At 50.8% G+C, this 70,413-nt stretch overlaps 1 protein-coding gene across 2 annotated transcripts; it reads left to right on the top strand.

Annotated features, from left to right (window-relative positions):
• The first annotated feature begins 55,865 nt into the window (after positions 1 to 55,865).
• Positions 55,866 to 64,992, top strand: TFAP2C (transcription factor AP-2 gamma). 2 transcript variants are annotated; one of them, XM_034641352.1, is made up of 7 exons: positions 55,866 to 56,157; positions 57,755 to 58,240; positions 58,356 to 58,407; positions 59,604 to 59,820; positions 60,376 to 60,494; positions 62,336 to 62,480; positions 63,490 to 64,992. In XM_034641352.1, the coding sequence occupies exons 1-7, from the start codon at positions 56,110 to 56,112 to the stop codon at positions 63,773 to 63,775; spliced, it is 1,353 nt and encodes a 450-aa protein (XP_034497243.1). In that variant the 5' UTR covers positions 55,866 to 56,109; the 3' UTR covers positions 63,776 to 64,992. The 2 variants fall into 2 exon arrangements, with proteins under 2 accessions (XP_034497243.1, XP_034497242.1); XM_034641351.1 differs by lacking the exon at positions 55,866 to 56,157 and adding an exon at positions 56,778 to 57,534.
• The last annotated feature ends 5,421 nt before the right edge of the window (positions 64,993 to 70,413 follow it).

The raw sequence follows: 70,413 nt of genomic DNA, 5'->3' as shown, positions 1-70,413 counted from the left end.
AAAAACTAGAAATCTTCCGCTGCCTGAACGCTTTGCACCATCACCTAACAGCCAATATGGGAGCCTCTGAGGTCGGTGTACCTGAAGTCCGGGCTGGTGGGGCACAGCATCGGAATTTGAACCCAGTTCCGTCTGACTCCAAAGCCCATGGCCACTGGTCTCTGTGGCAGAGCAGGAGGATACACGGACATACTGGGGTGTCGCTACACAAACACAGGGTTCTATAAATCAGGACATGGAGGGTTTTATGCAAACACCAGGATGGGGTAGCCAGGCAAGCTTGGGAGGGCGACCGGGGCTTCAGGAACGCTTCCTGGAGGAGGTGGGCGGTTCTGAGCTGAGCCATAGACAATCAGCAGGGGGAGGCCAGGAGGGCCCCACTGGGAAGGGCATCCCGGACAGGAAGAACTGCGGGAGATGTGCCGAGAACCAGAGGCAGAATGTACCAGTTCAGACTCTTAGATGCAACCCCAGATAGGGCCAAACCAGAATGAAAATGTAATTGGTTCGGAAGATGCGAAAGTGCCCATCAGGGGCAGACGTGGGGCTGAAACCTAGCTTTTACAGCGGCATCCTCAGGATCGCACCTGCTTGTGTCCTGCTGCCTTCATGTCTACCTTCTCAACTCCATTCTCAGACAGGCCTCCCCCCTGTGCTTGAAAGCCCGCTGCCCCAAGCCCCTGGGGCCATAGCCCCGGAGGCTCTCCTTTGGCTTCCTTGTCAGTTATCTCATGACCTCTCAGCGGCTCTTTCTAGATCATCTGCCCATCCCCTACCATCCCTGCAGCTGCGGGGCAGCAGAGTGCTGACACTGGCCAGGCCCCCTCCTTCGCCAACCTGGGGAGACGCCGGGCAGGGATGGGGCAGGAGGAGTGGAGGGGGCTGGGGCACTTGTTTTCAGAAGAAGAATGAATGGAAATTGGAGGAAGGAAACACGAAATGCTGTCTTTATGGGACTGTGAAGTGAAAGCCTAAGGCAGTGGGGTTCAGGATCAGGGAGGTGGGGCCGGATCCTGGAGGACCCAAAGGGAGACAGGCTTGCAACCTAGACGCAGCTGGGGGATGTGGGCCTGCATCCCAGAGGGAGTGGAGTCCCATCCAAGGTCTGTTGGCCCCAGCGCTAGGCCTTTTCCCCTGAAGGAGCTCCTGCCAGGGCTCTCTGGCTTGGGTGTTAGTGGCAGGGTGGCTGTGATGTCCCCCTCCGAGTCTATTCTCTTGCTCTGTTAATGATGAGCATAGGGACTCTTCAAGGAGTTCCTTCCCTCACCCAGCCCCTAATCCACCCAACAGATTCAGAGGTCCACACACTTTTTCTGTCATTGGCCAGAAATTGTAAATATTTGGGGCTCTGGGGGGCCATATGGTCTCTGTCACAACTACTCCAGGTGCTGTTGTAGGGACAGCAGGCGTACTATTTAAATACTCCCTGTGGCAGCTTCCGAGACCATATGGACCCAAAGCTGAAAATTTCTATCCAGCCCTTTGCAGAGTTTGCCAGCCCTGCCATTTACTCTGAATATGTTTCAAGTCAGTAAATATCTTTCCTTACTTTTTTTTTACTATTCTATTTTTTAGAGACTGGGCGGGGTGGGGAGAGAGGGAGAGAGAGAATCTTAAGCAGGTTCCACGCCCAGCACAGGGCCCGATGTGGGGCTCCTTCCCACGACACTGAGATCATAACCTGAGCCAAAACCAAGAGTCAGATGCTCAGCCGACTGAGTCACCCAGGTCCCCCCCCCCTTACTATCCTTTTTAATGACTGCATTTTGCTTCCCTTCCACTAGCGTTTCCAAAGCTACTCTACTGAGGGCATTCATTTCCCTGGAGAACATTCTGGAAACCTAGCTTGCCGTGGGAAGACACCCTCTGAGTTTGGGAAGCAGTGAGTGGTGTCCTCAAAGCCTCTCCCAGCCTAGCCCTTGTCTCTAAGCTTTGACAGGCTGAAAAAGGGGCATTTTCTGAGTCACTTCTCATGACCCATGGATCCCATCTTCTGGATCTTTTTGCAACTTTGCAAACCCATGATTGGGCCACCTGCCAAGGAAGCCCGATGACCCTGTCCTGATCATCCAGGACAGTCCCTCTGTTCCCTAACTGGGTCCCCTTCACATCAAGCTATTTTTCAGCAGTTTACAAGGAGCTCCTTGAAATCTTTCTCCCTCTCTTAATTACAGTTTAAACTTTGTCTTATTTGGAGCAAAGGATTCCTTGCTTGCTAGGGTCCACTGTATATTAAGCTGGGCTGGGGGTCTTCCTGCTGGATCAATGGAGAGGATTTAAGGCAGAGGCTTGAACCAGTTTTTCTAGTTCCAAAGCACTCTCCAGATTCTTCTGTGGGGTTACTTTTCTTAGGCAGAAACCCTACCTGGATTTGTGAATGACTTGGGGGTCTTTGTTGCCCTAGATCCCTCGGGAGCCCCTGGAGAAGGCCATCGTTTGGAAAGTGTTGCCTGTTATGTTCTTCCTTTTTTTTCTTTTTCTTTTTTTTCATTTAAGAGGAATTAGTCTTTGCGCCCTATAACATTGGACTTCTGCCAAGGTTCCTGAGTAGCATTTTCACTTGAAAAATATGAGCCTTTTCCTCCTGAGCCGGGAGGGTGTTTCTTGTACCAATAGTTGAGTTTGAAAAACCAAAACTCTCAAGCCTGGTTATACCCTGGGGTTATTGTGTCCAACACCTCAAATGGACATGTCACCTCCCAACCTGCTTGTAGAGAAAGTGGAAAAGCCAGAAAGAAATAAGAGGCAATCATTCAGTCTGCTCATTTTTCAAACTGATAGCATTGCTTTAAAAAAAAAAAAGTTGGATTTTGAAGTTCATTTGAAATTTATTTGAAATTCTATTTTTTGTTATTCCGAAATGATACATGGTTATTAGAGAACTGGGAAATCTTAGACTGGGCCGTCAAGCCAGCCTTCGCCACCAGCCCATGCCCAAGGAGGAGCACACAAACAGCACCGTAGGACAGTAACAGGCACTACGGGTTGTCTGTTCAACATCCGTTCTCTTCATTTTTCCTGAGAGACCCCTGATTTTGTGCTGCCATCCACTCTGGACTAGTGTTATGAGATTAATTTGTCTTGGTGGCCATTTCCCTCCTGGCAGGTGTCTTGGACCGGAGTCTGGGATGTAATTCTGGGCCATGGGGTAAGAAGGCAGATATCTGCAGCGGGGCTCCTGGGGAAGGTTTCCTTCCTCCTGCGTGAGACCCACAGAAGGAGATGCCCTTCTGCTACTCGTTCTTGTGACGGGACGGGACACCTGGAACCACGATGGGACAATGAAGCAGACGTGGGGAAGAGAATCGAGCCCGGAGAGTTGGAAATAGAGCCGACGCCCAGTGCCTCGTGCCTGCTCGGCTTCTGCTCTTCTTGCATGACCGAAGATTTTAAGCCAGTTTGAGTCGTGATTCTGTTTCCGTAGTGAAAAGCATCAGAACTGAGTAGCTAGTGTGTGCGTGAGTGTGCACACACGTGCGTCGTGTTGTAGAATCCCACCGGCCAGATCCTATTAGGAACATCCCTGAGCTCGAATGAAGATGGGCTGACTTAGCTGCTGCTGCCAGCACCCAGAGGACAGGAGCCAGAGGAGCCTTTGGGAGGTTCTTGGAAAGGGGAGGATGAAGGGAGTTGGAGCTTGTACTGGCTGATTCCTGGGAGGGATGCGAGAAACGGGCCAGTTCTGGATGTTGTTGAAAAGATGGGCCATTTGGCAACTATCTTAACACTGGAAGCAGGATGCATTGAGGTAAAGCAGGGTCAGAACAGACACTGACGAGCTGGCAGTCATTCATGTGAGAAGAGAGGGCTGTCATGTTATTTTTAAGGTCACCGTGTGGCCTCTTCGGCAACCTGCTCTGAGCACTGTTTATGTTCTGTTCGCTTTCTCTGGCTGTGAGAGAAATAGATATATAAAACCCGAATAAAAGAATGGGCCCTCCCATCATCCGTTCTCCATGCAATGTGACATTCAAAGACACAGTCTCCCAAGAGTAATTAAAAACTGCTGACATATTATTTTTGATCGATGCAAAGGGTACATGAGAAATATATACATAAATCAACCCACATGCAAACATTTTAGAATTATTGTTGAACAAAATGAGAACAAGGAGGAAATCCCGCCCATCTTGGAATATATGGATACTTAGTGCCTTAGAAGAAAAATTTCCTGGCAGCTGATGGAATTCTTCGCCTCCTAGCTAAGCTTCTTTGTATCATAAATCAGTGATTCCGAATTCTGAGGTCAACCCAGGCAGGCTACACAAAAATCACCCATGTTGCTGATGAAAACATCTGGATTCCCATCTCCTTCCTCACCTGACATTCTGATTCAGTTGTTCTCACCTAGGAAACTGTGTTTTTTAAACAAGCCTGTCAGGTGGTTATTTTTTTAAAGATTTATTTATTTATTTTAGAGGGAAGGAGGGGCAGAGGGAGAGAGAGAGTCTTAAGCAGACTCCACGGTAAGTGTGGAGCCAGACGGGGGCTCCATCCCATGATCCTGAGATCAGGACCCGGGCAGAAACTGAGAGTCAGACACTTAATCGACTACACCACCCAGGCAGCCCGAGGTGATTTTTATCTACAACCAGGACTGGGGACAATCAGTATGGAGCGTTAAGTTTCCATCTCTCATCCTTTCAGGGTCTCCGCCTCAAAGTCAAACCTCCTTTTCCTCCCATTTCAAGGAATCTGATTGGCTTGGCTTGTGGTCACATGGTCCACTCCTGGGCCATTCACCGTGGCTAGTGAAACGGGTCGCTATGATTGGCCAGATCTGGGGCTTGAGCTCCTCTACTCGAGGACCAGGAGATACAGAGCTGCGATGTTGTGATTGACAGCTATGCGGAATCGTAGGATGGTCCAGGCAGAAGTGTTTCCCCGCAGGCAGTGGTAGGGGCCCTCCTGGGCATGCCATTCCGGGAATGCCTGAATCTTATTTGAAGTCAAGGGGCAAAGGCAAATTAAAAGTCGGCTTCATTAGCATTAACTGGGCTTTTGGCAAAACTCGAAGGCAGGCTGTTAATAAATAGAGCTGTATCTCTTGGCTTAGCGGTGAAGATGGAGGGACAGACTCTTCCAGATACCTCCTTACTCATTTCCAGACGCTGTGACATAATAAATATATATTTGGTCTCTGCCCCTATTTCCAGGCACGGAGCTCCTGAAATCCTTGGCATCTCCAAAGTGATGTGTCCTTTTGTATNGGGGGGGGGGGGGGGGGGGGGGGGGGGGGGGGGGGGGGTGCTCCTGGGTAGCCTCAGACGGATGCTGGTTGCCAGGGTAACCATCCTTGCGCTTGGAGGGTCCGAGCTTTCAGCCCCACTCCTTGACCCCTAGGGAGCAGAGAGGGGCTGGAGGTTGCGCTACTCACACTAACGGCCAGTGATTTACTCAGTCCTGCCTAAGGAATGGCACTTCTATAAAAAGCCCTGAAGAACAGGCTTCGGAGAGTTTCCAAGTTGGTAAACCTGTGCAGGTGCTGGAAGTGTGGCAGGTGTGGCGAGGATGCGGCAGGTGTGGCAAGGACACGGCAGCTCTGCCCCTTCCCCCCATACTCCTCCCTAGACATCTTTGCTCTCTGGCTCCCCCAGAGTTGTATCGTAGTAACTACACTATTTCCCCGAGTTCTGTGAGCCTTTGGCAAATGCTTGAACCCCAAGGGCAGGTCACGGGAACCCTAATTCATAGCCAATGGGTCAGAGGTACTGGATGCCCAGCATCTGAAGTGGGAACAGACTTACAGGGTTGAGCCCTTAACGCATGGGGTCTGCTCTAACTCTGGGAGTTAGCGTCACAATAGAATTGAATTGTGGGCACCCAACTGATGTCCAGGGAGTTGGAGAATTGGCTGGTGTGGGAGCCCCCCCCAATATATCTGGTGTGAGTAGAGTGTAGTGGTAGGGAAAAAAAAACATATTTTTTTTTTCCTTTTGGATGCTCTTCATTTCTCCTCCTTTAAATGTATTAAAGCCTTTATTTTAATATAAGAAAAAAAAATCTTTCAAAGGGTCTTTCAATAAGGCCCGGAAGTAGGGACGAAAGGCCACAGAGCAAAGAGAATGAAATTATACTGATTGAGGCAAATTTCACTCATCTTTGGTTCTCATTTTATTCATGTGCAGCTAAAAAGACAGCTTTGGTGGTTCAGTGAAATTGCCAGAGCGGTGACCTAGAACTGTGGCTAATAGCTTCTATGGGTTGTTTTTTTTTTTTTTTTCCTTTTTGGGAAGTTAAGATTTGTTCAAAGAGTATCTTCAGATAGCTCTTGCTTTGATTCAAAATGATAATTAAAATAACCGTAACAGGGGCGCCTGGCTGGCCCCGTCCGTAGAGCAGGCAAGGCTTGATCTGAGGGTTGTGAGTTCAAGCCCCATGTTGGGTGTAAAGATCACTTAAAGTAAAATAAAAGAAACTAATCATGAGAGCGAAAAAGAAAAAAAAGGAAACCAACAGCTCCTGAAATTCTACAGGTGAGAGGAGGAAGGTTAGGAGGGGAACTACTTGAAATGCAGAAATTTGTCTTGAAGCAGAGCTTCAGAAGCTCACCCTTTTAATGTAGATGACATGCTTATTTGGACTGCCTTAATATTGGGGTGCTAACGGAGATGGGGAGGTGGGGAGATGGCCCCAAAGTGCAATGGCCACACACAATATAGCACTTACGTCTTCTGTGTACTTCGTAAATACGAACTCATTTAAAGCTTACAATCCCTCTGTAACGTAGGGCCTTGCAACCTCTCTCAGATCACACAGCCAACAGGATTCCTACCACCACGAGACCACGATGCCCTCCTGCCCCCTTGCCTTCGGAGAGGCTCAGATCTGGATCTGCCCCTCACTGGCTGGGCAAGCCCGGGTGCTTCCCTTCTTTGAGCCTGGGTTCCCCACCTGCAGAACAAGGGTACTTCCAGAGTTGTGGGGACGCCCACAGAGCACCTGACTTTGGTGCTGCCCGGAGGGGACTTGGGATAGCAGTTACTGACTTACAGCCTCGTGCCGAGATTCCCCTCCTGCTGCCTCTGCATGCGGAGCCCGGCCGGGGATGCGGTTCCGAGCCTTGGCGCAGACGCAGAGCTTGGCTCTGTGTGGCAGGATAGCCTAAGTCACTCCCGTAGCTTCTCCCCTTCAAGCTCCCTGACATTCAGGAACCTTCCTCTTTTGCTCCCCTTTCTTCCTTCTCACCTCCCTTCTGCCTTCGCTTTCTTTTTCTTTAAATACGCTAAGTCAGTGGATGCCTCTTCCCGAGTCCCTCACTAAGCAGGCCGGGCAGCGCGAGCCCCGTTGGCACTGCGCGGGATTAAGGGAGGATTAAGGCTCTTTGTCCATTACTCATCTCCTCTCTGCAGAGACAAGACCTGAAGGATTGCTAAAGAATTACCTTGGTAACAACTTTCTCCAGGCCTTGTTTGGATTCCCTCTGGCTGGGTGGAGCTCCCCCTGCATGCAGGCTTTGCGGGGAAGAGAGCCCAGGGCTGCCAGCGACGGGGTGGGTGAGCCAGGGCATTTGCATTGGGTTGGGTCTCCACTCGAGGGCCAAGTCGACTCACCTCTAGGGCCAGTTGCTTCAGACCCCAGAGACAAGCCACATCACGCCCGAGATCGGCTCCCCACTTCCAGTGCCCAAGGGTGCGGTCCTGTGGTCATCCCAGCCCGCTCCTCCCTTTGTGTTCCCTTCCCTCCTCTCTGCTGCTTTATGGAGGAAACGCACGAGCTGCTCTTACGTAAGGCCCTAAGGCCGGTCCGGTCCACCGTGCGCCAGCTCCCGCCCCTTGCACCTTCTCAAGGACTGCAAGTCTTTCATCTTCTCTCCGCCTCCTGACTCACTCCTCCCTCTCTCTCCCTTGCATCTCATCAGCTACAGAGCTGCTCCCATGTTACCAAGAGCAGAAACCCTCTGGGCTCCAGGGCCCCGCCAGCGTCCATCCTCCCTTCCCTGCCTTCCTTCAGAAACGAGCTTCTCTACGCCCACTGGCTGAGGTTCCTGGACTCCCACCCATTCTCCCGCCCACTTCGCCCCCTGAACTCGCTCCTGCGGGTGCCACCGGCCCCCAGGTTCCGCTACACAATGGACAAGGCCCTCTGTCATGAGGCTTCTTAGATGCACTTGACCCAGCTGACTGCTGTCTCCTTCCAGAAACTTTCTCCTTGCTTTCCTTCTGACATGTTCAAGGTTTTCCTGCCTCCTCCCCGGCCTCCTCCCCGGCCTCCTCCCAGGCCTCTTCCCCGGCCTCCTCCCCAGCCTGCACTCTCAATGTTGGGTTCTGCAGAGCTGGCCTCTCACGTGGCTTTCCCCATGATCTACGTGCTGGGGGCTCCCATGCAGATCCCTCCAGTCCTGCTGTCCCCTCACAGCTGACGGCCCACTGACACCCCCGTGAACGTCTCTTGGGCATTCCACACTTCACATGTCCAGAATGAAGCTCCTCCTGCCCAGAGCCCAGAGGCCGGAGCTGTCATCCCTGGTTCCTTCACTCCCTGCCCCGAGACCCTGCCCATCCACCAGCAGCTGTCGTTCTGCTCCACGGATGTCCCTCAGGTCCATGTTCTTCACCCCCACTTCGTGACCCTAGGTTAGGCCACCAGCAACTCCTACCTGTAGCCATCTCCTAAGTGATTGTCAGCCCTGGCTTCTCACCCTGCTGCCTCTGAGATCTTTCTAGAATGAAAATTGAGTCAGGTCAGTCCCTTGCTTAAAACCATTTCATGCTCCTTACTGTTCACGGCTGTTAAGGTGAAGTCTGACACAATCCTTCGGAGCCTGGCCCCTCTCTGCCTCTCTCCCCTTCCCCTGCCAGGGCGCCCCTCAGGTCCCAGATACAGGGACAGGTGTTCAGGTCCCAGAATGTCCCATCCCCTCCGGGCTTTTGTACTTGCTACTCCTTTTTTGGATACCCGTCCCTACCTTACCTAGTTCCCACTTCTGGTTAGCTCCTATTTATCCCTCTGTCCTTGGCTTGGCTTAGATGTCATTTCCTCCAGGAAGCCTTCCCTGACTCATCCTCCCAAAACAAAACAAAATCCAATCAGACCAAAAAACTGAGTGATAATCTCCTCTCTTCCCTGAGGAGAGATCAGGAAGGCTGTGTTTGCATAACAAGCACACGATTTTTACTGGACTTCTTTGTTCGGGCTTAGTGGAAATCTGGTAAGGATAGTATCTACATATGAAGTTACATAGCACTAGAGAAACACAAATTCTACCTGATATGTGACTCATGAGATCAACTGATGGGGACAGATCATCAGAAAATGAAATAATCAAGGCAGAGACTTGGTTAATGAAATTATTCTTTGCTCACATAAAAAGATACTTAACTGGCTTTCATAGAAACCAGGTTTTTCTTTCTTCCTGATGGGTGGTCCTTTTATTCCAATGACATGTTATAGAATTGGTTTCTGCCCTTCACATGTTAAATCACGACAACGCTGTCTTCTGGAATTTGAAACACATCTTGGCTAATTTCATTTCATTTATATTATTATTGCCATTATTGATATTTGGAATGGCTTGAGGGCTCTCACGACATAGGAGGCTGGCCATAGCCACCCTGTGGCATCACTGTTAGCTGTATTGCAAGTGTTTGGCACATAGAAGGGGCTGGATCAATACTAATGAATGAATGAATGAATGAATGAATGAGGAATGAAGGAAGTAACTCTCAAACTGGAGTTCCGGGTTTTATGTTCTCGGCCTCTAATGGTTAATTTCAGCAGCACACACAGACCAGGTGTAGCTTCCGCTCTCCGAATCACGGGGCATCCTATGACTAGAAGGCAGGGTTCCTGGAGAACCCAGGTCCCTTCTCCGTGTGTATCACATATCACGTGAGCCAGGGCGGCTTGCCTGTAGTTGTCAGAAAGCGTAGGAGGAGGCAGCAGGGCCCAGGTCTCACCTGACCTTAGGAATTTTCTTCCCAGTACGGTGAGAAGCCCTTTGGAAATGAAACATACCACTTGATCTGATTTCTTTTCCCTTTCTTTCTTCTTTCTTTCTTCTTTCTTTCTTTCTTTCTTTCTTTCTTTCTTTCTTTCTTTCTTTCCTTCTTTCTTTCTCTTTCTTTTCTTTTTTTCTCTTTCTTTCTTTTCTATCTTTTTCTTTCTTTCTTTACTTCTCTTTTCTTTCTTTCTTTTTTATATCATTGCAAATCTGGAAAACCAGATCCAGGACTGGAGAAAGAAAGTAAAGCATTAGCTGAGAGCCTCAACACACATTGGTGACACCAGGTGACACCCCTACCCTGACACACACACCCTGTGAATAGCAATGCCTTGAGTCAGCTTGCCATCTTGTGGTCAGACTTAGGGACCACACACTGCCTGTCCTCTACTCCAGGGCCCCTCCCGTGGTGGAGACAGGATTTAGACCCCAGTCTGCGGTCTGTGGTCCCACCAGAATCCGAGGTCGAAAGGTCTATCTTCAAGTCCACTCCCAGCCACGTGACTGAAGAGGAGTCAAGTTTCTATTCTGAATCGTGGGGACAACAACACTCTTATCTCCCGGGTAAAGACCCAATGAGAAGTACTATTCTCGATTCTCGTTATCTCAGGCTTTTGGAAATGCTCCTGGTTGGGGTTGACTGGTAGGGTTTTTCTGAGGGTGAACTCTTTCTTCAGTGTTACCCTAAAACAAGAAAACAAGATGCCTGGGTGGTTTGGATGTTTTGTCCTGTGAGGGACTTGGGGGTCATTAGGGTGACCTTATTTTAGAGAGGAAGAAACAGACGCAGGGAGAGAGGACAGCGGAAATCCAGACTCTTCCAGGCTGCCGCTGCAGAACAAGGGCTCTGCTCCCCCGGCTTCAGCGAGGATGCTGAAGGGCCCAGGTGGGCACCCGGAATGGGGTTCAGGAAGCAGGCCAGTGAGGACAGAGACCACGGAGATCATGGCCCTTTGGAAGTCAAGTCCTTCTTTGTGCTGACGCGGAGGCATCTGCCGAAGCTGTGAGTGGGACCGAGGAATCCAGGTGCGCAGGGGTTCCCCCTAGGTGCACACGGGTTCCGGCACCGAGGAAGGCTTCTGCCCCACGCCTGCCCTTTTATAGAAGCCCGGGACAGAGGGGCGGCGGGGAGGAGGGACTGCCCAGGGCGCCGGGCAGTGTTAGCAATCTGCGTGGCTGAGGTGGTGGCCCTTTGTCTAATTCTGACCAAATACCTTTTTCTTAGAGGGATTGTGCAACCACGCACTTTATAAACTTGTTACTCTGTTTAATCCTCCCATTTGACAGATAAGGAAGCTGAGGCTCAGGGAGCTGTCGGGATGTGCACAAGACTAGTGAGTGGTGGGTCCAGAAAGGAAAGGAACCGTCTCTGCTCAACTCTAGAGACTGGGCTCATGTTCACTGAAGTGTAAAGAGTCATGAGAAGCTTTGAGTTTTGGAGGGGGGCGGTTATAAAGAGGTGATGAAGAGGGACGTGTTGTATCAGAGTTTATGATCTTCTCTCTATGACCTGGACGGAATCGATTACCTTCACTCATTGCTTGTTTAAAAAAAGATTTTGTTTATTTATTTGAGAGAGAGAGCATGGGGCATGGGGAGCAGAGGGACAGGGAGGGGGACAAGCGGACTCCCCCCTGAGCAGGTGCTCCATCCCAGGACCCCGGGATCATGACCTGAGCGGAAGGCAGATGCTTCAATGACTGAGCCCCCCAGGCGCTCTGACCTTCACTCCTTACTTTTTGAAAAACGAAATAAAGAATACAAGACGGGGGGTGGGGGGCACCTGGGTGGCTCAGTCGTTAAGGCGTCTGCCTTCGGCTCAGGGCGTGGTCCTGGTGTTCTGGGATCGAGCCCCACATCAGGCTCCTCCACTGGGAGCCTGCTTCTTCCTCTCCCACTCCCCCTACCTGTGTTCCTTCTCTCGCTGGCTGTCTCTCTGTCAAATAAATAAATAAAATCTTTATAACAAAGAAAAAAGAATACAAAACGGTGGGCTTGATGCTCCTGCCGCAGGGCCTTGATGCAAACTCAGGGCCCAAAGATAGACAGTTCCTCCTCTCATCCCACCCAGCCCCCACCTGCTTGAGGAACCAGATGAATGAAGCTTCCAAAGTTAGGAAGGTACAAATATGAATGTCTCTGGGGATTTCTTCTTACCCCCTTAACAATATACCCCTGGGAAAAGGAGTAGGGGCATCCCTTGCTGGAAATACCCCAGTTCCCTGAGGGATGACGGCAACCCCATCATTTAAAGGAGAGCAAATTCTGCCCCCCACCCAAGTCCTGGGAGAGCCTGAGGAGTGGGTGGGGCCGGGGAGCTGGGAGGCTCCTTGCACCTGAACCCCCAACGGCAGCAGGTCCCAAACCACACATTGACCTTCTCCGAGCATTCGGCGGCTGGGCTACCCACTGTCCCAGCCTGTGCCTCATGTCATCCCTGCAGTGTCCTCAGCCCCGTGGGTGGGAAAGTCCCTGTTTGACTCTGCCGTTGATTGTGTGTTTCCCCAGAAGGACTTGTGACTAAGCCTGGGGATCAGGAGCCATAGCATTTTGCAGACAGCAGACTGGATGCGGGAGAACGGCGTTCAGTGGGTGAATGCATGATGGATGATGAATTCGGATGCTCTCTTTCCATGCCCCACTGTCTCCAGGTTCCTTGGAACCGGGTTGTGGGGGGAGGCATCTTTTCTCTGCCCCAGCGCCTCATGTCTGTCTCGGACCATGCCAATCTCTGCGGGCCAGTTCAAGGTCTTGGTGGGGCGCAGGCACTGACGCTTCAATCCGTGCCACCCCACAAACTCTAAGTCATATTGAAAGGCACACACAGCGTGCATTTAAAATATTGTCTTTGGTGTAAATGAGGGGAAAAAATTATACCTGAGTTTTACTAGGAAGAAATTGCTCACTTTGTCCTTGGGTTTCTAATTTTATTATGTTTATATGTAACACTGCAGAAAGAAAACCAAAAACATCCTATATGTTTGTGGAAGTTTGAAGACATTCATGAGTTACATTGGAAATCATAATGTCAATAAGATAATATTACAACAGCACAACAAGGAACACCCGACCTTGTTAGCCCTGTGGACTCAGCTGAAGTGATACATACAGGGAAGGAGATGGCACATAAAGGAGCTCAATGTCTAATTCAACAAATTAGAGGAAGAACATCGGGGTAAACCCAAAGAACATGGGAGGAAGAGAATAAAAAAATAAATAAGAAGAATTCATTAGAATCAATTCAGAGTACCAACAAACCAAAAATTGGCTTTTCAAAAATAAAAACAAATAGATAAAACCCTGTCGATAATACTTAATGGTTAAAAAGAAAATATGCATTTTAGGAATGAGAAGAGAAGCAGAACAGACACTGTACCGGTTAGAAAATCAGAGAACACTTTGAAGCAGACTTCTACCCACACGTTTGAAAATTTAGAGGAAACTGACAATTTTCTGGGTAACTAGAACCTCCCGACATCCCCTATGGGGACCTCAAGAGACCTGTATCCATCACATTACTACAGACACCTGTCCCAGCGGTCAAACACCCAGCTGGGGGACACTCCAGAGGACCCCCTTGATTTTGCACCAAAACCTAGATGATCCTTATATGGCTTCAGAGGATTAAAAAAAGAAAAGAAAAGAAAGAAAACTGCCCATCTCATTTTCTGAGGCTAGATTTACGTTGGTAGAATACCAGAGAAGACACTGTAAGAAATAAAAACCATGCCCGATATCGTTTGTGAATATAGATTCAAAAATCCTCTATAAATGTCAAGTCAAATGGAACTGAAGACGTAGGGCATACGTGGGGATGGAGCCCTCCTGTGGAGGCCCTTGAAACAGGGTTGGGTGACACCCTGCGGGGCTTGGTGTCCACCTAAGGGGGGTGTCTGAGAGCCAGAGCCCAGGGATTCAGGAGATGTGCTGCACGCAGGGGATTGGGAAAATAAGTAAATACACTGAGAATCACGGGATCCATGTTTCTTACTATTAGTGTTAGAGAAAAGAGGTCCAAATAGGGGAGGAGGGAATGCTAGAATGGATGCTATGGAACTGACTTAGAATTACAAGGATTGATAAGAATGCATGGTTTTCAATACAGATACAGAAATAAATACAGATGCAAATGTTCATACGTGCACACACATTTTCTATCTTTGTCCACTGAGAGGGCCTGGGAGCAGGGACACCCTGGTAGCCGTGAGCACATCTAGCAATTGGATCTTAGTTTCTAAATTCTGTTCTGCACCGAGAGGACTCCGTTGCGAACCACATGGTCCTAGGACTGGGCCCGGAGTAGAGGAAGACGATCCTGGAGTGTCTTTTCATGCTACAGAGTTAAGGAGGAGCTCAAAGGCTTCCACTCCAAAATAAACAGATGAGGGCGCCTGGGTAGCGCAGTCCTTAAGCGTCTGCCTTCGGCTCAGGGTGTGATCCCGGTATTCCGAAGATCGAGTCCCACATCGGGCTCCTCCGCTGGGAGCCTGCTTCTTCCTCTCCCACTTACCTGCTGTGTTCCCTCTCTCGCTGGCTGTCTCTCTGTCACATAAATAAATAAAATCTTTTTTAAAAAATAGATGAAAACCCATTGCATCAAATAGAATTTCTGAAGGTTGGGCAGAATTTTGGAATGGAGCCGGTGTTATCCCCCCAGGGCTCTGCCTTTTTGGTTGCCCACCCGGGAAGCTGGCCTATGGTTCTAGTCCCATATTCTCATTTTATTTTATTTTTTATTTATTTATTTTTAATGTTTTTTTATTACATTATATTAGTCACCATACAGTACATCCCTGGTTTCTGATGCAAGGTTCGATGATTCATTATGCGTATAACACCCAGTGCACCATGCAATACGTGCCTTCCTTACTACCCATCACCAGTCTATCCCATTCCCCCACCCGCCTCCCCTCTGAGGCCCTCAGTTTGCTTCTCAGAGTCCATAGTCTCCCATGCTTCACTCCCCTTAAAGACTTTATTTATTTGAGAGAGAGAGAGAGAGCGTGCGCACAGAGGGAGAGGGAGAAGCAGACTCCCCACTGATCAGGGAGCCTGATGTGGGGCTTGATCCCAGGACCTTCAGATCATGACCTGAGCCGAAGGCAGATACTTAACCGACTTAGCCATCCAGGCACGCCCCATATTCTCATTTTAAAGCTGTGCTTTATTGAGTTATTTTTATTTTTTCCAAATGGAACTTCCTGTGATTTACTGGATAACCATTTCTCACTGTTAGGGAATGATACCTTTTATCGCATACAAAATCTACAAGTATATGGAGGGATTCACTCCCTCCTCCAATTTTTTGTTTCTCTTTGAACTAGGATCATATTTAGTTGTTTTCAGGAAAATCTTGTTCTCAGAATAACATTAAAAATAAGTGTCCTTAGGGGCACCTGGGTGGCTTAGTCCGTTAAGCATCTGCCTTTGGGTCAGATCAAGATCCCAAGGTCCTGGGATTGAGCCCCACATTGGCCTCCCTGCTGCGGGGGGGGCCTACTTCTCCCTCTGCCTGCCCCTCCCCCTGCTCACACTCTCTCTCTCTGACAAATAAATAAATAAATAAAATCTTTTAAAAAAAGTGTCATTATTTCAAAATGGTCAACGACACTGAAGCACGCAATCATTTCCCACCCTGGCCCACTCAGGCCCAGGCCCCAGAGGCAGAGAGGTCTGGGTCCAGGCTCTGGGCAGGGTTAGGGAGCAGGTGCCCAGCAGACATGCGGCCAGCATTTCAGGCAGTCGGGGACCAGGCCTGGCACGGTTTGTATCTTTTCCCCACGGTTCTGGGTGGTCCTGACCCTTCCTCTGGGGTAGGTGGGGGGAGCCCACGTGCATGAGCACCTTGTTCCACCAGCCACATGGGGCCGTGCATGCTCCGTGTGCCCGACTGGCTCCCTGGACCCATGCAGGGCGCTGTCTCCGCGGTGCCTGGGAAGGAGCTCACCCTCGTTTGAGAAAGCAGCGTTGAACCCGAGACTGAGCACAAGCCATGTCCAGAGCCTGAAACAGCAGGGGTAGGAGAGAAGGGTCAGGGCCATGGGGCTGCAGCTCCCTCAAGACCTCTCAGGTCAGAGAGTCCAACCTTTGGGGGACTCCGGACCTTCTCAAAAGTAAAAGGGACCCAGGAATGCCAGGTTTTGCCCACCATCTCAGGACATTCACGGCTTCCTGAAGCCCATTTTTCCCAGTTCTAGAAGTGTGTGTGTGTGTGTGTGTGTGTAAGACAGAGGTGCGCAGTCTAACACAAGAATTTCCTGAAAATCTACTTAGAGAGTTTCCTTCTTTTCCTGTTGTCTTTGAAACTTTGGTTTCAAACCCCTAGCGTTATTATCCACCCCCATTCCTGCCTTTCTCCTTCTCCTTGGTATTTTGTGCAATCTATGGAACAAAGAAAAGGAGGAGGCGGAGAAAGGGGAGAGGGAGCAGGAGGGGAAGGGGCAGGGGAAGGGAAACTCAGCACCCCGAGTACTCTGGCTGCCCCGTGGGTCCTTCCGCACCTCGCTGCATGCTCGGGTATATGCATTTCCCGCTTGGACGCACACGGCCACTTCGGAAGACATGCCGTGGACCCGTGAGAGTTATTTTCGCAGGAGACACACCTGACTGCCTGGATGAAGACATGAAATGCCAGAGGATGAGTTACGTGCCAGTGACATACAGCAACCGTGTAACGGAGAATAGCCCGGTTGTCTGCGGCCATACCACCCAGAATGCACCTGCTCCGGTCTGATCCCAGAAGCGAGGCAGGGCCGGCCGGGTTAGTACTTGGAAGGGACACTGCCTGCTTATCCGAGTAACTCGTGCTCTTTCTCTACTTACTCTCTCCTGAGAAAATGAACGAGGAGCAATTCCTCCATTCGTAACCTCAGGGCTGCGACGGATGTATTAAGCACCTACTATGTTCCGGGCACTGAGTCAGCTCATTACACGTTAGCTCTCATTTTACCACCACAGGAACGTTACAAGGCAGTTACTTGTATCATCCTCATTTTATAAATGGAGAGACCAAAGCTCAGAGAATTACTTAGTAACTCAAGCAACGTCGCCCAGCCTGGGAGTGTCAGGGGAGGGATTTGAACCCAGGTACTCAAGCTCCAGAGACTGCCGGCATCAAGTGAAGAGTGAGCATGCAGTTTCTCACGCTTGAACACCGGCTGTGTTTGTTTCCTACGGCTGCTGTAACAAAGTCCCACAAACTCAGTGACTTAAAACACCCCAGATTTATTCTCCGGTTCTGGAAGACAGAAGTCTAAAATGAGGGCCGCCTGGCTGGCTCAGTTGGTAGAGCATGTGACTCTTGGTCTTGGGGTTGTAAGTTTGAGCCCCACATTCGGCGTAGAGATTTCTTAAAATCTTAAAAAAAAAAAAAAGTTGTCAGGGCTCCTTCTGGAAGCTTTAGGGAAAATCCATTTCTGTGCAAGAGAGAGAGCGGGAGAGCACATGAGTAGAGTGGAGGGAGAGGGGGGCGGATCTCAAGCAGACTCCATGCTGAGTGTGGAGCCTGACACGGGGCTTGAGGTCACAACCCTGAGATTGTGATCTTAGCAGAGAGTCAGATGTTCAACTGACCGAGCCAGCAGGCGCCCCTCCCTGCCGCCATCTTTAAAGCCACCAGCCTCTGATTCCATCACACCATCTACGACTAACTCTGATCTCCTCTTGTAAGGATCCTTGTGATGACACCAGGCCCACCCGGATAATCCAGGATGATCTGCCCATCTCAAAATCCTTTACTTAATCACATCCGCAACGCATCTCCTGCCACAGTCCAGGTTCCAGGGATTTGGATGTTAATTTTTTTTGCGGGGGGGGGGCATTATTACGTCCACCACAGGTAGTGATTTATATTTAGAAAAATAACAAAAAAGCAGTTTTAAATGCCTTCCTAGAATTTAATTCCACCCGAAAAACCTGTTGATCGAGCAGAACTGGGTTTATTAGACGTCCTGCAGTAAAGGACAACATTGCTTCAACAGTCTCAAATGAGGGAAATTAGGGATGGTATTTATAGGGTTTTAGGGCCCCGGCTAGGGGATTTGGAAGCGGGTCTTGCAGGGCAAGGAGTGGGTGGGGACTTTGCCGAGGTTCTGACTTAAGAGCATTGGAATGGTGGGCCCGGGAGGTGAGGTTTTGAAGTGAGAGCTGATGCATAATCTTATCTCCCAGGAGCAGGTATTTTCCCCGGACAGGCAGAGAGGTGACTTTCGCCTGATCCCAGTATTGCTTAACAAAAGGATTATGTTGGTTTTAGTTCTCACTATTAACACTAATAATAGTTCCCATTTTTCAAAGCGCCTCCTACAGGCCAGACCACTTGATCACCTTTCTCGGCAATTCCACAACCCTAAAGGCAAGAATTTCAACCTAATGTCAGGATAGCATAATAATTGCCTTCTTGGATTTGGGAGTCAACTGTCCTGCATACAAATCTTGGCTCCTCCACCCACTTTCCAGGCGAATACGGCAGGTGAATTCTCTGGGTGAAGCTCCATTTCTTCATCCGTAAACCGGGGCAATGCTTCCTGATCCAAGGATGAAGGCAGGTGCGCAGGGGCTCTGGCCAGGTGCACACCATGGGTCCACGCGAATGAGGGGCCGTGTCCCCCATTTGCCTGCAGGAAACCTGGTTTATGCCCACCCTCCTGGCTTCACTAGCAATCGTGCCCTTTTATTATTCTCTAAAGTGTTCCTCTGTAGATGATAGATCATACAGCCACAGCTCAATACAGTGAATCTACGGTGATTATTTCTACTCTGTAGGGAAAGTTCAGAGAGGTTGAGTGACCTGTTTAAGACCACACTCTAAGGGGGCAGAATTTGCCCCATTACAGGTACATAGTAGGTCAACTGCTATTCCTTCTATGGGGAGTAATCGTTCCCCACCCCCAGCCCCACACCACACTTTGTGACTATCCACTTGTGTGATTTTTATATTAAATCCATCTTTCCTGTTTGATCAGTAGCCTCCCGGAGCACAGGCCTGGTCTGTCTCATCCTGACGGTAGCTGTTATCCTCCAAAGACACTTGTCATTTACATGTAAATGCTTAGCCCACTGCCTGGGAAGTGTTCCACCTGCACGCAGGGCAGCTTTTCCCTTCCAGAGACCCAGGCTCAAAGGTGCCACCCTAAAGTTCCGGGAGGGTCCACCACCCCAGCCCAGAGGAGCGCACTCAGTCACAGACCAGGGCTGGGCCCACCGCTCGCCAGGGGCCTCCCGTAAACAAGCGCCCTGGAACGGGTAACAGGGCATGCCTGATGGTCTCCATACTTCCACCTGACGGGGCTCTGATAGCCATCCACCCTCCGCAGTCAGGCAGGCCCAGGAAGAGGGAGACACTGCCCACTCACTGGCCTCTCTCAGGGGTGGTTTCTGTGCTGGGCTGCAGCCTGACCCCAGTGTCCCCAGCAAACAGGATTTTTTCCTGTAATTACCATACCTTGGGCTTGGCCCTCACAAAGTTATCGCCATCCAATCAGATGGGAGTTTTGGGCTCTGATAACTAGTGTCTCCTCTAAATAGCAACAGATGTTAAGGAATGCCTTTGTCTGGTCTTCCCCGTGGGGCTCTTTTACCACCAGGAGGAAATGAACCCACATCTATCTGCACTTACTTCGGGGACACACACCCCCGGTGTTCAAACTTCAGACACTGTGGAGAACGTGTAGTCGCCGTCCAAAATCTGAGCAGACCCCATGACTCAGCAGTTTCAGTTCCTGGAAATTCCGCTGTAGAAACACTCGGGACCAACAGGTGTGCACCGGGATGCTCCCGGTATCTCCCTTTGTAATAACAGGACAGACTGGAATTAACCTAAAGAGAAGGAGGTGGGCGGGGTGGGGGGGGGGCTAAGGGCTTCACATCAAGGTCTCTGCACACAATGGAGGGCCCCCGGTGCTAACTGTCAGAAGACCTGGGGAAGGTGCCATCTCAGGCCTGGTGCGGAGAACAAAGCGAGTGTTGATGCTGGACTCTTGCGCATTGATATTCATGTAACTGCCCAGATGAGGGCCTAGAAATGCAAATTCCCTGAGTCTGTTACCTCTGAGGCAGGAACAAAAAGGATTGTATTCAGGGCGCTTTGAAAACACACAGCACTGACACAAACAGGAAGGTAGCAACCTTCAGCTGGGGACTGGGGGTGGGGGGTGAGCAGGGGCACTTAGCCCTGCTCGGTTCCACTGTGGGCAGATGCTGGCATTACTGGCTCAGGGGCTCCCCGGGTCAAGGTAGAGCTGTTTTTTGTTTTTTGGGTTTGTTGTTGTTGTTGTTGTTGTTGTTTTTGCCAGGGCTGGGAAGCCGCAGTAGGAAACGAAAATGAAAATGAAAATTTCACCCAGACCCCTCCCAAAAAGCCTGGAAAGTACATCCCGATCCCGTTCTGCGGCAGGTGAAAGGTCAAACCGGGTCAGGCACTGCTGACATTTGGATGTTGGCAGTTTCCCTGGACTCCGCCCACTGGTTGCTTGCAGCACCCCCCCACCCCCGCCACAAGTCGCGACAGCCACAAATGTCTCCAGACATTGCCAAATGTCCCCTGAGGCCCAGCTCGCCCCCACTCCTACCCCCTGAGAACCACTGGACAGGTTTCCTAGATCCTCCTGGTCGGGATCTCACGAGCTAGGGCACCCACCAGCTTCACCCCACTCGCGAAAATGCCCTGTCTGAGAAATCATATGAGCACCCCGGCCCTGACCCTTCTGCCCTGTACCTATGCTTATGGCATCAGCCCCTGGACACGTGGCGTCCAGGTCCCTTGGGTGATAAAGAGATTAGCAGCAGTAATAACACTGTGAGCCCGAAATCAGATGCATTTGTAGCTACATTGTCACCTTTCCTGAAATCCGAGTGCCCGTCATTCTTGTCCCCATGGTCTACTTGTATTTTCCAACCTTTCCTCAAAGCCAGAATAAAAACCGGGAAGCTGTGGGCAATGGGCAAAGCCCTGTAAGGTTTTGGAATGAAATTCTTCTGAGAGGTTGTTAGCCAGTTCTGGATTGTTCCACTTGAACATAATTTTTTTCCCCCAACATCTGACCGCTGCTGGAGAGTGGGGGTTTCCCTTGCCATTCTGTGAATACACATTGAGGGCTCGAATGTTCTAGGCATTGATGTGATCCTTAGGGACACTGTCATGAACCAATGAACAGAGAGCCCCCACCTCCTGGGGCTCTTACCCTGCAGTGGATGCCAGTGGGGTGTTGACATTGACCAACAGGCAATAAATAAGGAGACTGACAAATGAAACCCTGCAAATTGTAGTAACTCAAATGCTCCCTGGGGAGGCCCTGTTGAAATGCCAGCGAGGGACTCTCCCTGCCCCTCTCATCGGCCGATTCTTCTGCTGGGTTCCTGGCGGGTTCTGACATTCTATGTATCTGACTTATTTAGTTATTAGGCTCTTTCACCGGAATGGAAAGTTTACAAGGACGGGATTTGCAGGAGGTTTTTTTTGTTTTGTTTTGTTTTGTTTTGTTTTGTTTTTGCTCACTGCTGAAACCCGAATGCCTGGAAGGCCTGGGCACATAGCATATGCTCCCTGAATATTCGCGGAATGCATGAAGGCAGAAGCAACAGCTCAGAGCAGAGATAGGGAATCACAGGGTGAGAGACCTCGTGGACCCAGGTGGCCGGGGAAGTCCAGCTTGAGAAGATGACACGCGTGAGTCACACCGGTCCGAGAACTCACACGCTGCGCCCACGCCCCAGAAACGTGGACGCTGAGCTCACTGCAAAGTGAGTCCCTCTTTAAGGTCACAGCTCCCACTTCGGATGCTCACCAAGGGTTTTGCAGACATTGCTTTTCACTTCTCCCTCCCCCCAAACTCGAAGAGGCTGAGAATGTCGTTTCCATTTTAGGTGTGTGGAAACTGAGGCATGGAGAGGTGAGGTCACTTGCTAGTGAGGGCCGAAAATGGGATTGGAATCCCTGCACCCTTGAACAGCTCCGGGCAGAGTGGGGGCTGACTGCCTGGGTCCACTCAGCCTCTGGCTGGCTCTGACACCCACCACGTCCCCGGGGCTGGCAAAGTGGAACTTGCCAGATGACACGGAGCCTAGATGTAGGGAGCAGGAGGCGTGGCATTCAAGGCAGGGGACACAGCTCTCTTGAGAGGGCCTCATCTCCCGTGAAGGCGTCAGGACCACCATCCAGAAGCTCCAAGAAATTGCTGGCACCCCAGCAAGCCTCTTGCTCCCTCGTCTTGCCAGAAACCCTAACCCAGACGTCCTCCTGGAGGTGGGGGTTACAGAGACAGTGGGAAACTGCACCCTTTACGTGTTGTTTTAGCTTTGTTTGCTACGAACATGTCCTTGTGGTAATAATATGGATTATTCCAATTTTTTAAAAGATTTTTTGGAAGATTTTATTTATTTATTTGTCAGAGAGAGAGAGAGAGAGAGCACACAAGCACAGTGAGTGGCAGGCAGAGGGAGAAGCAGGCTTCCCGCTGAGCAGGGAGTCCAATGCGGGGCTTGATCCCAGGACCCTGAGATCATGACCTGAGCAGAAGGCAGAAGCTTCACCGACTGAGCCACCCAGGTGTTCCCAGATTATTTCAATTTTTTTTTAAGATTTTATTTATTTATTCGACAGAGATAGAGACAGCCAGCGAGAGAGGGAACACAAGCAGGGGGAGTGGGAGAGGAAGAAGCAGGCTCATAGCAGAGGAGCCTGATGTGGGGCTTGATCCCACAACACCGGGATCACGCCCTGAGCCGAAGACAGACGCTTAACCGCTGTGCCACCCAGGCGCCCCCCAATTTTTGATCAAAAGCAATAGAAAGTGGTTACTAGGAGAAAGAAAAGCAGTCAGCTCAGTGGGAGCTGGTAAATGCTAAGACATGTCATTTCACAGCAGCAGAGATGGGATCCTTTGAAATAATATTATGGAAAGACATTTAACAAAAAGAAGACACCTCATTCATTAGTCCCAGAGAAAGGACAGATTTGGCAAATTGGTAAACGGGGAAAGTAAAATCTCACCAGGAAAATGGTAGAAAGAAGAGAGACGTGGTAAAAGAAACACCAAGATGATGAAGAAAAAAGCTGACCCGTTTTACTCCAGACGGATTTCAAACGTGAACTGTTTGAGGCATGAAGCAAGAAGAGGGAACGTTCCATACCAAGACTTCCTGCGCGCTCAGCTCCCAGCTCCCGAAGGGGGACAGCGGAGGCAGCCCTGAAACCCGGGGGGTCCTCCACAGCCCCGCGCCGCCCAGCCTCCCCGCGGCAAACTGTCTGAACTTTGAGTTTTCTTCCCCGTCACGTCTTTATTCTTTCTCTCCCTGCGGAAGTACTGATACGTCTTCTGCAGTTTTTAAAATTGGTGAAAAAGCTATCATGTTGATAGGTCCCTTTTTTACATGGAGGTAAAAGTCACAGAACCTAAAATCCACATAACGTAAAACCATTTTAACCATGTGAAAGTGTACAATTCCATGGCATGTAATACGTTCAAGATGTGGCACAAGCGTCACCTCTATCTAGTTCCAGAACATTCCAACACCCTGAAAGGGAACTCCGGACCCATGAAGCGGTCCCTGTGTGGATTTGGTAATTCTGGTTATGTCCCATCCATGGAATCACGTCATATGTGCTCTTCTGTGACTGGCTTCTTTCACTTACTGTGGTGTTTTTGAGGCCCATCCACATGGTAGCGAGTCTTCACACTTGGTTCCATTGGAGGGACGGAGCCATCTTTTGTTTGCCCGTCTGCTGTTGGCCGTGTGGGAATATTTCCTCCTTTGGCTCTCATGCATAGAGCTGCTCTGTGCATTTGTGTGCACGTTTTTGTTTGATTACCTGGTTTTAATTCTTGGAGGTGTATCCCTGGAAGTGGAATTGATGAGTCACGTGGTGGCTCTATGTTTACCTTTTTGGGGAGCCTGCAGACTTTTCCCCAGGGGCTGCACCCTTATGGGCTCCCCCCAGCAATACACAGGGGTTCCCCGGTCTCCGATCCCTGCCATCCTGGTGGATGTGTGCGAAGCTTTTGCAACCTTTTTCTTAGCAACGGTCTTATCCTCTGACAGTGTCTGTGTTCCTACACGCAGCTTCAGAGCTCAGAACGTGCCGCCCCCACATAAGCTGCTTTGGCCTAGTGATTATTTCGACCTGAAGGCACTTGAGAAACAGCGGATGCAGGCAGGGCTCCCGGATCTCCTCCTTTCTACCTAAAAACAGACCGTAAAATTTCCCATGAGAAAAGTGCCTGCCCTCCCCATCCTAGGAAGAGGAGAACATTCCGGGGACTGGGAATGAGTGTGAGTTGGATCTGTTCAAACAAGCCCATGAACAGAACCTTATCTTCTGCTGGTCCCTCCCCCTCCTCCGCCAGCTCCTAGTCACTTCCTTCAGTTTCCAGCTCAAGCCCTTTTGTCTTGTTACTTCCTGACTATCTTGTCTTTATGTCAAAGGTATGGAAGCTTCCTGCCCCGGTCCCTTCTTCGAGGCTTCATTCCCTTATGAAGGCCCCCCCAGGCATGGAAAAATTTAATAAAACTCTTGTGTTTTCTTCTGATCATCTGCCTTATGTCAGGGTAATTCTCAGGCTCAGCCGAGACCCTTCCTTCCGGCCTCAATAGTAGCTGACAGCGATGGCACATTCACGGGCCAGCACTGTGCCAAGCGGCCCGTGTAGACGGTTCCACTTCCTGGCCACACCCACTCGATGACACGGGTGCCTTCGTACTCCCCATGTGACAGACGCCGTGACTGAGGCCAAGGGGCCAATCTGAAAATTTCCATTCGAAGAGGCAGTCATGGCCTCGCACCCATTAATAATCATTTTTCTCCTAAAAACTGCATCGGAACTAAAGACTTTGTCTTAAATTGTGTTTAGGTTAAGGTTTCGTCATCATCATCATCGTCATCATTATTATTTTTACTTCAGAGGTTTGGGGAGAGCAGATGCTGGCCTCCAACCTGTCCTAGCACCCGGCTGGGTGACCGGACCAGCAGTGGACGGAGTCAGCCAGGAAAGAGCTGGATCTGAGCCCTGCTGCTGGGAATGAGCTCATTTACCTGACCTGGGGGCCCAGTCTGTGCAGACATTTACCCAGGAGTCTCCCGTGGTACCTCAACAGGGCAAGCTCAGGTCCCTTGTAGCACAGGGTCTGGCACAAAGGAGGTCCTTATGAAAACAAGGAAGAGATGGTCTCTGTACTCAGGGCGGCCAGGGTCTAGTGGGGATACCCAAGAGGAAAGAAGCCCAAAGGGCCTCGTCCCGCCACCCCTCAAAAGTGGGAGCTTGCCTGAGTCTGGTCACCCTGGTGCAGAGGGAAGGGCATGTGCTAAGGCCATTTCTGATGGGCTTTCATGCCCTCGCATGTGTGTGTTTGGTCTTAGTTTTAATGGAATTGTTGGGTTTTAGTTACAAAACCAAGATATACCCACGATCCAGATAAATCGAGGTACAAGAGCATGCAAAGGTAGAAAATAAAAGGCACGCTTCTCCATCCCAGGTCAGTCGCCTCCTGATTTCATAAATTCGCAGTTAATTTGCAAACAGGCGACCGTACACCATAGCCCCACACCTGCGGGCCTCCTTTAGAAAGCTGTGTTCCAATTTCCACCAAAACTCTAGAAAGGGGGTACCCGAGTGGCTCAGTCGGTTGGGTGTCTGCCTGCGGTTCGGGTTGTGATCCCGGAGTCCCAGGATCGAGCCCCATCGGGCTCCTTGTTCGGAAGGCAGTCTGCTTCTCCTTTTGCCCTTTACCCCACTTGGGCACTCTTTCTCTCTCTCCCTTTCCCTTACTCTCTTTCAAATAAATAAATAAAATATATTAAAAATAACTCTTAAAAGTACAGTGAAAATATATCTGGCCCTTGTCCCCCGCTCCCCCCCACAACTTCCAGCTTCAAATCAGAATTCATGCATTGCGTTGGCTGGTTATGTCTCCTGAGTTGCCAGTGTAGAGTGGTCTTCCATCCCATGCCCCCCACACCTGGTCAGGGACCCTTACAGTGCACCGCACTGCACTTGTCTCACTGTTCCCTGGTGGTGTCTTTAGTTCCTTCCCTCTGTTTCCTGTGAACTGGAAGCAGAGTTGGCTGGCGTACTTAGAGTCAAGTTAAACTTTTTTTTATCAAGAATTCTTCAGGGCACGTGGGTGGTTCAGTCGGAGAAGCATCTGACTGCTGCTCCGGTCATGGTCCCAGGGTCCTGGGATCGAGTCCCACATCGGGCTCCCTGCTCAGCGGGAGCTTGCTTCTCCCTCTCCCTCTGCCCCTCTCTCTCCCTGCCTCATGAATGAATAAATAAAACCTTAAAAAAAAAAGAATTCTTCAAAGGTAGGATTGATATACACAGCAGATAGAAATATAGGATGCCCTAAATTCGAATTTCAGATAAACAACGAATACTTTTTTAGTATAAGTTATGTCCTCTGCAATTATATTTGTATAGCCTGCTTCTACTAAAAAAGCATTGTTAAAAAAAGAAAAAAAAAAAGAAAAGTATTTGTTGTTTATCTGTGATTCACATTTAACTGGCATCACCCTGTATTTTATCCGGCAACCCGGTGAAATTATAGTGCTGCTGTGTGCTCTGTGGGGCCTCTCTGTACCAGCTACTGAGGGGAGATGTGACCACTGGGTTATGATGGGGACTTCCAGGTCTCTCAACTGTCCATTTTGGAGTCGATCGCATTAGGCACTGGAAATGCAAAATCAAAGATGACCCTCGTCCCCAAGGAGCCAATCACCAGGGTCTCCGGCCCCTTTCAATTCTTTTTTACTCCAATTTTGCAAAATAAAATAAAAGAAGATATACCTGAAAAGATCTTATTACTTCCTCTAAAGCAAGCAAAATAGTGCAGTACCAGATCAATGTGCTAGTGGTGGTCGGGGGGGTGTCAGTGAATCTATCTCGGTGGCATTAAGTTCTGATAGACTGAGCAAACCCTAACCCAGACTGCTTAGAGCAAAACTAAGCTCCGTGCACAGAGAGTGACAGGGAAGGCGCAGCGACCCATGGCGCTCTGCAGTGGGTCTCTGGGTGGACCAAATTGATAGATGAAGAAATAGTGGGATGGATACTCATGGGGGTGTGGTGTCCCAAGAAGCCTCTTTCGTTGGTGAGGGACTGACATATGGAGATCAGTGTTAAAGAGCCAGGAGACAGGAAGAGAGATATGGTGTGAGGTTAGGGCCACATGTATTAGATTTGTTTGGAATGAAAGCTCCCCAGGAAGGACACTTTAACTTTCTTTGTACTCAGACATGAGTGGGTCACCAAGTCATACAACACAGCATTGAAGAAGGCAGTCCAGCCGTGGGGATGCTGGACAGAGTGGGCCGTCTGTTTTGTGAACCCATGAAATACTTCAACATTTTGAAATATGACAGTGAGGTGGTGGATGGCTTTGAGAACGGAGAAGTCAAGTCCTTATTTTCTGCGTTTCTGTGTTATTCTCATTTGTGTTGGGAGGCATGCATATGTCTTGTTTTTATCATTAAAAACAAATTATTTCAGGGATGCCTGGGTGACTCAGTAGGTTAAGCGTCTGCCTTCAGTTCAGGTCATGATCCCAGGGGTCCTGGGATCGAGCCCCGCATCGGGCTTCCTCTCCTCCCTGCTCACTCTCTCTGTCTCTCTCTCTCAAATAAATAAATAAAATCTTAAAAAAAAAAAAAAAAGTAGACATTTCAGACTGGCAGAAACTGCAAGCCCACTTCCAGGTCTGACCCCACCTGGTGCTCCCTGCACCGGAGCTATACTCAGCCAGGGGCAGGGTGCTGCTGTCTGAGCTGGGCTCCAGAATGGGCTTCTTTACATGCAGTCCGGCCCACAGCCCTGACCTCTAGGTGTGCGGGAGAAGGGCCCCGTGCACAGCCGCCTGCCCACAGCTGGGGAGCATTCAGGAAAAGTCTGCGGCTGGGACCAGCAAGAGACGCGCTTCACCAGAGCCTGTGCTGTGCCCTCCGCACACCGCGGGCCCAGGCTAGAAGGGAGGAAGCCCGCAGAGCTTCCCCCAAACAGAGCAGACGTTCGCCAGCCTGACCTGGCGTCAGGGTCTCCCGGAGCAAGGGGACCCTTGGCCGGTGTCCGATTTGGGAGTTCCCGGGGTGGGGGAGGCATCACCTGCATTTTGCACATATTCTCAGGCGAAGCAGACGCTGCCTGGGGGGAAACCCTGCTTTGAGAACCCCTGCTCCAGCGTCTGGGAAGATGGCCAACTGGGGGAACCAGGCTCCATCCCAGCAGCAAAGCGCGGAAGGACCTGTCTGGAGGCTGGGCCTGCACTTCAGCTCTTTCCTGGGCTGCTGCCCACTGTCATTCCCACAGGAGGGGGGTTGGGGGGGCGTCCTGCATTTTTGAGGGCACCCCTGGGAAGCCCACCCTGCTGAGGAAGGATCTGGGCCAGCATCTGTTTTGTTCTGTGTTCTTCCTCCTACTGTGGGTCCCAAGGCCCAGACACACCCGAGGATTCTCGACCTCAGTTACGGCATCTGTTCAATGGGCAGTAAACTGAACTCCCAGCATGGTCCAGATGAGGCAGGAATTCAGGGCGATGGTGCAGGGAGCACAGCACAGGACTGGGCACCCAACCGTCAACCACTATGGGCTACAGCTGCGGGTCTGCGCTTTCCTGGAGGACAGCGACCTATCCCGACACAGACCATCTCCAGGATGTGTCATTGAGAGGAAAACCACAGGCTGCAGAAGGGCTGGCATGCCAGCATTCACATCGAGGTTTGTACCTGTGTATGACTCCTGGACCTTGCATGGGAAATACAAAGAAAAGGCACGTGTACAGAAGGACACGGTCCGCCTTCTGTTTGCTGAGGCTGCTGACTTGCTGTCACGTGTTCTTTCCTGCCGGGTGGGGGAGCACACAGGTAGTTTTTAATACTAAAATATCTCATATTTGAAATTTTTATGTAGTAAATCTTGTCAACATGATTCTTCATGTCTTGGTGTTAACATTGTGCCCATCACTAGCTTTGTTTATTCCTTTCTCACTTTATACCTTCAATTCTTTGCTATCACCGTACTCGTTTTTGGAATAAGGAGTTAAGTTTTCACTGCAAAATGCTTCTTTTTAATGTCACTTACCAATTACCTGTTCTTTTTCCACTCATATGAAATGAAACCTTTTACTATTTGCCAAACCCTCACATATACATGGATAGGGTATTAAATGTCTTATTCAGGTCCATTAATTTTTTGTGGGTTTTGGGTTTTTTTTTTAAAGATTTTATTTATTTGACAGAGAGAGAGAGACAGTGAGAGAGGGAACACAAGCTTGGGGAGTGGGAGAGGGAGAAGCAGATTCCCTGCTGAGCAAGAAGCCCGACACGGGGCTCAATCCCAGGACCCTGGGATCATGACCTGAGCTGAAGGTAGACACTTAACCAACTGAGTCACCCAGGCGCCCTCCCCCCCTTTTTTTAGGTCCATTAAGTTTTTTGATTGCCCTCATGCCAATACCAGATGATTTAATAAAAAATTAAGTTGGTATTATTATCCCAGGAACACATTTATGGTAAAGGATGTTGGAACAACACATAGAGAATGCCATTCCCTCCACCACCACCAGTTCCATCTCCCTGAGATAAAGGTCTGGGTTAGGGTTTGCTGCAGGATTAGGGACGAGAGCCCAGCTGGGGTGCCCGCATTTCAAAGGCAGCCGTGCCCAGACCTTTAACCAGCAGTGAGTGGGGAGGGGGGTTCAGTTTCTTCACCAAGCTTCTCTGAGGACGATGGACATCCCCATTCATGCACTGAAAAGGGTGCACCTTTGGGGCTCACAGTCACATGAGCTGTGACTATGCTATTACTTTACAGATGACGAAAGAGAAGTTCTAAGCAGTGAATTGTCTTGTGCAAAGTCGTCCTGCTAGTCCGTAGATGAGGCTGTTCAAGTTGGGTTCAGAGCAGGGCACACGCTCTGTCCTTGGCCTGGAGCATCTTCCTTCTGCCATGACACTTTGACTCTTTGCAGCTCTGGATATGTGATCGAGGCTGTCTCTCCAGACAGACCAGAAACCCCATGGGGCAGACAGGATTTCTGCTGTGTTCACTGCTTGATGCCCAATACCTATAATCATGGGCGGTGCCTAGTAGGTGGTCAATGGATTGTTTTGGATGGACAGGGTAACACTTACCCTACTGCCTGGTGCCTAGGAAAGGCTCAAGGTACGCGAATAATTCCACTCGAGAGCTTCTAGCTACCGGCAGGCAGTGAGTCTCCAAGCGGCTAGCATCTTGTAAGGGTGTTCAAAATCGGGGTAAATTGCAGCTCTGTGATCTGCATTTCAGTAACAAACAAGCCTGTTTCCCCATCTGCTTGCGTGCAGCAACGCCGTTTGTGTGAGTAACGTGGAGCCACTGAGTAACAGAGCAGTCATCATTTTGGCTAAACTTCGATAACCAGCCACCTTTCGTGGTCATCAAGACCTGGGAAGTGGAGAGAAATCATGCCCACACACTGGGCTCTTGCAGACATGGCTCCTGAGTGCTGTTTTGTTGTTCAGTCTCCTAGCTGGGCTTCCCTTTAATCACCACACTTACGGGGTGGAGACTGTCTCATAGATTCACCTCCACCTGATAAGATAAAAGTTCTAGATTCTTCTGGAATATCTTCCCAGTTTCTAGAATAACAAAACTTTCAAGTCTTAGTCATCGTCCTGGGCTCCTCTACCCCCCAGAAGAAAATTATTGTGGTTATTTATTGATTAAATTCTGTAAAGTGGACTCTTCTGCAGAGATTTAAAAATGAGATACAGCTGTAGGTAATAATGCAGAAGGGTGGCCAAAAATATCGCTACGTGGTAGATTTGGATATAATAGCAAAGAATAAGATATTTATAAAAGCTCTTTGTGGAGATATCTTAAATACATAGAAGAAGGACTCCAAGCATCTAGGCATTTTCTGAACTGTGGTTGCTTCTGGGGAGAAACCAGGGAACTCCTGGTCGTCATCACAGGGAGGGTCCTGAAGAGGAAAGAGTCTAAAAGAAGCAACTGGTTAACTTCAGGAACAATGTGTGCTTCTGGGAAAAAGCTAGGGAGGAGGAAAGACATTTCTGTGTTCTGAAGCTGTACATTTGTACATATATCAAGAATATTTTATAGCTAAAGTATATTCATGCATTCCTGAGTCATTAAAAAAACACATTAAAACAGAAAACCGGCAGAAAGTTACGAAGTAGGAACAAAGCAAACCCCTGTCCCCACCCGTTCACCTGCCCAGCTCCTGCCACCATAAACAGTGGTCCCTTAGATCTGCGACTGTTCCTTTGTAAGCAAATATTTGTGTTAAGAGAAAATGTTAATAGTAGTTTTAGGCAGTAAAGTTGGTTGGTTCTCCATTGGGTACAGCCGCAGGGGGAGAAGGGAATTAAACCACAGCACCCACAAAGAGAGAAGAGAAGAGAAGAGGAGGGGAGGGGAGGAGAAGAGACGATAAGAGAAGAGAGGAGAAGAGAAGAAGAGAAGAGAAGAGAAGAGAAGAGAAGAGAAGAGAAGAGAAGAGAAGAGGAGAGGAGAGGAGAGGAGAGGGAAGAGAAGAGAAGAGAAGAGAAGAGAAGAGAAGAGAAGAGGAGAGGAGAGGAGAGGAGAGGAGAGGAGAGGAGAGGGAAGAGAAGAGAAGAGAAGAGAAGAGAAGAGAAGAGAAGAGAAGAGAAGAGATGAAAGGAGCGAGCCCACAAAGCGAACACCTCTTTCTGCATCTTCTCCCCCAGCACAGTGCTCAGACAGGACTGTTAACTGCAGTCTTTTAAATAATAATAATGTCATCATTAGAATAATACTAGCAGCCATTGTGTGCTTGACCCTGCTTCAACTCTGCCTAACAGCTTTGCTCCTCTTCAAAATCGGGCTCACTCATGTCTTATTTCCATTTTATTTGTTATTGTTATTATAGAACGTTTCAAACACATCCCGAAGGAGAGAGACTTGACCCATCCTTCACCCTGGACCCTCTGCTGTTTCAATCACTGCTCCCCGCCGCTCTGGGCTTCAGCGGTCTCTCTCGACTCCCTGCCCTGGTGTTTCAAAACAAATCCCAGACTTCATATCATTTCACCCAGAAATACTTTAATGTGTGTCTCTAACAGATCCTTTTTGTCGGCTTGCTTGTTATTCTAACCACCCCCCCCCCGGGATTGCTGCTCCCAAAAAAACGTAATCATTTCCTATCATCTGATAACCAGACCCCTTTCAACGGAGTGTTTTTCTCAATCTTCCAAGGAAAACCCGACAGACTTTGAAAAATTGGCAAACACCATGGGTTGTTGTAATGGCAAGCAAGATGTGAGGACGAAGGCCAGTGCGTTGCCTGCGAGCTTGTTAGCAGTTGCAAAGTCCCTGCCCCAGACCCACTGAAACCACAGGGGCATTTTGAGAAAAATCATGGGTGGGGCATCTGGGAGTCTCAGTCAGTGAAGCGTCTGCCTTCAGCTCAGGTCATGATCCCAGAGTCCTGGCATTGAGCCCCATGTCTGGCTCCCTGCTTAGCTGGGAGTCCGCTTGTCCCTCTCCCCCTGCCTTGCTTGCTCTCTCTCTCTCTTTCAGTCTCTCTGTCTCTCAGTCTCTTTTTCTCTCAAATAAATAAAATCTTTTTAAAAAAATCATGGGTGAGTGAAGTCTGAGGCTGTCTATCTACATGGAATAGAATGCAGTAGCCAGTCCACTCCGGATTAATCCACTTTTCCCCTGAGATGTAGACCTTGCTTCTCCTTCCAGTCTTTCCAACGGAGAGAGCCCACCACTCCGCAGGCAGTAACTGGGCTCCTGGGGGACAGAGGCCGTCCCGCCCTCTGACACTCTCACTCTAGTAGAAGAGATGGACAGGGGCGCCTGGGTGGCACAGCGGTTAAGCGTCTGCCTTCGGCTCAGGGCGTGATCCCGGCGTTATGGGATCGAGCCCCACATCAGGCTCCTCTGCTGTGAGCCTGCTTCTTCCTCTCCCACTCCCCCTGCTTGTGTTCCCTCTCTCGCTGGCTGTCTCTATCTCTGTTGAATAAATAAATAAAATCTTTAAAAAAAAAAAAAAGAGATGGACAGTAAATTCACAGATGAATAAATGAATTCGAGGTGCGATCCCTCACTTATCAGCTGGGGGAGAGGCCTCCTTTTGACCACCGATTCCAACTGTAGGCTCTGGAGGCCTTGTCCCCGCCACCCCAGCACCCCCACCTCTCTCTTCTTGCTTCACCTGTCCTGCGGACCTCATCTCCAGATGTTGGACCTGGATGTGGCCTATTTATTTGCTCACGGCTTTTCTCCCTGGCTAGGAGTGGAGTAGAGGATAAACCGTTGCTAAATGAAAATCTACTAAAATGTTTTGAACAATGAAAATACCTAATAGCGATCAGTATGTAAATTAGCTTTTTAAAAAAAATCTATTTGAGTCTATTTATAGGACTAGCTCCTACGAGGAAAGGGGGCTGATGCGAACCACTCCTGAGCAGAGAAGACATTGCACCTGACCCTGGAGTGGGTGCTTGGCTCAGGCTGGGAGCCTCCGCGTGGCCACGCCCCTGCCCCCGAGCTGTTGCAGAAGTCTGGGGCCAGAGCTGCAGGTGAGCATTCGAGGACTCTATGCCCTTGTGGCCAGCCTCCAGGTCACCTGTCTGGATTTTTATGTTTTTAACCTGAGGGCTCTGCATTAAGAGGCTGGGTGGTTTCTCTCTCTCTCTCTCTCTCTCTCTCCCCTAGACATAAAAGTGACCTAATCTCAGCCTCATCAGTATAATGATCCCAGGTGTTTCCAAATGTGTCTATGCATTCACAGTAATTCCACTCAAAATTAAAGCAGGATTTTTTGGGGGTGGAATGGAGGGGGTGGAATAGGGTAGTTTTGGGAGCCAGAGAAGAACAAAATTGACCCTGAAGCTCTTGCGTGGGAGGAAGGCAGAGAGACAGGTGTGGAAACAAGGCCTGGAGCCCTCAAGCTCCATCTTGGTACTGGAGGAACCCGCTGTTTAACCAACAGGGCAGGACGGACAGAATACAGCAGCAGATCCGGGCCCGCGAGGGAGACTGAGAAAAGATAAAGGCAACGCTTCAAAGGGGAGGGACCTTAAAATAAATGCGGTTGGGGCGGCTGACTGGATTCAATCCACTGGGAGCCGGTCACGGAAGTCTCCTCCTCAAACCTCAAACACACAGGAATGCACATCTCCCAATCCCGTGGGGGGTCAACAGCTTCCGAGACTATGCTTGAAGCAGGTAAAAGGTGAGTGCGGTCGAACTGTGGGCAGAGAGCACGAGCAGGCGGCTCACAGAAGAAGTGATGCAAGTGGTCAATAAGTAGGAGAGGAGCTGCTCATCATCATGCCGCCTCCGCCATCAGGTGCGGAGAGATCCAGCTGCTGATGTGAGGAGAGCAGTGCGGGGGGAAGAGCCAAGAGCACTGCTACGTGCTAAATTCATGTCAAATAGCAAAGAATGAGATCTCCTTTATAAAAGTGCTGTGCAGAAATATGGACTCAAATATATAAGGAGGGACTCAAAGGACACTCACCAAACTTCTTTATTATTTTTTAATTATTTTTTCATGTATTTATTTATTTATTACACACCAAACTTCTTAATCGTGGTTACTTCTGGGGAGAAGCTAGGATGTTTCTATTCTTTATTATGTACGAGTTCGGCCGACCATTGTAGGCAACCTTGAGAGGACTTGGGCCCTCTCTGCACGATTGGGGTGTCTCATTAAACTCATCGCAGCGTTTTGGAAACTGAAGCACCCCTACATTCTTTGACACAATACCTTCACTTCTCGCCTTTACGCTGCAGAATGCACCCGTGGGATTCTGCAAGTCCCGTAGATCCTATGGGGGGGTGGTGGCGATCTGTGAAGTTTTGAGATGCGGGACCTCCCAAATCCTGACTCGACCCAGGACTGAAACAGCCTGTGGGTGGCCTTTGCTTGGGCCATTGGCTGTATTACAAGGTGACTCAATGGGACATGGTAATGAATGGCTTCGTCTTAAAACAAGTGGTTTGGCAGCAGGTGCCAGACTCTCACACTTGAGCGGCTGACCCGGCCCCGAAGGGCAAGGCTTAAACCTCCGTGTGCCTGGGATCCCTCCAGCGCGTGGTGGGGAGTCCCCTTGCGCACCACACCCCTTCCCGTCCCATCCATCCCTTCCCTGTGGTAGAGAGAAGGTCTGTGGCTGTCCTGGGTTCCCAAGCCCCCCGCGGTAAGCTCTGTGTGAGGAGGGGCTTTGCTGCTCGGGCTCCCCAGCCTCCCGCAGCCAGAGCAGCAGAGGCCCTCGGAGGGCACCCGGCGCATGCCTGAAGGACAAGCTCGTCCACCACCCTGCGGTTCCAGACGAGCCTCTTATTTACCAAACACGCACTGTGCAGGGCAACGCTTGGCGACGATAACAGGATGAGTGTTTGTGGGCGGAAAGATGAGCTCCTGACCCCACCTTAGCTTTTCCTGCTCAGGACATCCCAGGGACTGGGGCTCTGTCCCCTCCCTCAGCTTCCTTTAAAGAGCTGTCTGTCCTTCAGGACCCTCAGGACTGCGGCGTTGCCTCCTGTGGAAATCTGCCCCATCCCTGGACCAGGCCAGGCGGACTTCCAGCTGCAGCACCCCGTGTCTTCCGGGCAGCACCTTGAAACGTTGAGGAAGTTGTGTCATCCCTTGCCAAAGTCTGTCTCCCACTGGCGACAGTGGGGCCCCAAAGACGGGGATTTTGGCCTCGGTCTGCTTGACCGTGAGCTTCCCACCACTGGGCCTAGCATGTTGCAGGCGATGGATAAATATTTGTGGAATGAAGGAATGCAAAAGGGACAACTCGGGGCAGAGATAAGGAATCATAGGGCGGAGGGGACCTTGTGGATGTGGGTGGCTGGGGATGGCCAGCTGGAGAAGGTGACATACAGGACAGACACGAGGTCCAGTGAGAGCCAGGCCTTGCTAGGAGTCGATGCCATAGAGACCTGTGGGCGCCGCCCATGCCACAGAGTGACCTCCAGACTCAAAGCTTGCCCTTCCAGTGCTCGCCGAGGGCTCTGCGGACACTGCCACTCACTCCGCCTGTCCCCGGATCCCCAGAGCTTGGGAAAGCCTGGCACCTCCTTGCCCCGTGCAGGGCTCAGGCCTCGTGATGGCCGCTCGACTCTCCCCTCTCTTCACTGTTTGACTGAAGACCTCCCTGGTGGAATTTGGGCCTGGTATTAACCCTGGGACCCTGGCGGCCACCCTCCACTGGGCTCTCAAAACCAGACCCCACTCCCCTTCCCCCTGAGCTGCCATCTCAGAGGCACACAGGCAGACCCTGGGTCTCCCCAGATCTTGCTGGGTTTCCTTTCCGTGGTTCCTGAACTTTCGCTGCCCCCCCCCAGTTAGGTGGGAGAGCCTCTCATCTGGCAGTGGGTGGCGGACGGAGGCAGCGGGGAGGGGATAGGAGAACAGGGGCTGCACACTTCCACCGGGGATCTAGGCACCATGTTGGGCACAAGACGGCTCAGCATGCAGAGGCCTTCTCTCCTGCTCGCCCCCCGGCCCTCCTGCCCCGGTGCCAGGCACTTCTCCGGCCGTGCTCCCTGGAGAATCTGAGCAGAACATTCCTCTGGGAGGCTTGTGATTGTCTGTTTACAAAGGAGGAGACTCTCCCCTCCCTCCCCGATTCTCTTCCTTCTGGGGGTGTTTAGAGCAGATCGTCTACCCTCACATGTACCCCGAACCGTAATTCCTGATTCGTTTCCTGCTCACACATCCCTTCGTGCGTCTGCCTCTCCTGCTCGCCCCCCGGCCCTCCTGCCCCGGTGCCAGGCACTTCTCCGGCCGTGCTCCCTGGAGAATCTGAGCAGAACATTCCTCTGGGAGGCTTGTGATTGTCTGTTTACAAAGGAGGAGACTCTCCCCTCCCTCCCCGATTCTCTTCCTTCTGGGGGTGTTTAGAGCAGATCGTCTACCCTCACATGTACCCCGAACCGTAATTCCTTATTCGTTTCCTACTCACACATCCCTTCACTGGGCTGTGAGGGAGCACCTGTTTGGCGGCCACATCCCAAGGACACCAAAGGGCAGAGAATGTCAAAGTTTTGGTCTAAGGACCTCTTTATGGTTTTTGTTTTTTGCTTGTGTGTTTTGAGATTTATTTATTTATTTATTTTAGTGGGAGGGTTGAGAGAGGGAGACAGACAATTCCCAAAGCAGACTCCCTGCTCAGTGCGGAGCCCTACCCCTGGGCTTGATCCCGTGACCCCGAGGTCATGACCTGAGCCGAAACCAAGAGTGGGACACTTAACCCACTGAGCCACCCGGGCTCCCTGGACCTCTTTGCACTTTAAAAAATCATTGAGGGGCGCCTGGGTGGCACAGCGGTTAAGCGTCTGCCTTCGGCTCAGGGCGTGATCTCGGCGTTATGGGATCGAGCCCCACATCAGGCTCCTCTGCTATGAGCCTGCTTCTTCCTCTNTAAAAAATCATTGAAATTCTCAGAAAGCTTTTGATGATGTGGATTATCAACATTTACTGTATTAAGAATTATTGAGACATTGAAAAATATTCATTTGAGGGGCACCTGGGTGGCTCAGTTGGTTAAGCGACCTACTCTTGATCTCAGCTCAGGTCTTGATCTCCAGGTGGTGAGTTCAAACCCCTCATTGGGCTCCACGCTGGGCATGGGGCCTACTTTAAAAAAAAATTGTTGGAAAGTAACAATAAACCCATTACCTAGTACTACCCTAAAAACATTTTATGGAAAAGAATAACCGTATTTTCCAAAACCAAAAAAAGAAAAAAAAATCCACGAGAATGGTGGTATTGTGTTTTTTGTTTGTTTGTTTTGTTTTTGTTTTACATTCTGCAACTCCCTTTCCTATCTGGCTTAATAGAAGGCAAGTGGGTTCGCACATCGGCTTCTGTCTTCAGCCTGTGGTGATCTCACACATCATGTAGCCTGTGGAAAATTCCACTGCACAGAGTGAGAGAGGCAAATGACCTGTTACAAAATAGCCGTGACCTCATGACCCCCTGAGAAGGACTCATGTGCTAAGGGGACAGGTTCTAAGGCGCTTCCGGGCTGGTGATGGGCAGGGCAGGAGGGTCAGAGGGGGCTGGGGGTCGCCAGCCTGCCTCAGGGACCCTGCAGCCGGTGCAGCCCCCTCTTCAGCCTCCCCGGACTTCTTCCCTCCCCATCTTCCTCCCTGAGCTTCCTTTTCCTGCTCCTCAGTGTCCCCGCAGTCTCAGCGTCTCAGCTGAGCTCGGGATTTGCAGGACCTGAAGCCTGTAGCTCCGGTTTTCACCCGGTGTGTGGCCTTGGGCAAGTTACGCAGCCTCTCTGACCCTCATCTACCCCCTCTTAGTGGCGAGGGAGCTAAGATCTGACTCATGGCAGCACTGGAGAGTCAAGGAGATTTTATAGTTAGCAGAGTGTATGATGCGGCTTTTCCCTAGATGCAGGGAATGCGCAAATTCTTGGGCCCTACACTGTACAATGTAGAAAAAAGGTGAGGTTTCATTCATAAACAAATATTCACCGAGCGCCTCCTGTGAGCCCGGCGCTGGGGAACACGTGTAACGTGCCAGAGTTCATACTGTGAAATTCTGGGCAGCCGTTTAAAAATGAGGTANCTGGAGAGTCAAGGAGATTTTATAGTTAGCAGAGTGTATGATGCGGCTTTTCCCTAGATGCAGGGAATGCGCAAATTCTTGGGCCCTACACTGTACAATGTAGAAAAAAGGTGAGGTTTCATTCATAAACAAATATTCACCGAGCGCCTCCTGTGAGCCCGGCGCTGGGGAACACGTGTAACGCGCCAGAGTTCATACTGTGAAATTCTGGGCAGCCGTTTAAAAATGAGGTATTAGAACACGGTCAGAGCTTCAAGGGGCGCCTGGGGGGCTCAGTTGGTTAAGTGTCCCACTCTTGATTTTGGCTCAGGTCAGGATCTCAGGGTCGTGGGTTCGAGCTCTGCATTGGGCTCTGTGCGCAGCGTGGTGCCTGCTAAAGATTCTCTCCCTCCCTCTGCCCCTCCCCCTAACCCCCCACTCATGTGCATGCTCTCTCTCTCAAAGAAAAAAAGATTTAGGGGCACCTTGGTGCCTCAGTTGGTTAAGCATTTGACTCCTGATTTCAGCTCTGCTCTTGATCTCAGGGTCATGAGTTAAATAAATAGAGCTTCAAGATATATTTCTTTCTTGGGGTGCCTGGGTGGTGCAGTCGTTAGGTGTCTGCCTTCGGCTCAGGGCGTGATCCCGGCTTTATGGGATCGAGCCCCACATCAGGCTCCTCTGCTGGGAGCCTGCTTCTTCCTCTCCCACTCCCACTCCCCCTGCTTGTGTTCCCTCTCTCGCTGGCTGTCTCTATCTCTGTCAAATAAATAAATAAAATCTTTTTTAAAAAAAAGATATATTTCTTTCTTTTTTGTATTTAATTAATCAAATTTTTTTAGTAATCTCTACACCCAGTGTTGGCCTCGAATTCATGACCCCAAGATCAAAGTTACATGTTCTACTGACTGGGCCACACAGACACCTCCAAGACATATATATATATATTTTTTTTAAATTTAATTATTTGATATTGAGAGAGAAAGCACAAGAAGGGGGAGACGCAGATTCCCTGCTGAGCAGGAAGACTGACTCATGGCTTGATCCCAGCACCCTGAGATCATGACCTGAGCTGAAGGCAGATGCTTATCTGACCGAGCCACCCAGGTGCCCTCTTTTATTTTTTGTTTTAAGATTTTATTTATTTATCTGAGACAGAGAGAGACACAAGCGGGGAGGAGGAGCAGAGGGAGAGGGAGAAGGCGACACCCTGCTGAGCGGGGAGTGTGACCCGGGACTCAATCCCAAGACCCTGGGATCATGACCTGAGCCAAAGGCAGATGCTTAACTGACTGAGCCACCCAGGCGCCCCGCTCTGCAGACATATTTCTAAGTGGAAAAAGCAAGTTGCAGAATGATAATATATGAATAGGAATATATGGCACCATTTATTTATAAAGCATTTAAACACATTTTTTCTCTTAAATATCTAATGTTTAGATGTTAATTAGAAATCTAATTTCCCAGGGGCACCTGGGTGGCACAGTGGTTAAGCGTCTGCCTTCGGCTCAGGGCGTGATCCCAGGCGTTCTGGGTTCGAGCCCCACATCAGGCTCCTCTGCTAGGAGCCTGCTTCTTCCTCTCCCACTCCCCCTGCTTGTGTTCCCTCTCTCGCTGGCTGTCTCTCTCTCTGTCAAATAAATAAAAAAAATCTTAAAAAAAAAAAGAAATCTAATTTCCCTTATATAGTTTAAAGCAGTAGTGTGTTTCTATCTTGTATATCTGAATGTCAATTACAAATATAATTAAAGACCTCATATAATTTAAGATAGACTAGGGGCACCTGGTTGGCTCAGGCTGAAGAGCATGTGACTCTTGATCTTGGGGTTGGGGGTCATGAGTTCAAGCCCCACACTGAGCGTAGCACTTACTTTAAAAAAGAAAACAAAAATTTAAACAAACTTACAAAACACATTATTTAAAATACGTTAGGGGCGCCTGGGTGGTTCAGTCGTTAAGCGTCTGCCTTCGGCTCAGGTCGCGATCCCAGGGTCCTGGAATCTAGACCTGCAGGCTCCCTGTTCAATAGGGAGCCTGCTTCTCCCTCTCCCTCTGTTGCTCCCCCTGCTTGTGCTCTCTCTGACAAATAAATAAATAAAAGCTTTTAAAAAATGTTATTACAAAAGTCATCGCTATACTTACATTTAAACCTTTTCTAAAGCATCAGTCACATAGGGTCAATTCACTTCCTTGTGATTTTCATACTTGGTTTAATTATTTTCTTCCTAGGGGTCAGTTATATTATTGTTTTCACGTTTTAAAAATTGAGTAAAATTCAATAAAGCACATCTCAAATGTGCAGCTCCATCAACAGTCACCGAGTAAATATGCTCCTGTAACCAGTACCCAGACAAAGATCTAGAACATTCCATCACCTGTCGAGATCCCCTCCTGCCCTTTCTTGTCCATTCACCCCACAGGAGCGCGGTCACCGCTATTCTGACTTCTGCCACCAGGGATCCGTTCCCCTGTTCTTGAACTTTAACCCTCACAGGATATACTTTTGTGTCCGGCTTCCTTTTGCTTTAATGTTCTGTCTGTGATTCATGCAGACGAGTAGTGGGTCAGGGTTCTTCCTTGCCGTGCAGAGCTCCACTGTATACATAGAACTCAATGTATTCATTCAGCCCACTGTTAACAGACATTTGGGCTATTTTCAGTTTGGGATTATGATAAACAAAGCTGCTCAGATCATTCTTGTGCATCTCTTTTTTATGGACATATATTTTCATTTCTCTTTGGCAAATGTCCAGGTGTGGAATTGTCGGGTCATATAAGGCCTGCCTGCCTTCCTTCCTTCGTTCCTTCCTTCCTTCCTTCCTTCCTTCCTCTCCCTCTCTTTCTTTCTTTTTACAAGTTTTTTTTTTAAATTTTATTTTTAAGTAATCCCTACACCCACCGTGGGGCTCGAACTCACAACCCCGAGATCAAGAGTTGCCTGCTCTGCTGACTGAGCCAGCCAGGCGCCCTTGACTCCACGTTTCCTGTGGGTTCTCAGACATGTAGGTAAACACTGAGACCAAGGCTACACCGACACTGATCATTGGTTCCCCCTTGAGGGGCTGGGGTGACGGGGGTGAGAGGCCTGAACTTGCAATGGCGATCCAATAGGACCAGAGTCTTACCTGTAGTCTCTCACATTTTTTTAAAAGACACATACTCATGTATGACTATGCAATGGAATTTGAAAAATAATTCAATTGCCCGCCACTGTATCTGGGTCACAGAGGGATCAAGATAACATGACGAGTAACTTCCACTTCCAGGGCCGATGCAGCAGCTGGGACTGACGTTGCCTTCCTGCTGTAAACACCGGGAAACTGGACGAAGTATGCGAACCAACCCTTTTCGGACAGCGAACAGCCAGCATCTCGGCCTGTGATCCCGGAATGAGAGGCAGTGACGTGTGCCCCGCGATGACCACCGAGCTTCCCGTCCAGAGTGGTGCCTTCCAGCTTACGACATGGGGCAGGCAGAGCAGAACAAGGCAGAGCCGCCTAAGATGAGGCAAGCCAGTTCCCTGGGCATGTGATGTGTGCAGCTGCCTAGGGTCCCGAGCCTAGAAGGGCCTCGTGCTGGGGTTGATGCCCTGCTCTTCCTGTCTTGAAAATCTTCACTTTTGACCAGGGCCTGGATTTTCATTTTGCGCCAGACCTGGAAAATTCTATAGACAGTCCAGGGAGGCGTAGATTAGAGTCAGGGAGGCTGAATTGGTTAGACTGTGCGGAACTGCAGAGGAGGGAGCAACTCTGAGAAGTCTAGAACCCTCAGGGACCCCCCCCCCACCCCGTCTTTTCTGGGATGTCCTGATGGTTATTTGTATGTGTGCATTTGACCCGGCTGCCGGTTGGCCCAGACATTTGGTCAAACGTCCTTCTGGGTGGGTGTGTGAGGGTGTTTCTGGATGAGATCAGCATTTGAATGGGTGAGCTGAGTGAAGGCGATGGCCCTCCACAATAGGGAGGCCCTCAAGCAATCCGATGAAGGCCTGATGGAACCGAGAGAGGCGGAGGAGCACCCGCCTGGCTGCTGAGCCGCGCTACGCACTGGTCTTCCGCCGTCTTGGACTAGAATCCGAGCATCGAATCATCTTGGGTTTTGAGCCTGCTGGCTTTCAGACCGGAAGTTCCACCATTGGCTCTCCTGGGTCTCCAGCTTGCTGATGGCAGCTCTCGGGCTTGTCAGCTTCCCTAAATGCAGGTGCTGCTTCTCTTTAAATGTGTATGTACCTCCTGGGGGCGCCTGGCTGGCTCAGTCCGAAGAGCATGTGACTCTCGATGGGGGGTCGTGAGTTTAAGCCCCACACTGGGTGTAGAGAGTGTACTAAACAAACAAACAATATATATATGTGTATATATACACACACACACTACTAATATAATTGTATATAAAAAACAATGTATATAACCATATATGTAACTATATATAAAACTATATGTAACTGTATATAATTGTATACATAACTATTTACATAAATATGTAACCCAGCAACACCAGGGTTAGGCATTTAGGCACAGAAGAGGAAAATACGTGCCCACACGAAGACTGGTACGTGAATGTACAAAGCGGCTTTACTTGTAAGAGTCCTACAACGGACTGAAAGTTTATGCCCCCCCACCCCCATTCATCCATACAAACCTAACCCTGGCTGGGCTGCGGTAGGAGGTGGGGCCTAAGGGAGGAGATTAGGTCATGAGGGTTCCACCCTCATGAATGGGATCGGTGCCCTTGTGGAAGAGGCCCAGACAGCTCTCTTCCACCAGGTGAGGACCCAGAGAGAAGATGGCCAGTTATGGTCTAGTAGGCAGGCCCTCCGTGGATACACTGAGTCTGCAGGAGCCTTGATCTTGGACTTCCCAGCCTCCAGGGCTGGGGGAAAGAGACCTAGGACATTTCCGAGCCACCGAGGCTATGATGGTATTTTCTTAGAGCAGCCTGAGCTGACCAAGGCAAGTCCCAAACTGGAAATGATCCCATGTCCGTCAACCAACAGGCAAAAGTATGCACAAACTGTGGCACGCACACAACTGAATATTACTTAGCGTTGCGAAGGAAAGAAACACTGGGGCAAACACGGCATAGATAACCCCCCCAAAACATGCTGAGCAAAGCAGCCGGATGCGAAGGGTACATACTGTGTACATTTTATTGCTATGATAGTTGACGCTCGAGAACAGTTCAAAATAATCTATGGTGATGGAAGCAGGCTCACGGTCACCTGGGATTGGAGATGGAGGGGGCACTGACTGCAAAGGGGCAGGAGGGGACTGTTTGGGGTGATGGAAATATTATTTTTATTTATTTATTTATTTGAGAGAGAGTGAGAGAGAGAGAGAGAGTGGGTGTGCACGAGCAGGGGGCAGGGGCAGAGGGAGATGGAGAAGGAGACCCCCCCCCCCCCCCCCCCCCCCCACAACTGAGCAGGGAGGCGGCATTGATCCCAGACCTGGGGATCATGACCTGAGCTGAGGGCAGACACTCCATCGACGGAGCCACCCAGGTGCCCGTGATGGAAATATTCTATATCTTGATTTTCTAAACTCATCCAACTTTACACTTAATCAGTGCATTTCATGGTATGCAATTAGACCCAATAAAATTGATTTAAAACTTGAAGAAAGGAAAGAAGAAATAAAAATACTGCAAGGGCTAATTATGATTCCTACCCTTATGAAATGTACCGAAAGAGGAGAGGGAGACAGCGCTGACCCTGGGGGCTGCTTCTGTCTCACCTCTGGTGGGGGGGCCTCAGTGCTGTCAAGCCCCCAGCCCAGCTGCCGCGCCCTCGGAAGCCGGAGAAGCCCTAGGCCAGAGCCGCCGGTGAGTCATGGAGCGCTCTGCCGTGTGGCCATCTTCCGGATCAGCCATCTGGATTTCAATTAACAAATCAAAGTAACTCAGAGTTTCTCAACCTCCCTTGATACTGTTAACACCTTGGACCAGGTAGCTCTGTCCTGGGGGCTGTGTTGTGCGTACCGCTGGGTGTTAGCAGTTCGCCTGGCTTCTGCCCACGAGATGCCAAGACACCTTCTCCTGAGCTGTGACAAACAGGGAAATCTCCAGACATTGCCAAATGTCCCCTAGGGGACAAAGCCACCCTGTTGAGAGCCACCGCTTTCATCAAGGGCTCTGCCTTGGGTCTGGTGGTTTCCTTTTTCCTCTAGACCTAAAAGGGACCAAATCTCAGCCTTGTATGAAGATGCCAGGTCTTTATACTTTCTGAGTAACTCCGTTCAAACGTGAAGCCAGATTTTCGTGTGTGGGAGGCGGTGGGGAAGAATGTGACATGTTGACCGTGAGACTGTTCTGGAAGACTTGAATCAAGGAGACAAGACAGATATGGAAACAAGGGCAAAAGTTACGATCATCAAAACCGAGGCTGGCATGGGCATGGGAACAGACTATTAAAACAGATAAGGGGGCAGAAAAATCCATGTTTATAGAGGTCAACTTATGTGATTAAAAGTGGCACTGCAGTTGGGCCCATCTGCACTGTGAAGGCAATTCGCTATCATTTCTCCTTCGGAAAAAATGAAAACTAGGTCTGTCTACCTTAGATCACCAATACGTGCCCCCTCCAGCTCACCCCTCCACCGACGTACCGGCTGCATCAAAGATTTAAACAGTAACCGTAATTTATGGAAGCAGTTGAACAAAGATTAGAGGGGCTGGCTCAGTGGGCGGAGCATGTGACTCAGTGGGTGGAGCATGTGACTCCTGGTCTGGGGGTCGAGAGTTGGAGCCCCACGTTGGAGGTAGAGTTTACTTTAAAAAAAAAAAAGTAAAAAAATCTTTAAAGAAAAAAAAGGAAAAATATGAGAAAAGATACCTAGATAGAAACATGGGCAAGTAGCACTAATGGTGTGCAGAAGTAACAGAAATGAGCAACAAATATTTGAAAAGATGAAAATCAGGTCTGCCGGGGCACCTGGGTGGCTCAGTCATTAAGCGTCTGCCTTCGGCTCAGGGCGTGATCCCCGGGGTCCTGGGATCGAGCCCGGCATCAGGCTTCTCCACTGGGAGCCTGCTTCTTCCTCTCCCACTCCCCCTGCTTGTGTTCCCTCTCTCTCACTGGCTGTCTCTCTCTGTCAAATAAATAAATAAATAAAATCTTAAACAAAAAAAAATCAGGTCTACCATTTTCCTTGGGGCCACCCGATTGGCCCAAATGAAGGGTTCATAAAAGAATCTCTCCCCACATTGTGATTGCAAGGAAATGGGCATTTTTTTCTACCCTGCTCATGGGGGTATAAAGGAGGCCGGAGATCGCGCTGCCAGCTACCCCAGGTTCAGATGCCCCACCTTCGATCACACCTGGGAAGGGTACACCTGCATGTCTGCAGGCCCCAGAAAGTCTCCCAGCCCTCACCCTGGGGGCCCCCAGGCCCTAAACAGCCTGTGGCCACGTTCTGTCCCTGCCACAGGCAATTTCAAAAGACACTCGACTCAGCTCATTAGGGTGTGTAATTTAGTCGTCCACAGCTTAGCACCTAGTGTCTTATTTACCCCTCTCTGCCACCTGCCTGGCCCCGAACTCGTTACTCAACCCTGTATTCCTGCGTTCCTGCAAGCCCCAAGTGGAAAATAATAGGGCAACCCGCTCAGGTCCCCTCCCTCTTCGGGAGCTTTGTACTATCGCTTTGCTACCGCTCAATCAAACTTGCTTTGCTGCCCACCACTCTGGTCACCTCTTCACCCTTCCAGGTGGCATGACCAAGAAGGGTGGGCACCGATGGAGAAGAAAATCCCAGAGCACGTGGGTGGCGCAGTCAGTGAAGAGTCTTACTCTCCATTTCCGCTCAGGTCGTGATCTCAGGGTAATGAGATCAAGCCCGGCATCAGGATCCACACTGCTGAGGCTGGAGCCTGCTTAAGATTCTCTCTCTCCTCCCTCTGCCCCTGCCCCTCCCTCTCTAAATAAATAAATAAACAAAGTGTTACAAAGGATTTGGGGAAAAAAGGAAAGTACTAGTCCCCACCCCAAGGAGTTCCTATGAGGATTAAAGGAGAGAACACACGCAAGTAAGTTAGAACGGCAAGGCACACAGGGCGTGTGTTAGTGAGCAGACATATGAAAAAAGCCAAATAAAAGTAAAAAAAAAAAAAAAACCCTAATGAGGAAGCTTTCATAGACATTTGAATTCTTTTTTTTTTTTTAAGATTTTATTTATTTATTTGACAGAGATAGAGACAGCCAGCGAGAGAGGGAACACTAGCAGGGGGAGTGGGAGAGGAAGAAGCAGGCTCATAGCAGAGGAGCCTGATGTGGGTCTCGATCCCGTAATGCCGGGATCACGCCCTGAGCCGAAGGCAGACGCTCAACCGCTGTGCCACCCAGGTGCCCCGACATTTGGCTTCTATATGCCAGGGACTGTTTTGTCTTTTTATTCATTCATTCATTTACTTATTTATTTATAGAGCAGGGGGAGGGGCTGAGGGAGAGAGAAACAGACTCCACACTGAGCCCTGAGCCCAGTGTGGGGCTCGATCTCACAACCCTAAGAACATGACCCCAGCTGAAGTCAAGAGTTGGGCGCTCAACCGACTGAGCCCCCCTGCGCCCTTGCCAGGAATTGTTTTAAACACTTTACATACATTATCTCGTTTAACTGTCAGTCACCAACCCTATGAGATAGGCTTATCCTCTCCATTTTGCAGATGTGAACACTGAGGCACTGAGTGTTGAAGTACTTGGCTTAAGGTAAAGAGAGTTGAGATTTGGAGGAGGCTGGGCTCTCAACCCTGAGGTCTTAACCACGGGGATAAGAAATGGAGGTGTGGCTTATTCCAGGAACGGCAGACACCACCAGCCTTCCATCATCACGTGCAAGCCCAAATACAATAGGGTATTCAAGCATTTGGGCCCCTGTTTTCTTGGGTTTAGGATGGTGGGGACTTGGCCTCCCCCATGCCCTGCCAGAGAGGGCAAGGCAAAGCTTGCAGCCCGAGGCAAAGGAAAAACAGGTGCGCCTACATAAGCTTATAAAATATCCTCCCAGTTGGAAAAAAATTAATAAAAGCTCTATAGTCAAGGAGCACCTGGGTGGCTCAATTGGTTAAGCATCTGCCTTTGGCTCATTTCATGGTCGCAGGGTCCTGGGATCCAGCCCTGCATCGGGCTCCTTGCTCAGAGGGGAGCCTGCTTCTCCCTCTCCCCCTGCCTGTGCTTGCTCTGTCAAATAAATAAATAACATCTTAAAAAAACTAAAAAACAAAAAATGCTCTACAGTCAAAAGCAGGGCTCAGTTCAAAGCCCCTGTGTGCCCGGTCTGCTCGCCAGCCAGCATCTCTCACCAGACACCAGCTTGGGGACCCAGAGAGGCTTGGGACTGGGGGCTGCTTGGAAATAACTATTCCCATTGCACACTAACACAGAGTCACAAAACAGACAATCTTCATTTACAATTTTGATATTTTGCTCATCAAGGATTTATTTGTGCTCGTTTGATTTTTTTTTTTAAATCCTGCATTAAAATGTTGTCTTGATTACTGAGTTTTTTGGTGTCTTAAATTTTCCTCCCTCGCCCTGGTTCCAGCCTGGTCATTACCCTCCTGTTACTCACCTTGCAAGTAAATTGACTTGCCCTTTTTTGGGGGGGGGGGTCACCAAGATTCATAGGGGGCAGCCAGCTGGTCCAGGTGAGGGGAACCTGTGGTTTCTGACTTGTCTGAAGGATGGGGGTCCAAAAAGAAGAAACAGATGGCTTGCGTATTTGGATGGGATGGAGCTGGGGAAGACTTGATTTCTGATAATCAATTACCTCTTTTGGGGCCTCAGTGTTTTCCTGAATATAATTGAAAGTTGGATTTATAATCTAATCCTTTGGGTGGGGGAAGGGACATAGACAGGAAGAAGCCATCAGATTCTTTTTTTATAAGTTCATATTTAAAAGTTCAAAAGACTTAAGATAAACTTCTTGCCTCCCCTTCGCCTTTCCCCCAAATCTATACGAATGATTGAATTTTTATAACATGTACGCATGAATGAAAGACTTGTTTCTTGAAAACAAAACAAAATCAAAGTCTAAATGAGTGGTTCTGAGGGGCGCTTGGGCGGCTCAGGTCATGATCCCAGGGTCCTGGGATCAAGTCCTGCTCTGGGCTCCTTGCTCGGAGGGGAGCCTTCTTCTCCCTCTCCCTCTGCATCTCCCCCTGCTTGTGCTCTCCCTCTCTCTCTCTGACAAATAAATAAATAAATAAATAAATAAAGTCTTTTAAAAAAATAAATGAGTGGTTTTTAATAGGGGAAATTGGTTGTTTAAAAGACAAATTTGTGATAAGACTAAAGAACATCCTTTCAGTACAAAAGGAGTTCATGTGACCTAGACCCTGGAGACGGATAGAGGAATCCAATTTACACGGTTATGCTTTGGGAACATGCAAGTTTGATTCAGGATACCCAGTTTCAGAGTCTTACATACGCACAAGGGAGGAAATGATTTCACACTTGTTTTCCCAGGAATCACTTATGCCAGCAGGTCTGGGACTTCAGCGTGGACCAGAATGCCCTGGGGGCTCTGCCACAGCCGACTTTGCTGGTTCTGCCCCGAGCTCCAGGTTCAGTGAGCCTGGCTGGGGTGGCCCCTGAGAATTGGGAGTGTTAGCACAGGTACTGTAGACGTTCCTGGACCTGGACTTCACTTTGGGAATCACGGCTCTGTGCTCCATCCCGGATCCGGATGCATAACAACGTTCCGACTGACAAACACAATTAGACTTGGTCGTAACTGGTTTGCTTATGAAGCAGCAGAAACATCTAGCAAAATAAACACTCATTATTGCCTAATAGGATAAACTAGGGCAGGGTCGTGTTCTGAATCTTCTTTGAGCATATCTAAGCTTCTTATGAAAAGGAAATGTTGGTACAAGACATTTCTAATTATTAGTTTTGGAGGCTAAAGATTTTGTTCAGGTGAGGAAAATGTAAGTATAGATGTATTAGTCTTTACAATTTTTTTTTGGTTGCTGTGCCTGGTATTCAAAAGGGTTGGAAACGTATTTATTTTATAGTATAGAGGGGATCTAAGGAATCATATCTTTTCTTTCTTTTAGGTTCTGCTTTTAATTTGGTGTTGATTTTTGCTGGCTAGGGTTTCCCCTCTGAATCCCTGGGTTGCCATGGTGCCATTTTGGCTTTTTAAATGTTGTTGTTGTTTTTGGGCCCAAGGCCCCACTGAAATGAGTTCTTACACGCAGAACTCGGGAGCCTGGGAGCAGGTCCAGGGAAGCCAACGTTTGTGTGCCACGTGAGGAAGATGCCGGGGGTAAATTAAAGATACTGCAGCCCAGCTTGTGGGATTGAAAAGAGTGGGCAAAGGCGAAAGGACCCATGGGGCTGCTGGGGAGCCGAGAGCTCTCCAAAAGGGGTCCCACTCCAGCTTCCCTGAAGACCCCACCAGAGGAAAGACCGTGGGGTGGTTGAAACCTTGCCCCAGTGCCAGGTTTTCGTAACTACGAATTGTGACAGTAAGAGGTGCTCCAGTTTCTGGAGTCAAACAACACATTTGGACAGTAACAGTGGCTATTGTCTTTTTTTTTTTCAATTATGAAACTAAGACACAGAGGACCAGAAACATACAACAACAACATACAAATCTTCCTTTCTGGATGAAATTCTGAAATAAACTGAGGATGTTAACGGTGATTAGCATGTTCATTTAAAAAAACAAACAAACAATGAAGGGGCGCCTGGCTGGCTCCATGGAGGCGCGAGCAACTCTTGATCTTGGGGTCATGAGTTCGAGCCCCTCATTGGGTAGAGAGATTACTTAAATAAAAACTAAAAAGAAAAAAAAAAAGCAAGACACAGTAATTGCAACCCCCTTCCCAAGAGAAAACAAAACCCCAACCATAAGGAAGTAAAGTCAGTTTTCTCTCCACACCCCTCCCCCCAGCCCCATTCTATTGCCTGGGTGTGGCCACCCCAAAAGTGTGTGGCCTGTGGCCTTGTAACTCTTCCTATAGCAGGACGAAAAAGCACAGCACGTTTTGATCTTGGAATAGAAGAATATTAATGATCAAAATCCTAGTTATATTTTCAACCAAGTTCAGTTTTCCTGTAGTTTTGTATTCGGATTATTTTTGCCCAAATCGGTGGTGGCTAAGAATCCGTGTTTAAACCCCTTTACACTAAATTGTGGCTGTGCCTCTATCCGCTTCTGTTTTGAGAAATGTAAAAATGTGCATTTCCCTCCATGGATGGTTCTAGTATGAAAATCTCTTGGTGCACTTAAAAAGCCATGCCTTTGAAGATAACTGGGAAACAGAGAAACTGGAAGAGTTTACCAGTAGGTGGGGTTGAAACCTGCAGTTTTTCTGCCTTTTTTTCCCCCCTTTCTTTCTCTCTTCTAAAGGCATATGTAAAGGAATCTTGGATAAGTTTTCAACTCACCTCCCTGGGAAAAAAAGCATTTTGGGTTGCCTGCGTAAAAACCATCAAGGACCCAGGGAAGGGGGAACCACTGCTCTGCATCTCAAACTTCTCCTCCTGCTGGTCTGGGTGACCTCAGTGGGCCCCAGGATGTTCAAGCTGAAGATACAGCCAACAAATGGCATTTATTTCTGTGTTGACAGTCTTCCTTCAGAAAATCGCGTTTTACTGGGCTCTCCACTGTTGTTTTGTTTTCACTTTTTTGTTTTGGGGGGTTGTTTGCTTTTGTAACCAACAGCACTTCTCTGTTCTTAAGGCAAATAGCGTGGATAACCAAGGTGCAGGCACATTTCTCTGGCGCTTGAGGAAGACGCCCCATATCCACCCACCTCCTTCCCCTCCAGGAAATGCACTGAGCCTTGGTTCAGTTTTAACTGGACCTGGAAACCTGTGAAGTGCCTCAAGTCCGATCAGAGCTAGAAATGACGTCTGAGAGGTCACGGAAATGTTAATAGACCTAGCTTTGGAGACCAGATAGATTTAAAATGTCCTTTGCCAGCAAGCTGTAGACGACATTTAAGAGAATATTGGGATGGAAGCAGCCCTCGTGCGTCCTGCTTGTCATACCAGCGTAAAGATCATTCAAAACGCCAGGGAAGACCCTTTTCAATTGGAGAGTTTACAGTTTCCAAGGGGAGGAGGGCAGGGGAGGAGTAACGACGACCTTTCAGGTGTGTCTTCCAATCGCGATAGCCGGTTTTGGCTGTGAATTGAACCCCCCCCCCACCCCCTGCACTTCCCCCTTCCGTTAATTAAATAAACCTCGGAGCACTTTGCGGCACAGGACTCGGCCCTTGGGGATCTCCTCCAGCGTTGCTCCCATTCCTAAAATCCTCAACTCACAAAGGTTGAAGAGCTGGCGACATGAATTTCCAGCTCCTAAGGGTGAGAAGAGAGGTGTTGGGTGGAGGGCAGACCGGCAGGGAGGAGAGGCATGCGGGAGGATGCCCGCTGGGTGGGGAGGGCGCACGTTGGGGCGCAGGGTGACTCCCGGGCGCTGCCCACTCCTGGCGCCGGAAGCCGAGGGCGCGTCGCCGGGCGCCTGGCCACAGTGGGCCTCCTCGTCGCCTGGAGGCGATCGGAGAAATGCGTTAAGGCCGCCGGGCTTAGTTGGCCCGGAGGTGTATGGTGTTCCAGGACGCCGAGCCGAGAAGGCCTCCGGGGACGCTGGGCTGGAGCCTTAGCCCTGCTGCCTGCGCTCGGAGCGGTTAGGCTGCGCACGGGTGGGCCCTGGGATACAGTGGGGAAGTGACAGGCACTCTGCAGCCAAGCGTGGCCTCTGGAGGGCGGCGGTCCCCCGGGGCGGGGGGGGCGGTTTGGCGAGAGCCAGGCTTGTCTCTAAGAGGTCTCCAAAAGAGCGGCTAGGGAGGCGGCCTTGAATAGCGGGCATGTTTGTGGCTTTGAGGTAGTTGGACGACCAAAAATTCACCTTCGCCTGCTGAGAAGTGGGGTTATGGTTGTCAAGTTAGAGACTCTACCCGCGACCTCTTCGGTTGACGAGCGCTCTTCAAATGAGCGCCCGGACTAGCCCCGGGACAGAGATGGACCCGAGCCCTCCCGGGAGCTTGGGTCCTGCAGGATCCCTCACCCCCGCGACTCTGTCCGTTTGTAAAAAGCAGATTTTGCGAGCAAGAGCTACAGGCCGCGAAGCCCCTCCCTTCAAGCGCCGGGCCCGTAGCCGCGCGCTTAGAAGTGAGCAGTAAATGGAGTTGGGTTGGACCCTGGGCTAGGTAAGGAGCCTCCGTGTGTGCGCCGGCCGCTTTGCACACTATCAAAACCACCTGCTATTTTTATATTATTGCTGTTATTTTGGAGTGCTGTGAAATGATGCATGTGGCGCCTCAGGGCGTGCCCCTTAGTGGGCTTAGACAGTTGGGAGGACTCTTTGGTGCCAAGTGTCTGTCCAGTGGGGCGACGGTGCCGCGAAGGGAGGTTGTGGAATAGAAGGTAGGGCGCGTGAAGGGGCACACTCCTCGATTGCTGCAGGCCCCGGCTTTTCGGCTCTGCTTAACCCGGCACGCCACTTAGCCGCGGTCTCTGTGGGAGCTCATGCGGTTCCAAGGGGCGGGACAGACACCTTGCGCGCAGCGCGGCGTCCGCTAGGGCGCTCGGGGGGCCTCCACCTGCAGCTCCGGCGCCCCCTCCCTGGGGCGGGAAAAGGAGTCCCAAGCCAACCGCAATCCAGCTCTACCCGCCCGGCCGCCTTCCTTGCTTTGCGGGGGTGGGAAGTTGGAGGCGGCGGCGGAATCTCGCCTTCCCCTCTACGCAGACGCCTCCTCGTCTCCCGACTCCGGTTTCATGGGCCATCGGAGCGGACTGGGGGGCCCGGTCCGGACTTCCAAGTGTATGTGAGCGCAGGTTCCCTAGGGGGCGACAGAGGGGAGCCTCGGACAACCCTCTACCCCCATACCCCTGATTTTGCGTGGGGTTCTGCGAGGCTCACCCCCGGGATCTCCTAGTTTTGTTTACTGTTAAGCGGCTGCGAAGCCTCGGAGGGTCCTGAGGGGGCACCCTTCCGGGAGCGGTGGCTGCCCGGGGGCGCGGCCACGCAGGCCCGGGTCCTCACGCGGCGAGGGGCGGGAACTTTGCAGGGAGGTCTGTCCTGGGTGCGGGAGCCATTTGCTCCCTGCTTTCCGCAAAGAGAGAAGAAAAGTGGAGCTCAGGGAAGGGCTGAGGCTTCAAGCACGCAGACCCGGGCGCGCGCGTGCCTGGGTTCCGGCCCCGAGCCGAGGGTGCGCGTGTTTGGGCAGGGTCTCCAGGGCCGGGAAGATTGAGGATTTGTTTGCGCCGCCTTCCATCCGGGGCGCGGAAGCCGCGCTCTGGCTTGAACGCGTAACGGGTGCCCCTGGGAGAGAGGGTAGCGCCGGTGTCCAGGACGCTGCCTGGGGAATGAATGGCCCTTGCCAAGCGGTTCGGAAACATCTAGGCCCCTGGGGCTCCCCGAACGGAGGCGCGCAGTCTCTCGGGGCCATCGGCTCCATTTGTCTCTGCCCCCGGGCTGGGAGGAATCTCTGTCCCTATGGGTTGCTTCGGCCACAGCTGCTTCGGGAAGGAAGGACAGCCAGGGCCTGGGGTGGGGAGTTGGCCGTTTTCTGCCCTGCCCAGGTTCCAAACCTGCCTAGGGGAAAAGTTGCCCGCGAGAACGAGACCACTTGTTTAAGTTGCACCCCAGGCGGGGTCTTTGAGTCAAACCCGGGTCTAGAAGGCCCGGCGTGGAGGACAGCCTCTGCGTCACCGCCCTGGGAGTCTGGAGCGCCCGAAGGAGGCGCGCAGCTTCCCTCTCTGGAGTGCCCAAGACCCCCCGACCTTCCACGTTCTGCTGTGCCCGTGTCCGATTCCTGCCTGGCACAGGTGCCCCCCGTCACCACCCCCCAGAGTACCAGGAACACTGCTTTTGCGATTCTTTTACCCCCAGGCCTCGGGGTTTTGGAAATGGGGTGTCCGGGGTGTGCACTGTCCTTTGTACTTTTTAGTGCAAAGCCCCTAAAAGCCCCCAGTGGTTTCACTTCCAGGTTTTGTTCTTACACTTGGTAGGAATATCCCCTCGGATCTGTCTACTCCGAGGCAAGAGAGGACGTTTCACTGGGAGGACACCCATTTTTATTTGTTATTTTATTTTAGGCCCATCTGGCTCTAAAGAAATACCAAAGCTCAAACGAACCCGAGATGGAGCAGGAAGGTGGTGTGTGCAAATCATTCTGTAGACGGGGAGTAGCGTCCACTCCCGGCCCGGGGCGCTGTACCGATGGGTATTATTTACTGCATAATCGGATTCGGAATCAGATCGAAATAGTCCCCTTCTCCAGTTCTCACAGACAAGAATGTTTAAATTCAGATCCAGGAGCCAGATGGAACGTCCCAGTAAAATTCGCCCTTGAAAATTAGCGACTTTCCCCTTGCAGTGAAAAAGGTCAATTAAAGTAACTGGGCCAGTGGATTTCGTTTCTTTAAAAATTTTTTATTACTGTGCATTGCATTCAAGTTTGGGTGGCAAATAAATATTGGGGCTAGAGGCAGGGTTTCTGTGTAAGTTTCGTTTTCAGCCTGAGTCTGCAGAACGGGGGTACTCACCCCTCCCACGGGGCTCCTCTCCGGCCCCTCCCTCTTCTCCCACCTCCTCCCTTACCCCGCGCGTGGCGCTTGGGTTGTATTCGGCCCCGCACCTCTTTTCCCGGGTGCGTTGAGGCTTCTGAGTGCCTGGCCCGTCGGAGGCAGCTGCCGAGCCGGCGCTGGGCAGGGCTGGGTGAGGGCGCGCGGGTGACCCCCAGCCACATTCAGCGGCGGAGATGCGGCTTCGGGCGATGGCGGCCAGACGCCGTTGTCCCAGACTTCGCGGCTGGTGGAGGCCCGCCCGCTCCGTGGCGCTCGGGGCTGACTTCCCCAGGCGGCCTTCCCTCCTCCAGCCCCTCGGAGAATGGGCCGGCGCTATGACCACGGAGAGGGAGGGAAGGGGAGGCGTCTCTCGGAGGGATTGGGGCTCCGGCTGCAAGATCCCAGCCCAAACCTTAAGTCTCTCTGAGTGGGTGGAGTGGGACACTTCAGGAGGTAAGGGGGTTCCCAGCTGTTCAGATAACCCGAACGCAGGGTCTCTTAACTCCAGGCGACGACGTCCTTTGGAGGATGGGGGAAGGCGCGTTGGGAAGAAGAGGGGACTCTTAGGTATTTGGATCCCGGGCCCCAGCTTTGCCAACTTTAGGTGTGCGCATGTTGGGGATGACTGATGGAAGGCGAGACGGGGCACCCCAACCTAGCAGGTCGGCGGCTGTCAGGTGCCACCCACTCGCTTCCTCTCCTCGCCCCCCGCAGCGCGGTTCTCCGCGCGCAGCCCCGCCGGGGTGCAGGGCGGAGCTAGGCTGGGACTGGCTGGGGGCTGCCCCGCCCGGCGCCCGGGCCTTGGTGCCGGCCCCCGGGGAGGAGTTATGATAATTTCCTTCTCATTAAGGCGCCCGGGTCCCCGGGCTATTGCCTGGACACACAGTGCGGGCGCGGCTTCCCGGGTCCCGGCAGCGGCTTGTACACGCGCGGCGGCAGCATCTACGCTCGCAGAGCCGCCGATGCGCGTCCAGTGACCCGGACAGCGAGGCCCTCGCGTGGCGGGGGCGGCGGCAGACGCCTAGCCACCGTGACCCCCATTTTGGATTTACCGCTCGGGGGGTGGGGGGAGCCTGGATTTAACTGGCGACTGTTTTGGGGGACGCCGGACGCCATGTTGTGGAAAATAACCGATAATGTCAAGTATGAAGAGGACTGCGAGGTGAGCTGGGCGCAGGGGCGCACTCTGGCCCCGCCCGAGTACAGCCCGGGAGGCGGGGGCCGCTGGACCCAGGTCGGGGCGAGGGCGCGGGAGCAGCGAGCAGGCACCAGCCTCTGCCCCTCGATGGGACGGGGTCCACTTTCCCGGATGCCCCCTAGTCCGTTTCTCCGGGGCTCTCTTCCTGAGTTGGGCCTTTTCCTAAACATCCACCCTCGGGGACAGGGCCTGGAAAGAGAATGGCAGATCTCACCCTGCGAAGCAAAACAGCCCTTCTTCCCTTTTTCTCGGAAGAGCGTCGCGTCTACAACCCTTAGACGTGTCTTTTACGCACCGTGTCTCTGTCCAAAGGGGTCAGACGAGGCGACCTGCCGGCGACACCTTTGCCGAGTTTCCTCCGAGGCGGGCTTGTCACCTGCCCCGCCAACTCCTCGGGGAAACAAGAAAACAACAGAAGTTTGGCTTTTAAGAGAAGTGGGGGCTGGGGAGTGCTGGTGGGGGGGCCCTGAGGCCAGATGGGGCCGTAAGCGCTCGGGAGTGCTCCAGCCAGTCGGACAGGTTGAGCTAGAGTTTCGGAGAGTGGGAGGGAGGGAGGCGGCGAGCGGGAAGAGGAAGACGCGGGCGGCGGGAGGTGTGCGCCTGGGCGCTGGCAGAGCGGAGCCGGGGCTGGGGGGCCGCGGGAGGGCTGCGCGCCCGCGGGACCTCAAGGGCCTGCCCCTGTTGGCAGACCCGGGCACTTCCGCTAGGGGGCGACAGTGCCATGTTTCTCCAGGTTCCCTGCTACCCCAGTGACCCCTCGAACCCTGGGAGACAAGTCCTTTAAGAATTAAGTCGGATAGCCTTGGGGCGAGGGGCGTGCGCAGGAAGGGTTGCCCAATATTCGGGGGTCCTGAATTCTCCCCCTGGGCCCGATTTGTGGGGACACTGACCGTGGCCGGGCAGGGCGGCCTCACTTGCTACCCCTTTTGGTCGGGACGCTGCTGGTAGGGAGCGCAGCTCTCGCTGCGGTGCGTTCCTTCTCGAGCTCCTCGGGCGGCGCTGGGTGGCAGGCCTGCTAAGGAGCGTCACTCACCCGGAGGTCTTTGTCCTGAGGGCGTGGAAGGGGAGGGTCCCTGGGGCGGGGAAGACGCGCACTTCCCGCTTTGTGCGCTTTATCCGCGCTTGCGGCTTGCCCAGGTTGTTTCGTCTGGAGCCGCCATGTGCGGGCTAGTGAGTGAGCGTACTCCGCACCGTGCTCGCCGCATGCCAACTTCCTCGCCGGGCCCGGATCTCGGCTTCTACTGGCCCAAGGCCTGGGGTTCGGACTTGGCGCTTCAGAGCGCCTCGGGCATCGCAGGGCCCAGGCCTTCGCCGCCGGGCTTTGAGGACGCGTTCCCCCAGGTTTTTCGAAGTCTCGCTTTATTCCGTGGACTCGGGGTTTGCAACGAACCCCCCGGGGCACTTTGCTCCCGGGTGCCGTCCGGCCGGAGGGCAGGCCCCGCGGGTTGGGTCGGGGCTGGTGCGGTGGGTCCCCTGGAGGCTCGGCGCTCAGCGCAGCTGCTGCGGCCAGTTCGCTGTAGCGGGGTTTCGTACTAGCGGGGTCCCTGCTTCTCTCTCCTAGGATCGCCACGACGCGAGCAGCAATGGAAACCCGCGCCTTCCCCACCTCTCCTCCGCCGGGCAGCACCTCTACAGCCCCGCGCCGCCTCTCTCCCATACTGGAGTCGCCGAATACCAGCCACCACCTTACTTTCCACCGCCATACCAGCAGCTGGCCTACTCGCAGTCGGCCGACCCCTACTCGCATCTGGGAGAAGCTTACGCCGCTGCCATCAACCCCCTGCACCAGCCAGCGCCCACCGGCAGCCAGCAGCAGGCCTGGCCGGGCCGCCAGAGTCAGGAGGGGGCTGGCCTGCCCTCGCACCACGGGCGCCCGGCCGGCCTGCTACCCCACCTCTCCGGGCTGGAGGGTGGCGCCATGAGCGCCCGCAGGGATGCCTACCGCCGCTCGGACCTGCTGTTGCCCCACGCGCACGCCCTGGATGCCGCGGGCCTGGCGGAGAACCTGGGGCTCCACGACATGGCTCACCAGATGGAGGAGGTGCAGGTGAGCGGCGCCTCGGCTCTTGCCCCTCCTGCCCGGACCTGTTCGCCCCCCAGCTTCTCCTACCCCGCGCTCAGGCTCCCCCGAACTTAGGGAAACTTTGTCGTTTCTTCCCCAGAATGTTGACGACCAGCATCTGCTCCTGCACGATCAGACTGTTATTCGCAAAGGTAGGTAGTGAGTGCAAACTTCTCTTCTCCCCAAGCCACGCATAACCTGGCAAGGTGGGGGCATTTGGTGGCCGGCTGGGGACATTTGTGTTGGGGAAGGGACTGAGCGGGGCTGGAGGAAGGTAGGTTTTGGGGAGTAAGAAGAGATCTCTTTCCGAACTACATGAGAAAGGATGGTAGTGAAACTCTTAGGAGCTGTCTCCATTAAGAGATTAATCCGGATTTGTTACTCCTTAGTGTTCTCCTGGGGAATATGATCCCTTGAATTGTCCCTTGAATTGGATGGTGTTTTTACAATGTTAGTCTTCCAGAGTGAGTTAACACGGATTTAATTTGGAAAAAAAACACACCTCACACCTTAGTTGGGTGGTCGGTTCTGTGACAATTGTTGAATGAGAGGATGTGATTGTATTTTCCATTTCAAATATGCATCTGGTGAGGATTTTTAATTCTGACCTGCAAGAAACTGTTTTGAAACAGTTTGGCCTACCAACTGTACAGCCTTATAAGGACCGGGGTGGAATGGTCTGCCAGAGCTTGGGTTTATGCAGGGTAGTGGGGGAGGGGATTAGAAAATTGGCTCACTCCCTGAGTGTCTCAGGAAATTAAGTTGTGTACTGATGGGATTATCAGACCAGCAGTTTTGGAGGTGGAAGTAATCTAGGTGAAAGGGAGTTACAGTCTGCTGCTGGAAGTTAAACTGCTCGAAATCAATTGGAAAACGGTTTTTGCAGAAAAACTCAAAAAATAAACTGGGTTTCCCAGGAAACTTGTAACAGAATGGGTTTGTTTGTATTTTTAAATTTACCGAGATGAGTTACACTGAAAAGTTTCAGCAAAGGATGTGAATGTGTCCGGTGATTTTGGTTGTTCTTTGAGTGAGGAAGAAAAAATCGCCATTTATTTAGGACTGAAGCAGTCTTTTGAAAACCAATGTTCTAATTAAACAGATTTTTAACAGTGGCTCCAATGAAAACCCTCCATGCTTGGGGTCATGACTAATTAGCTCTGTAAGGTGTTAACTTGTGAATTTCAGATTCGATTATCTTTGAAGAATATGACTTAAAAAAAATCTGCTTGCAATTTACATAGTCTGACATGCAGCTTTATTTGCCTACAGAGCTTTTTCGGGCTTTAGTGAGTGGTTTGAAAAGGGCCCTTTTTATGGGACTGCCACTTCTGATCTTCATTCACAGGTCCTATTTCAATGACCAAGAACCCCCTGAGTCTCCCTTGTCAGAAGGAGCTGGTAGGGGCTGTGATGAATCCCAGCGAGGTCTTCTGCTCCGTCCCTGGAAGATTGTCCCTCCTCAGCTCCACGTCTAAATACAAAGTGACAGTTGCTGAAGTCCAGAGGCGATTGTCCCCGCCTGAGTGCTTAAACGCCTCATTACTGGGAGGTGTTCTCAGAAGGTACATGGGGACACACTCTGGCCACGGTGGTTGGGTGGTTGAAGGTGAATAACATAAAAGAACCAAGGAGGTATTTTTAACATTTATGTAACTTTTATACTTAACACTGAATTCTAATCGGCTTAGAGTTTTAGTACATTCCTTCTCTTTTAGAAAGTGCCAGATGTGAAAGGAAGTGCTAAAACAGCGTTCACAAATTATCATCTGGTTAGGATTTGATTCCATGTATGAAGTGGTGGCATCCCTATGCGGGGGAGGAGCTCCGTGGGTTTTGTTGCCCCAGGGGGCTTGGGGGGCTGCTACGGTTTTTATACGTGTAAATTTATCTGCTCCAGCACAGTTTGCAATGTTCTGTGATTGGGGAAAAAAAAAAACCTGTTGGTGATGATAAGAGAGAGGTTTGAATTGTACAGGCATGAATTACAGGGGACTCCTGGACCCCTTGATTATGATCCACATAATGGAGATTTCCGGTTTGATAGCAGCACTGTAGGGATTTAGAATTTTCAAGTGTGGTGTCTTGAGAATAGCTTCAGTTCACTTTCTTGTACCCAGAGCCAAATCTAAAAATGGAGGCCGGTCCTTGCGGGAGAAGTTGGACAAGATTGGGTTGAACCTGCCAGCCGGGAGACGGAAAGCTGCTCACGTCACGCTCCTGACGTCCTTAGTAGAAGGTCAGTGGAGTTTTGTTTCTGTTTTATGAGGTTTTTAGTTTGCGCTGTGTCGTCTGTGGCTTTAACGTTTCCCTGAAGGAAAGCGTAAAAACAGCTCTGTCACAAATAGATGATGAGTTGTGATGAGTTCATTGGAGGGAATCGCAATAATTTTATCAAATGAGTTAACACTTACATCCTCGAGTGCTTAAGTATCCTGTTCTGGGTTCTCCAGAAACTCACTGTTAGAAAGAAATTGGTTTCCCTGTCCTGAGAACTCTCACCATTAGGGTATTCAGACATTTCTTCCAAGTGAACCAGTTTTGGAAGATGCATTGATCAGTGGGCACACTTAAAAAGCTGGGTGTGTATTGGTGGGAAGAAGCACGGTGTCTATCTAGCTTGGGTAGCTGTGGAATATCAGGATTGTGGTCAGGGAAGAGAAAAGCCCTTGTAGACGGTGGGACTAACCCAATTCACAAGCCCTTTGTTCATTTCCCGCATGAAGAAAAAAATGAGTGGGGCCCCTCTCCCCAGTCCTAAAATAGTAGGATGTAACATTTTACTGTATTGAATGGGCCTGTACCCCCACTCTGGAAGGGAGCCAAGAATGCAATTACAGCCTTTAAAAATAAATGGGGGCCAGGCGAGGGGGGGTGGTTAAGGGAAAAGTGAAATAATTTTTTTTTCAAAAACCAGCTCATTGTGGCTGTGCACGGGGAAAATGGAGTGGAACCCGGAGGGGCCGATCCTGAAGCCCGGAGCAGCCCCTCGCTCTTGCCCAATCACAGGGCGCTGGGCTCCGCCACGGGCAGGGGGAGCCAATGAAGGGTGGTCGCCTGGTGGCCAGGCAATCTTTTGAACACTTTCTGTCCCTGGTCTAATGGCGCTCCTGTGTGCTGAAAGAGACTTGGCAGAGCCCCGCTCTACCTTTTTACGAGTGTCTTTGGAGGTCAGGGCAAGGAGAAAGGAGCTGCCTGTTAGCTGCCTGTTGGAGCACAGCTGTCCTGCATGGAGAATGGTGGGTTCTGCGTGCGTGGCGCATAAATGTGGCTCCGTGAGGTTTTCTTACTAGCCGGGCTGAGGTGGTTGAATAAGAAAGCGTGCGCCAGAACAATGGTTCTCCGATTCTGGTTTAGGAAGTCTGGGAGGGCAAGTGGAGGAGAGGGGGTGGGGGTGGGGGTGGGGTGCCACTCTCTGGGTTTCTGGAAAGCTCTGGCCAGCCTTGGCACTGTGGAGCCAGGCCCGGGCGTCTCTGGTCAGAGATGAATCCCGTTGGTTTTCTCTCCCTCCGAGCCCCCAGTGATTTGGAGAAAAGAGGGTGGGTGGGGAGTCCAGGTTGGTTGATGGGCCCTTCACGTTTCCAGTGGAAGCACAGCCCTGTCTTTCTTAAACATCCCAGAGACCTGCCTCCTTCAGTAATGGGTCACCCTAGTTTAAAAAGAGGGTTCCACGTCAAAGACTTTTGTTGCAGTTTCAAAAAGAGAAGTGACCACTTGGCTTTTGTGCAATATGATTATCTATAAATTTCCCTACTTCTCCACGATGATAACTTGTATTACCGAGAGAAGGCTTGGGTGTGTCTCAAGAATCCTAAGTTGGGGTGCAAGACTGGTGAGCGTTATTCCAGGGCGGTGAAAAATATCAGGCCTTTTCCCCACACGCTGCGTGTTTTTCCTGCTCTGTTCCTAGGGGAGCGAGCCCACCAAAATTACACTTGCCTGCTGAATTGTTTTGTGGGTGGTTTCACTTTAAAAGGCCAAGTGACTGGTGGGCCATCCGGGTTACAGAGAGAGGAGAGGGAGGTTTGCCGGGGGTGAGTGCAGACCTTCTAAGTCTGTTGTCACTGCTGATGATTTTAGGCGAGGCTGTTCATTTGGCCCGGGACTTCGCCTATGTCTGTGAAGCTGAATTTCCTAGTAAACCAGTGGCTGAGTATCTAACAAGACCTCATCTGGGAGGGCGGAACGAGATGACAGCTAGAAAGAACATGCTCCTGGCGGCGCAGTGAGTATCTAGACTTGAATTTGATGGCTGGGTGCTCTGATCTTCAACTTGGGGGCTGGGGGTGCCCAGTCCAGTCCCTGGTGCACAAGAGAACTGCTCCGTAAGTGAAGGTCTGGAGCAAAAGGAACTGGCAAGGGGCCTTTCTTGGACAAGTCAGATGGTAAACTCTTGGGGAGGACTCAAAGAAGTGAAATGAATGTATTGCTCAGTAATGAGTGTTTTTGGAGCTGCTCAGTTCATGCAGCTCAAAATAGTTCAACTACCCTTTCACTATTGTGTCTCCGGATCTTGCAAAAATGTGTTGGAAACCATTGGGTCACATCCAGTCAAAGATGATGGGTGCCTTCTGCCTCCTGATAAGACTTTTGTTGTTTTTTAAATGTAACGATCAGGTTGGATTTGCAGGAGACTGTGGGCAAGCTTTAAGTGTCTCAAACCTGACTTAATGCAGCTGCAGGATTTCTCCTAGAAGCCAACAGTAAATTGGTTTTAAAATTTGGTAAACGAGGCAGAAGTTGTCCCGTCAGGAAATGGGGCAGAAGGAAGCCCAGTGAACCAGCCTGCACAAACAGTGCGTCCTGGGGAGATGTGGATTCACGGGGTTCTTGAAGAAGAAATTGGTGTCTGGGTACCGAGCTGCACCAAATAAATGGCTATCCATTGTAACCTCCTGGGCTAGACTCCCCACCCCACCTCTTGACCCGTCCTGGTGACCTTGGCCCTTTGACTGGGGTTAGTCCTGGTGACCTTGGCTTTTTGACTGGGGTTAATCCCATTATCTTTCCTAATTGCTGTGAGGATTAAAGAAGAGAGAGCTTGCAGAGTTTAGCTCGGGGCCTGGCGAGAAGTAAGTGCGAAGTGTGCAGGCTTTGACTGTTGGTAGCAAAGTCTGTGATTTTGAAAGCTCTGATTGCCTCCTGGGTGTCCTCCACAGGGTCATTTGGCTTTGTCCCCTTTCCCTGTCAAGAACTAGATGGAGCTCACAGGTGTCTGTTGACTGTCCTCACAGGCAGGTGTGTAAAGAATTCACGGACCTTCTCAATCAAGACCGAACACCCAACGGAAACAACCGGCCCACCCCGGTCTTGGAGACGAACATACAGAGCTGCTTGTCTCATTTCAGCCTGATTACCCACGGCTTCGGCAGCCAGGCTCTCTGTGCCGCTGTGTCTGCCGTGCAGAACTACATAAAAGAGGCCCTGATAGTCCTAGACAAATCCTACATGAACCCCGGAGACCAGAGTCCAGCCGATTCTAGCAAAACCCTGGAGAAAATGGAGAAGCACAGAAAATGAAGGATGGGCGTGAGCCAAGGGCTGAAGAGTCTCGAAGGAAAAGGACTCCACGATCGTTCTCGACCCGGACAGACTGGGAACCCCTCTTGCTGGGAGGGGAAAGTTTGCGACCCACCTTCCCATTAAAAAGGCCTCCACTCGTTTCTGGATCTTGGACGAGCCCTCCCGGATTCCTTAGTGTTCCTTCTCTAGCGCTGAAGTGTGTCTCCTTAACTCTGGACAAGTTATCGGAAAGTGACAAGTACTGGTTCTTTGTTCATTAAGCTCATCTTATTCTTTTGAACCCCATTCTCTTCTCTGAAAGTGGTGCTACAAGTTTTAGAACCTTTTCAATAAATTCCCTGGGCTCACGAGAAAACCCACGCACGTAGCTGTTGAAATGTCAAATTGATGCGGTTTATCTAGAAGTATTTATCTGGCTTCTTCAGAAATCACACTCTACAGACGGTAGGAAGCCAAGATTCTCTCTGCTTAGCGACTAGTGTACTAGGTGGTATTTGACACGTTCAGACCTCTTGTTGAAAGGGGGCCTTTGGGTTTTCCGAAACTTGTAGAAATGAAGCCTGCTGATGATTTTGTGTTTTCTTTTCGTCTTTTTTCTTTTTTTTAATTCTGAGAGTTAACTCTTCAAATGAGAGACTCTGAAATGTCGTGTTCCTTTAAGGTACTGAAGCTTTATTTGCATATTTATTTCACATCTTGGTGTTTTGAGTAAACTTGAAAAGGGTAGGCATGAAGCGTTTTTTTGGTTTTTGTTTTTGTTTTTTGCTGCCGGCCCCCCCCCCACGTCCCATAGGAGGCTCTGTGTTGAGAAGCAGTGCGTTGAGTGTACAAATTTTATTTATACATAATTTAATGGGGTCTGTAAATAATGGGTGTACTTCTTATGACTTTTGGACAAATGGGATTTGATTTTAATATTAACTTCTGAAGGTGATGGGGTAATCTAAAACCCTTCTTTTAGATTTTATTCGTATGTACACAGGGTATTAAGAGGATCCTGGGCTCTGTTCTTGATGTGGACGATTCTATTTAATTGAAACTCTCTGTTCACAAAGCAATAACTTTGTGTCTCATTCCCATCGTGCTGAACCCGAAGATGGGCGTGCGGTACCGTGCATGGGGGTGGAACGGAGGTTTGGAAATGGCTGTAAACGTTCCCCGAGTAATTGTTGTGTATACGATACCTGTATAATAAAAAGTATTCTCCGTAGAAGCCGTGAAAGTTGGGTGACAACTTGGTTTTTTCAAGTCTCTAGGATGAGTGGAATAGGGGCCGAGCTTAATTCATGGTTTGGCTGCGGCTTCGTTTAATGGGACCGAGCAGGAGCGGTGTGTGCCAAGGGAAGTCTGAAGTTTCATTTTCTGTCCCTTGCGAGAAGGCTCGGCTGCACGAGGGCCTTGCACTCAGCCCTCCGCTGTGTGCAGTACCCCTCTGCCGCCACTAGGGCCGTCAGAATCCAGGGTCGGAATAGCATCTCTTGTGTAAAGCTCACCCTCTTGGGAAACATTGTGTCGAGTTGCTGCCTCCAAATTTCTTTGAGAATGGAAATGAAATGACCGTAGGTAATCCTTGGGCAGGCATTGCTCGGGAGGATTTTTGCATTCAATCAAGCCCAAGCAACGGGAAGTGTAGGCTTTCATTGGTGTTCTCAATTCTCTGAAACTCTCCCATCTTGGGACACAAGGTAGCGTGTGTCTATCTGAAACACACTAACCGTTCTGCTTGCCTGGTAAGTCGGACGTTGGGTCTCTCTGCAGGCGGCTTGGGGAGCAGGAGAGTGGGGCGGAGATTGTGTGCTTGCTGGGCGTCTGTGAGGACCTCGACTGTACTCCCCGGGCCCTTGATTCCAAGTTGAAGTGTCCTGGCATCCCCTCCAGGAAGTGATATGTTTATAGTTTGGCACGAGAGGCTGGGCTTCAAAGGGAAGTGGGAGCAAAAGGATTTTCCACATTGGATAAGGCCGTTTCTTCAACTCCAGCCTCATAATCCTTGATTTATAACTACCAAAAGCTCAGCAATTCCTGACTCTGTGTTGGCATTGGATGTGAAGTAATTTAAACTCTGCCAACCTAATACTTTGCTCTTGGCAGCTTGTCCTTGGCCCCTGAGCGTTCCTATTCAGTTGGATTTATCTGGTTGATATGTCAAGTTCACAATTCTTTTGCTGTGGAGGAGTGAAAGAGGTCTTAGGTTGGCAGTTATTTCTCAATCAAGACGTGCGACGTTGGGTGCTAAAAGGAAGTTATGGGGGTAAAGGGCTGAAGGAAAAAGGACTTTTCTTATCAGCATCTTAACCTGCTTTTGGACTAGAGTCTGCCTTTTAGGAGCTGTGCCCAGTTGCAATGCAGACAATGTTCTGGAAATGCCCCAAAGTCAACCACGGATTGAAGTGAGTCATAAGCAGGGCTTGTGCCTGGCTCACTGCTCAATCGTCCTTTATCCTCATTCCCACTGAAGCCCACGGTTGGCCGATGGGTCCCCTGGGTCCAGGGCACAATAATAGGTTTTTTTCCCCCAATGCCTCTGAGCTGATACACGGAACAGCCAAGTCCCCTCAACAGGTCCCTATAGAAACCGTGGCTTCCTCGGCTTTTCCCTCAAGCCCCCGAAGCCCCTGTTTGTGGGAGAAGGGTGCCCTGCTGTTGCTTCTCACGGGCTGGGGTGGTTTTATTTCCAGCCCCATGATGGTGAGGATCGCACTTCCTGTTTTCCCTTCACCCTGTAGTTGCTGGCCCACTGGCTGACAAATTGAGCTCACTTTTACGAAGGCCCATGATGCCATGAAGTCTGCCCTCTGGGAGGAGACATGAAGATGCTGCTTTTTTTCTTCCTGGTCCCCCTGCAGGGAAAGCCATCATCGTCTAAAGGCACGCTCGTGTCTAGGGCTCCACGTGTGAGATTCCTCCTATGAGAGACTCCTCGGCAGGACTGTGCCTCTGTTGACTGGAGACCTGCCCATCCAGGTGCCTGGCACCTTGATGCCCTCCTGGCTTGCAGACAGCACATTCAGAAGTTCTGTGGAAAGTCAGGAGCAGGTGTTTTCAATAGCACTTCATGGTTGTCTCCTCTTCCATGTGCCCACGGTTTCAGTTGTGGGTTAGCAAAGGGACGGATTGTCTGTTTCTCATTTGAAACGATTCCCTAATGATGGCCATCAGTATTTTCTTCTTGGGGGGTCTAGCGGCGGGGTAAATTCTGAGACCTTAGGTTCCTGTATTTGAATGTTAAGAAACAAAACAAGATAGGGTCATGGATGGGTAAGAGACAGAAAACTCCTCAAGGCTTGGCAGCGGTGGGGATTCTGGGGCCCGTTGCCTGGTTTCCTGGGGGGAAATGTCAGTTACCAGCTGTTATGAATTCCTGTCGAGGGTCATGTAACTTCTGAGGACTTGCGAACATTTCTCCAGTCTTTTCTTCTTGCTGGGGGGCAGCGTGGAGTGGCAGGGTGGCGGCTGAATTTGTCTTCCTTTACAAGCAGCTGGAGGACCTGGGACGTAGAGCTGCTTTGGTCATGAAAGAACAGTCTCTAGGGTTCCTTTAAGTGTGTTTTTCCAGGTGAGGGAGCTCTGTTGTCCCTGGCATGGCAGTAATTCTTAGCAAACGTCTCCTCTAGCCACCTGAGCTCAGTGGGCGGTGAGGGTTTTCTCCTTCCTTGGGAGATAAGGTTCGCTTTTGAAATTTCGATGCGGCAATGCCCAGGTGTGTTCTTCCCAGGGTAAGTGCTGCTCCTTGATGTGATAACTACTGACTTCCCTTACTAAGATCCTGGTGACCCTGGATTTCTCTTGCAGTCGACAGTCTTCATCTGCTTCTCTGAAATCCACAGGCCACCACGTAGGGAGGTTTGGTGACACTTCGAGCCATCGAGATCTGCCCTCCTGGTTTGGCCAAGCCAGGCTGGCTCCATGCCCTGGGCCCACTGATGCAAGGCGTGCCGCACCTTGAAAGCCTTTGTCCGCTAGGAACATGGAGCATCGTCTGCTGAGAAACAGACTTGACCTCCTGATTTTTAAAAATCACTCCTGCGTCGGAGTTGATAGTTTGATGGAATGCTGTTATTTTTGGCACCGTCATAAACACTGTAATTTCCCTGCCTCTTTGGGATAACATCTTGATGGGGAAGATGGGTGGAAGAAAAGCATAGAAATTAGAGTCAAGAGGCATAATTCCAGGGACCTGTTCAAGGAACAGCTTGGTGAAGAGTGTTTCCAAGATCAAATCTCTGGGTGTTTTTCCCCTCTCATGATGCATGGCGTGTTCCTTGTTGTTTCTCAACATTTTCCAAGGAAGGATCCTGGTCTTGAGTGCCCCTCCCAGGTGGGTGTCAGTTGGATGGATGGAAGGCATCTGGCCTCCCGGCACTTGCTGAGACTAGAAGGGTTTGGGGACTTCATGGGCATTCTGGGTTGAAACCCCAATAGGTATGTGCACGTCCTCACCCTCGCACTTCAGAACGTGACCTTATTTGGACATAGGGTTATGGTTGGTGATTGAATTAAGATGAGGTCCTGGTGGAGTGCAGTGGGCCTGAAGCCAGGGTGGCTAGTTTCCACCTAAGAAGAGGCAGACACAGACCCATGAAGGGGAGCAATGTGGGCCGACGGGGGCGGAGACCTCCCAGATGCGGCGACGAACCAAGGAACACACGGATGGCCAGCCGCCACCAGCAGCCAGAAGAGGCCAAAGACGTACTCTCCCTACAGATTGCAGAGGGAGCATGGCCCTGCTGACACCTTTGGACTTCTTGCTTCCAGAACCGCTTCCAGAACCGTGAGATGATACCTTGCCCAGCGGGTGGCCCGAGGAAACGGACATAGTGGGGAAGGACTTCCTCCCTTGTTGTTCTCCCTGCATTGATATTTCTGTGGGTTCCTTTCTACACCTGGGGTGTCGCTGCTGCTCAAAGTCCGAGCCGGCCACCTCTGTGGTCTCCCCACTGGGCCTGGCCCGTCTAACAGCATGGAGGCTTTCCACAGCCCCGCACTGCCCTGCCTGTTGCTGGTGCCGCCGAGGGGATGGGTGCAGAGGGATGGGGTTGCTTGTGGGCCGTACCTGCCGTCGGCCGCTCTTCCAGCTTCTCGGGGAGAAGTCGACCCAGCATCTGTCCAAAGCAAATCCTAAACTCCCTCCCGGAGGCCCATTTCCCTTTCCCTTTCTGCTTGTTCCATTTAACCGCGTACCTCTGGGTATTCCCAGCATGGCCCGGGAGTAATGGCTGTTAAACCCGGCAGGTCACCGAGGTTCTGCGAGGATTCCTCATGCCCTTCTGCTGCCTCTGACCCACTGAGGCAGAAACTGGGTCTAGCATCCAAGAACCTGCATTTAAAGATTTTATTTATTTTGGAGAGTGAAAGCAAGAGAGATCACAGAGGGAGAGGGAGAAGCAGACTCAACTGCTGAGCAGAGAGCCCGATGGGCTCGATCCCAGGACCCTGGGATCGTGACCCGCGCTGAAACCCAGGGTAGGCTGCTGAACTGTCTGTGACCCTCAGGCACCCCCCAAGAACCTGTATTGTATTTAAAACTAGCTTCTCTTGGTGACCTTGGTGAGCTGAGTTCAGGAACCACCGCCATCTAGGACCTTCTAGCTCTAATTTTTATGGAGTCCCATCCCTTCTGGAGAGGAGGGGATGTGACTTGTTCTGTGTTCCCAGGAGCTTCTCCAGGGCATGGGCTCCTGTGCGGGATCCTACCGCACCCGGCGATCACAAAGCACTGGGGACGCTGCGTGGTTCCATTGTCTGGCTTTTCCAGTAGACTCTGTGTCTGTGGGAGCAGGGACCTTGTCGAACTTGCCCTCCAGCGACCGTGTCTGTCTCAACCACAGACTGACTAGCTCATTGCCCAGGACAGGACGTTTGCTCACAAGGCACCTGTGTTGGGTCCCGAGGCCCGAGCTGGGCTGGAGAGGGGTCTCTGGGGTGGTCCCGGCAAACAGTCCTCGTCCGGAGCCTCTTCATTGCTCTGGGCTGCGTGGGCATCCAGCGCCGACCCACCAGAAGGGATTTCATCCTCTGCTGTCCTGAGCTAAGCCGCACGCATTGGGGGAAGGTTTCTCTTCAGGAAGATGTGTATCTGGATCAAGTAGGCAGCCCCTCCTCCTCCCCCCTTCCCGTTTTCAGGGTCTGAAATTCAGCTTGCTAAGTTGAGGGTTTTGGCATCATTCTTGGATACTGGAACGGGTCTCTTCCTGCTCTCTCTCCCAGCCACGCTGAGGTTGATGACAGGTGACTTTGACCCAGGTCTGTGTTTCAGTAGATATTCGTGCAGTTGGGGGAGGATGAGATCGGTGGGGCTGTGTGGAGGCAGGGAGGCCAGTCAGGAGGCTGGGATGTGGGAGGAAACTGAGGCTGGTGGTGGAGGGAGGGAGGGAGCATGTGCTTGACTGGTGCAGCTGACAGGAGTCGATGCCAGGTTCCACGAGCACACCTTCAGCACTTTCCAAGCAGCCATAAACTATATAGAGAAGCTTCTGGAATTTGGCAGTCCTCCTGGATCCTGGGGACGACAGAGGAAGAGTCCATGGATTTATGTCCATTGAAGGGCCAGCCAGTCTCCTTGGCCAGGAGGACAGGGTGGGGACTGAAGATGGAGAAGATAGGTGCACCAAGCTACTGGGTCGCCATTCTGGTCC

This window comes from Ailuropoda melanoleuca, chromosome 13, assembly GCF_002007445.2.
Source record: "Ailuropoda melanoleuca isolate Jingjing chromosome 13, ASM200744v2, whole genome shotgun sequence".
Classification (NCBI taxonomy): domain Eukaryota; kingdom Metazoa; phylum Chordata; class Mammalia; order Carnivora; family Ursidae; genus Ailuropoda; species Ailuropoda melanoleuca.
This window is presented reverse-complemented; position numbering and strand designations above follow the sequence as displayed.

What these genes read in the sequence shown, in the direction of transcription:
- TFAP2C (XM_034641351.1), top strand. Translation starts at nt 57,352, where the DNA reads ATGTGCGGGCTAGTGAGTGAGCGTACTCCGCACCGTGCTCGCCGCATG. An exon ending in CTGGGAGGTGTTCTCAGAAG is followed by an intron (nt 59,821 to 60,375) that starts GTACATGGGGAC and finishes TCTTGTACCCAG; the next exon opens with AGCCAAATCTAAAAATGGAG. An exon ending in AACATGCTCCTGGCGGCGCA is followed by an intron (nt 62,481 to 63,489) that starts GTGAGTATCTAG and finishes CTGTCCTCACAG; the next exon opens with GCAGGTGTGTAAAGAATTCA.